Consider the following 70,550-nt stretch of genomic DNA (forward strand, 5'->3'; position numbering starts at 1 on the left):
GTGTAATTCAAATTCAAATTCTTATGTTCCCATGCATGTTAAGAAAAATAATGTTAATCATTATATGCCCATGCAAAATTTTGGTTTTAGATATCATGATAGAAGTAGGGTAATTGTCGATCAAACCCCTAGGAAATCTATGCATGAAAAATCTAGAAATAATAGACCTAGGGAGACCCAAGGCATTAATCCCAAGAAAGGGAGACACATGCCTAGAAAAGTGGGTAGGTCTAGGAATGTCCATGGTGGACATGTTGATTCTAGGGTTAGGAACCTAGAAAGGGAAAATCAAGCTTTGAAGGCAAAGCTTGATAAGTTGGAGAAAACCCTAGAAAGATTCAATGTTGGATCTAAGAGTTTAGGTATGGTGTTGGGTAGCCAAAGACCCAACAATGATAGATCGGGTTTGGGATACCGATCTAGTGTCTCCAAGGCTAAGGGAAAGTCTTATGCTAGGGTTGCATATGACTATAGTAAGGAGAAACCAATAAATGGCAAGGGAAAGCCATTTAAAGGTAAGGAGAAACTAACCAAGGTTAAAAAGGTTAGATTTGTTGGCTAAGTGTCACCGGGGGTGCACCAATGTGGCCTAGCCATTGTGGATGAGTCACCTAGGGAGGTGACTAAGGTTAAGAGCTCTAGGGGGAGCTCAAAGAGTCAATTTGGGACCCATGGCCAATGGATCTCAAGGGGGTTTTACTTGGGAGTCTAGACAAGCCATGGAATGTGCCAAGTGGTTTGGAGACGGACTTGAGTCTCAAACCTAGGGTTTTGGCACAATTGGTTTATGTTTCATGCAAGAAATATGACAATTGGGGTCATATAGCATGAAAATTGGTTTTGGATGTATAGATGTCATATAAACCAATGCTAGGGATGCATTGTGGGTTAGTATGGGCAAATACATCAAGAGGAAGCCAAAACTAGGACTTTAGGTCAAGGTTCAATTGAACTTTTTAGCTAGTTTTGTATTTTGTGTCAATCTTGGGATTGGTGATAGATATATTTTTCCCAAGTAGATATTGATATAATAGACCTCTCTATAAAATTTGGAGATTTTTGGAGGTCTGTGAAATTTCTGGCGCATTTCTGAAGTTGGCCAGAAAAGGTTGATTTTTTCATGAATAGTGTACCAGTCGACTGGTAACTGTACCAGTCGACTGGTAACACTGTTCACGAGCACAGAATGTCTCTGTAAGCTCGTTTTCATGGGGGTCGTCGACTGGTACTTATTGCTCGACTGATACCAATCTGAAAGTGTTTTCAGCACTGATTTTTGACCGAGTCAGCTCATATAGATGTATGGGATCCATGGGGGATACATACATGAGTTTAGGGTCATTTGGATGACAAGTTTTCAATAATTGGGATATTGTTGGAGAACTTTTTGGATGTTAGGCAAAGGGGGAGAAGTAAGGTTTAGTTGGGAAAACCTGAAAGTACCTTTGTGTAGGGGGTGCCTTTGGATAGGTTCTTAAAAATCCTAGCTCATGGGGAGCGTAGGTGTAGGGGGAGCCTTGGGATAGGTTCCAATGCATGATGCATTGTTACGGCGATTGCCAAGTGTGTAGCCTTAGCAACGTAAGTCCATTCGGCAGTGTAAGTCTAAGTGTGTAGCCTTGACAACGTAAGTCCATTTGTTTTAGCATGTTTATTTGCTATATGTTTTCCCTAACTTAAACATATTGCCAAACACCAAAAAGGGAGAGATTGTTGGAGCAATCCCAATGGTCCGTGAGACCATGTGTTTTGGTGTTTGGGCAAAGGGTTTAAGTTAGGTTCACCCTTGTATTTGATATGTGTACTTGAGTTGTGCAGGACTGCAGGATACACATGTGACTCAGGTTGATGGCTTCGGGTCCGGTGAAGGATGGAGCATCCGAGGGACCGTGGACAAGGCAGCGAGGACAAGGGCCGAGGGAAGCGACTTCGAGGCATACGCGAAGGATGACATTGGGGACGAGCCGCGGGCTTGAATGCATCCGAGGGACGAGAGCCAAAGGAAGTAGGCTTGAAGGCAAGAGGTCAAAGCTGCAAATGAAGCGTCAAATGAGTCATAAGGGTGAGGGTACGAGTGCATGAGAGATTGTACTCGGAGTAAAATCCTAGTTTTAGGGTTTTACTGTAGCAGTACTGTAGCGCTACTGTAGCAGTACTGTAGCAGTCGACTGCATGTTTTAGCAGTCGACTGGTGCAGTCGACTGGGGCAGTCGACTGGCAGCGAACAGAATGTCTCTGTTCGCTCGGTTAGTGTGGAATCGAGCCGTTGGGATGTAACGGTCGAATTTCCACAGAGGGCAGTCGACTGGTAGGCGGGGTTTTCAACCCGCGGCCTATATAACCAAGGCTTGAAAGCTTGGTTATCTCTGACGAAATTAGACTTGGTTAAGGTCTAATTAGTAGTCTACAAGTGCTCAAGAGTTTCCCTTATGTCCAAGAGGTCTTAGTGAGTTTGTGGTGAGGTTTCTCCACCCACAAGGAGGTTTGAGCTAGCCGGGGGTCTTCCGGGGAGTAATCCACCGACGGATAGGGATCGTCCACCTTACGGACAGCCGTGGAGTAGGAGCTTTATCTCCGAACCACGTAAATCGGCGTGCGTTGGTTTGCTTGCTCTTTCTTGTTCTTTGTATTTGTATTTAGCTTTCGTATTTGTGTTTGTATTATTTGTATCCTGCTGCGTAACTAACAAATACATAGAAAGCGATCGATTTGGGGGCGTCGTCTATCCAACCCCCCTTCAAGCCGGCCGTCCAATCCCCAACAAAGCTCTCATTTGATTTAATTCAGACTTTCTTTGTTATCATGATACACCTTTATAATTGTGTATTCTAATGCTTGGATAGTGGTGGAGAGTAGAAGATAAGCAAGCTTATGGTAGTGAATGAAACACAAGTAGCTTGAGTGATCTCCACTATTGCTTACATTTGATTTTAGGATGAGAGACACAAAACTTACCTTGTGAGATTTAGTTGTGATATCATTCTCAGTGTAATCAGTTTGGATTGAAGCCATTATGTAGTTAACCAAGGTAAGAATCAAGTCCATGAATGCTTGAATTGTTGAAACTTGACAATCCTAGGTAACTTGTTTTAATTATTTTCTAAACATGATTGAGAATTGTTAGGGAGTACCTTCTTTAGTTGTTTCCTTAGTTTTATTTACTTGCATGAGACGTGCAAGAATAAGTGTGGAGGATTTGATAATTAGCATTTGTTGATGTTATTTTAGCTCTTATACTTAGCATTTCATTAACCTCTCGTTCAATTAAATGTTGTTTAACACTATGATTTACAAGTTAGGATATAATTTGGAGCTTGTTATAATTTCTTCCTAATTTTGATGTTATTTCATGATTTTTGTAGGGAACCAAAAGATAAGCCATGGAGTTGATTAAATCGGATCAATATCAAACCCAAGCCAAACTCACCTCACCAAAACCCTAATTCCCCACTAAACCAAACCTAAACCTAACCCAAAGCCCGGTTCAAAATCTGGTATAAAAATCCAGATTTTGCGGATGAACAGTGGCTTGTGCTACTGTTCATCCGCGACATCTTCTTCATCGCTCACCCCTTCTCCATTTCCAGATCCACTTTCCGGCAGACTTCATCGGCGACGAAGTTCCCAGCTACTAGAATCCAGATTCTAGCAATCTGACCTTGCTTTAAGGCGTTCTTGCAACGACAATTTGACTCTGATGCTCTATTTCCGCCGCTGAATAGAGGTGTTCCTCCGTTTCAGTGGTTTCGCTCATAGCAGTGATCATCGGCGGTGTTCCTCCGGTGGCACTAGATCCCTCCCGACGACATTTCATTTTCCAGCAGTGCCTCATCATATCAGAATTACAAAGTTTCGGAATTACAGATTTGGAAGGGATTTGGCAGTTTGTTTTTCACAACTTCGCGAAGAGGTTTTTTTGCGCGATTGTTGGTGAGATTGAACTGAGTTTAGTTGTTGAGATCTTCTTCTTCGATTGTTGAAGTGAGATTTCACCGAGCTTCCTTCTGTGACGGCAAGGAGAAGTTTTCATGTAAAGTGGTTTGGTGTGGAGATGGTTTAGGTTTCATTTATGCGTTCTTTCTATTGTTGATAGATTTAGATTTTAATTTGTACTATTTGGATTCAGTAATCGTAGTACTTTTTAGCTTAATTGTTTGAATTCAAGTGTATTGGGTAATTTAGTTTCAATTGAATTTGAAGTTGTTGTTAATCTTGCTTTAGCTTAGATTGCAGTACTATTGAGTAGTTTAGTTTTCTATAGTTATGGTTTAAATTTTACTTTAGATCAGATTTTATTGTGTTTTGTTATTTCATTCTCAATTTAAGTGTGTTGATGGTTTAATCATAACATAGGGTGACAATACGTTATGGATTGATTGTTGGCACCTAGTTAGATTTCATTTATGCATTAGATTAGTTTCTTATATGTTGTGTTTTTCATTTATTAAGTTTAGAATCAAATCTGAAACCCCCATTTCTATATTAAAAATCGAAAAGCAATAACAAATCAATCCTAAGATATCATCCTATCGTTGCGTTCGTTGGAGACGACCTGGGTCATTTTTATGCTACATTAGTGTAGAAGGGAGTTGGTACTAAATTCTTTTGATCTCGTAACACGACAAAAACGGGCTTATCAAACTGAAAATGGTTAATAGCCAAGACAAGTGCAAAGAGCTAGATTGTAATGAGTTCGGACAACTGATTGGAGATAATTTGGTAAAATATACTTCTTTTCTAGGGTGCATGATAAAGGAATTTGTTCCATATACATTGGATGGATGGAATGAAATAGGTGAAGAAGTAAAGGATAGGATGTGGAGCTGTCTTCAGGTAATATATTCAAACACAACATTTTTCATTTCCATTTCTATAACAAAATGTATATATATTTTCATGTTTATTAATGTAGAGCTGAGTTATAAAGTTGAAGATTGGGAAAAGAAAGTAATTTTTCAAAAGTTAGATAAATTATGGCGTGATAGAAAATCCAAATTGCAAATACTTGTACAAAAAGTTAATACAAGTCGAGTGGCTTCACGAGATCTCAAACTTTTGAAGCCTGAATTTATGGAGCAAAATTAATGGGACTTGTTTGTGAAGAAGGCACTATCACCTACCTTTCAAGTAAGTATTTATTCACTGTAAATAGTTTTTTGAAGGAGATGTATATGTTGGTGCGGTTAGCACTAATGGTCTAACCCAAGTTTTGATGAATGACAAAATAGGTTAAGTTAATCTTGTTGTTGATCTAACACTCTGATCGAGTGTGCAGGAGAAGCCCAGACAGGTTGACGGGTTGACCTGATGTCTGGCACGAAGCCCAACTAGGTCGATAGGCCGACCGGATAGCTGGCACGAGGTCCAAATGGGTCTACGGGCTGACCAGACGTTTGGCATGAAGTCCAGCTACGTCGAGGGGCTGACCGGATAGTTGGCAGGTAAGTAAAGGTAAGTCACTAAGGGGAGTGACTGTGAGGACGTGTTCCCGGGAAGGGAACTTAGGCGCCGATCCGACTTAGAACCATTTCAGAACTCTAAGGCAAGATCTTGACTAGATTCTGGTCTCGGAGAGACGGAATCTAATTAATACTCTTTCTGTTAAACTATGAACTATGCTAATAATCTGTTTTGCAGGAGATATAAGTGTCTCGGACTAATGTTTTCTTGCAGGAAGGAAGCTGCTGGAAATCAAGGTTCGGGCACCCGAAAGGTACCCGGGCGCCCGGCCACCCGGAGGCAAAGTTTTATCCCCAACATCGCTGTGCAACGTGGAGTTCGCTGGTTGGCTCGGCTACATCACTTTAGGGCGCCTCGAAGGGCTGCGGGTGCCCCGAACCTCCTATATAAGGAGGGTCAAGGCTGAAGCCAGTACATCAACTCAACAACTCAAAATCCGCTCTCCTGTGCTCCTGCGATGCTGCGAAGCTCCGACAACGCACTGCTCTTTTAGTTTCTTCCTTTATCGGTATTATTTTATTTTTTCATTGGCATTCCTGTACTTAGTTTGTAATAACTTCCGAATTGCTAGTGAATTGCCCATCGAAAGTACTCTTGTGTGTCAGCCTTGGAGTAGGAGTCGCCATAGGCTTCGAACCAAGTAAAAGGTTCTTGTGTTAGCATTGTTTTGATTTCGTCTTTTCCGTTGTGCTTACTATTTACGAAAATTTTAAATCGCTATTCACCCCCCCCCTCTCTAGCGAAACTCACGATCCAACAAGTGGTATAAGAGCAAGTACCGCTCTGATTTGGTGCAACCACCAATCAGGCAAAGGGGGTGTTTTTTAAAAGAAAAATTTAGATATCGTTGATCTTTAACGCCTTTCGTTTTTTTTCCTCCAAAACTGTTTTTGAAAAATACATCGTCATCTTTTCACCATGGCTTAGTATTGACAAAATATTACATTTTCAAAAATTTGTAATAATATTTTTTATTAATATTTTTATTAATATTTTATTATTTTTCTCGAAATTAGTGCAATACTATATTTTTTCCAGCACTGCTAATCCAAGACCAAGTCTTGGCAACACTTTTTAGTTTTCCATCTTTAGCATTCAATGACTCTTCAAGAAGGACGGAACCCTCACGAACCACCACCATACGATCAAGAAGATTTCAACTACTGGAAGTGATTAATGGAATGCTTCTTAGGAAGCTTAGATTTCGATTATGTGCTAATATTGAGAAAACCTTCTCAGGACTTGGAACTGACCAAAAATGTAAGTAAAATTATTTGTAATATTTTACCTAACAATGTTTTATGCAGACTAGAAAAGTACAAGAATGCATATGAGCTTTGGACACCATTGATCAAACTTCACGAGGAGCCGTTAGAGTTGGACGATCAAGTCGAAATCGAATCCAAACTTGAGTCAAATCCAACAGAAAAGCCTACTGAATTAGGGATTGTGCTCAAGGTTAGTAATATTTATCAAAATATCCCTGCTAATAGTAGTTTAAAGAATATACATGTTAATTTGGATATTTATGAAAATATCTGTGAAAATAGTGTAGTTGACAATACTTGCAAAAATACCCCTAGGATATTTTCTGATAAAATAAATATAATTAATTTAGAATATTTAGAAAATCTGAAAATAATTAATAACCCTAAAAATTCAAATTTAAAGCTAAACAAATCTGAAAATTCAAATAATAATGATAAGGTCAATATTGATCTAGATAAAATTAATAAATTGTTTAGTAATCTAGACAATATCAATCTGAAAAATCTTATCCAAACCCAAGATAATTTAATTAACAAAAAATTAAGTTTTAAAGATAAGACTTATCTAATAAATTCCACTAATTATATAAACTTAAAAGGTAAAGAAAATATAAGGATAAAAGTAAACACTATGATAAAATCAAAATTAAATTTAACAAACTTAAAATTAAATGTTAAAGATAACATATTAAATAAAGTTAATCTAGAAAATTCAAAATTAATAGTTAATAAAAGATTAAAAGATAAACATTTAAAGAAATATAATTTAAACAATTTGATTAATTCAAATTTAAAAATTAATAAAAACTCAATCATTAACGATCATCTATTAAATAAAGACAATTCAATTAACTTAATAAAATTAAAATTGAAAGAAAATTCAAATATTAAATACACTCTTTTAAAGAAAGATAATTTGACCAATTTAATTAATTCAAAATTAAAAACTTAAATTTAAATTACAAATTAAACATTAAATCTTAACTAAAACTAAATTATACAAAAAAAAAATCTTAAAAGGAAAATCAATAATTTAGGGGAGGCTCCAGAATAGTCGGCACCTCCAAAAATAGTTTACCCGACAGGGTAATTGAAACCAATCTACCTGGCAGGGTAATTAGGACTAGAGTAAAAGGGCAAGGTTTAACTTGACCAACGGTACTGGTGAAGTTTTGGATGATAGTACGTTAAAGAAGTTTAGTCTATGCATGTCTAGGAAGATATGACTTCAACCTGGTGCATTTGGCTAAGTGGAACTAACTGAAGCTACCTTTTATAGATCCTAACCAGTTAGACCAAGGTTTTGTACTAAGTTCAATGGATAGGGCTATTTGGAAAACCTCGAAGGCATGGTTACTCTAATGATGTCCAGGTGACTCACCATAGCCCAGAAGTTTATCCAAACAATGCTTGTTTGTTGAGCCCAAAGCTAAACCTGAATCTAACACAAAGTTAAATCAAATCCTAAAAAATTGAATCTAATTCATCTAATAAAATTTTAGGATTCCCGGATTGAAAATTTAGATCAGATGAGATGACTAAGGTCTAAAAATTAAATTAAATCTAATCTAATTAAATCCAATACAAATTAAATTAAGTTAAAAAAAACTAAATTAAATTATATTAATTTAACTTAAAAATTATTTTCAAAAATTATTTTAACTTAATAAAAATATTTTTAAAAACTAAATTAAATTAAAAATTATTTTTTTAACTTAAAAATTATTTTAAAAATTAATTTAACTTAAAAATCATTTTCAAAATTATTCATTTTAAAAAAAATTCTTTAAAAATTCTTTAAAAAATATTTTAAAAGTTATATAAAAATTCATTTAAAATATTTTAAAAATTCTTTTAAAAATTATTTAAAAAATCATTTTAAAAATATTTTTAAAAATATTTTAAAAATCATTTTAAAAAATCATTTTAAAACTTCTTTTAAAAATTATTTTAAAAATCATTTTAAAAATCTTTTAAAACTTCTTTTAAAATTTATTTAAAAAATCATTTTAAAAATCTTTTAAAAATTCTATTAAAAATTTTTTTAAAATGTTTTAAAACTTCTTTTAAAAATTATTTAAAAATCATTTTAAAAATCTTTTAAAAATTCTTTTAAAAATTATTTAAAAATCACTTTAAAAAACCTTTTAAAAAATCTTTTAAAAACTATTTTTAAAAAAAAATCATTTTAAAAATCTTTTAAAACTTCTTTTCAAAATTATTTAAAAATCATTTTAAAAAATCTTTTAAAAATTATTTAAAAAATCATTTTAAAATTCTTTTAAAATTTATTTTAAAAATCTTTTATCAATTCTTTTAAAAATTATTAAAAAATAATTTTAAAAATCTTTTAAAACTTCTTTTTAAAATTATTTTAAAAATCATTTTAAATATCTTTTTAAAATTATTTTAAAAATTATTTAAAAACTCTTATAAAATTATTTAAAAATTCTTTTAAAAATTATTTAAGAATTCTTTTAAATTCTTTTAAAAATTATTTAAATAAAAACTCTTTTAAAACTATCTCCTGCTGACGATGTGAAGATTGGGCTTTCTGCCCTCCTCGATATGCCCCCGTCTGACTAGACTGTCCCCTCTGACCTGACCCTCCGGAAGCCGTGTGCTGAGCCTTCAACTGACAATCTCGGCTCTGGTACCCAGGTAGTTTGCAATAAAAGCAAACTGGTTATCCTAGAGAGCAGGCTGGGGTGAGGTGATCTCTGGACCCACATCGGAAACAGTGAGTATCGCTGGAAGGTGGTTGCCAGTTCTGCTGAGAAAACCGGGAACGTCCTGAAGAAGACTGCCCTGACTTCTGAGGCCTACGCAAGACCCCAGAAGTACCCTGACCTGGCCGACTGCGACCACTCTGATACTGTCCTATCGCCTGCGTCTGTTGGATCTGCCCGGATGCCTGACCCGTATGCTTCCTCTTCCTGTCCAGAAATGCTCTCTGCTGAGCTAACTCTATCATCAAGGCTCGATCCAGCGCATCTGAGAACGATGCGATCCCTAAACCGGCAAGCCTTACTTGCAGATAACCATCCAGTCCCTGTATAAACTGCATCATGCGAGATCTGTCCTCCGCAACTAACTCTGGACAAAACTTAGCCAACCGGTTGAATTCAGTATTATACTCTGTCACCGTGTGATTGTTCTGACGCTGACTCATCAAATCCTGCCGGCGAGCCATCTGATATGCTAGTGGAAAGAAACGGCTCTCAAAAGCCTCTCTGAACCTGGCCCAAGTAACGTTCTGCTCGTCGATGATGGAACGCTGGGTAATCCACCAGGCGTTAGCCTTATCCCGTAAATGGAAAGCAGCCAACTCTGCTTTCTCCCACTCAGAGCAAGCCATATAGAAGAAGGTCTGCTCCATAGTCTCTATCCATGATAGAGTCATACTCGGGTCAAGGTCTCCTCGGAAGAGTGTGAATCGAGTCTTCATCGACTCTGCTAATACTGGAATCCTAGCTCGTGTCGCGGCAATGTTAGTGAGGTGTGTCGGGACGGCTACAGGAACTGGCGGAACTACTGAAGCTGGTGTTACAGGTGGTACCGCTGAATAAACCGGAGGAGGTACTCCCGGTGCTGCTGTATAAACTGGAGCATAAGCCGTCGGTGGCACTGTCGGATGAACATAGGTGGTCGCGGCTGGAGGTACGATAGGTAATGGTACCGGATGTGGAGCAGCCGATATCGCTGGTGCAGGTGCTGCTGGGTATACTGTAGGTACTGGGGGCACAGGTGCCACTGGTGTCGGGTACACTGTAGGTCCAGGTGGCGGTGGTGCCGAGTACGCCGTAGGCTGGGTCGGAGCAGGTGCGGGGTATGCCGGTAGTACCCCTGGTGGTACTGGAAATACCGTAGGAATAGGTACACTCGGCACAGCCGAGGTAGGTACCTCTATAGGAGCCATCGGGGTCTGAGAGCCTGACACGCCCGCGATATGCTGAGTCTGTCCCTGACTGATAGGCTCAGCCCCAATAGGCATCTCTGGGGAATCCAGAGATCTCAAAGTCCTCGTACGTGGTCGTCCAGCACCACGTCTCGCAGCAACACGTGTAGATCTCCTCATATATGTTAAATTATATCACAGATATTATTACCAGTATAACAATCATAAAATAACATCATACCTATTTGTCGTCTGGAGATGTTCCGTCGCTGTCCAGTCCCCAATTTGACCTCAAACTTCCGAACAAGAAAATCGCCGGAAATCCATATAAATCCGTAACGGAAGTCCGAAACATAACCATAACGGAAATCCGTACATACCGAAATAGATATCCAAATATCCAGAACACCAAAAGCAGGTATCATAACCCGCTCTGATACCAATAAATTGGTATTAGATAAATCTCGAAAATTCAACACACGAAAATCAAACAAGTATCGCCAACTTGGCGCTCTGATACCAAATACCAAATAAATTGGTATCAGGTTATCCCAAATATCCAAAACACAAAAACAAAGATCGTAAAACTTAACTCTAATACCACTAAATTGGTATCAGATAAATCTCAAAAATCCAGAACACATAGCAAGTATCGTATACCTGCTCTGATACCACTAAATTGTCACGCCCCGGAGGAGTCCCTGTCCGAGGAAATTTCGGCAGCATCTCCCCTGTACGGCGGACAATCTGAAACTTTTCTACATCCTCATATACCTCAGCCACAGGCGGCTGGAATAATAAAAATAATAAAATACAACACATAGATATTCCATGTAGTATAATAAGCAATAAACAATATAGTAATACCAAGACTCGAAAATAACTCTACTCCACTACACCCATAAAACACAAATCCGACAAATTCACCTCTTCTGCCGTCCAGGCAGGTATGTAGCAAGACACATCCAAAAACTATAACCATCGACACAAAAATCCATACAATATCCAAATCCTCAAACAGAATAAGTCTAACACAGCCTAAATAAGAAACCAAAAAAAATAAATACAGCTTGTGGTCTGCAGGGGACTAACGACTGAAACTCTCTCCTAACAGCATCAACCTGAAAAATAACAATGGAGGAGGGTGTGAGTCCAACACTCAGCAGGTACAATTGATATACATAATAAGGAAATAATATATAGCACTAATCATGCGTACAGTCTCCTGATATAAGAAGGATAAAATGCAACTGAAGTAAACAGGAGAGAAATTGTACTAACCAGGACCTGGGTATAAGGACAAATAGTCCGAGAGGTATAGAAATCCTGTATGCATGTCAAACATAGGCATCCAAACAATATACAGCATATAAATGCAGCAAACACAAACACAAGCAATAAATACATCATGCATATGATGCCAATGATACATCCTGGTCACCCCGACTGTCGGAGCCTCCCCCCTATCGCTCATCCTGCGCCAAGGAGCTACCGCCGCCGATCGCCTTCACCAGACCAACGACATCGACAGCGGAGCCCCGTGCAAAGTATAGAGAGGCGATCCCCCGAGCGGCATCATCGTCAGCAACACGAAGCCCACCATCGAGCGTCGCATGAATGACCTCGACCATCCGCTCGAGAGGAGGAAAATAGGGGCAACGCATCTCGGGGAGAGATCAACATCATCGCCGGAGGCCCGACCGGCGGAGATTCCAATAGAGCCAGAAAGGCACACACACGGCAGCTGAGGATCCACGCAGTTGGCTGCAGCCAGGAAAGGACGAGCGGACCCGAGATCAGCTTCAGGCCTAGGGACCTCCAAGGAGTTGAAGTCCCTCACGATGACACCCTGATCATTCGAGCGGTAATAGCCAATTATACTATTCACCACATTTTCATTGACACAGGCAGCTCGGTCAACATAATATTCAAGAAGACCTTCGACCAACTGCAAATTGACCGAGCTGAACTACTGTCAATAACGACCCCCCTCTACGGATTCACGGGGAACGAAGTCTTGCCGGTCGGCCAAGTCCGGCTAGCTATCTCGTTGGGCGAGGAGCCACTCAGAAGGACAAGGACCACCACCTTCATCGTGGTTGATGCTCCTTCTGCATACAACGTTATTTTGGGACGACCGGCGTTCAACGAGTTTCGGGCGGTCGTCTCTACCTTCTGTCAGAAGATCAAGTTCCCGGTGGAAGATCAAGTAGGGGAGGTGCGGGGTGACCAACTGGCGGCTCGGAGATGCTATGTGGAGATGATCCGAGCTGAATCCAAGTCCGCTCGGAAAGTGCCGAGAGTCGAGGTAAATACTATAACCGAGAAACCTCCTTCTTTGGTTTATGAAGAAAAAGAGGAGGTGCAGATTGACTCTTCCCGACTGGAGGCCACCACTTTCATAGCATCCGATCTGGAGGAGAAGCAAAAGGAGAAGCTGATCACATGCAGAATCTTCCGTTCGGATGTATCATTTGGTTGCAGGAATGAAAGCTATAAGAACAAAGCAAAGGCATGATTCTGGTGCACCAAGCGGGTAGCAACATGATGCCGTGGCGAAGACCTCGTGCCGTTCGGCCGGGAGTATATTATCCGAGCCAAATTCTCGATGGCGAAGACCCCGTGTCGTTCGGCCGGGAGTTTATTATCCGAGCCATAGGCTCGATGGCGAAGACCCCGTGCCGTTCGGCCGAGCGTATAATAGCCGAGCCATAGGCTCGATGGCGAAGACCCCGTGCCGTTCGGCCGAGCGTATATTATTCGAGCCATAGGCTCGATGGTGAAGACCCCGTGGTGTTTGGTCGGGAGTATATTATCCGAGCTATAAGCTCATTATTGAAGACCGTCGAGCGACGACGTTAAACTCTAGAGTCGGACCGGCGACAATAAAAATCCCAGCTTGAAGACAGTCGAGCGGCGACATTAAACTCTAGAGTCGGACCGGCGACTATAAAAACCCCGGCTTGAAGACCGTTGAGCGGCGACATTAAACTCTAGAGTCGGACCGGCGACTATAAAAATCCCGGCTTAAAGACCGTCGAGCGGTGACGTTAAACTCTAGAGTCGGACCGGCGACTATAAAAACCCCGGCTTGAAGACCGTCGAGCGGCGACGTTAAACTCTAGAGTCGGACCGGCGACTATAAAAACCCCGGCTTGAAGACCGTCGAGCGGCGACGTTAAACTCTAGAGTCGGACCGGCGACTATAAAAACCCCGGCTTGAAGACCGTCGAGCGGCGACGTTAAACTTTAGAGTCGAACCGGCGACTATAAACTCCCCGGCTTGAAGGCCGTCGAGCGGCGACGTTAAACTCTAGTGTCGGACCGGCGACTATAAACCCCCTAGCCTGAAGACCGTCGAGCTCCGACGTTAAACCCTAGAGTCGAACCGGCGACTATAAACCCCCCGGCCTGAAGACCGTCGAGCTCCGACGTTAAACCCTAGAGTCGAATCGGCGACTATAAACCCCCCGGTCGGAAGACCGTCGAGCTCCAACGTTAAACCCTAGAGTCGAACCGGCGACTATAAACCCTCCGGCCGGAAAAAGATAATAAAAAGGTCGATCCGTTAGTTAAATGGCCGATCGGCCAAGTTACCAAAGGTACTTCACGAACAATCTTACGGGAACGCCCTTTAAAAAGGTGGGGGTGTTCAGACAAGCGACCCAGTTAACGAAAATACTTCATGAAAAATTCCCTTAGAAAGCTAGGAAGGTAGGACGAGAAACGATTAACGAGAAGAGAAAGGGGAAGACGCGGACGACAGTAGTTCGCGCTCTGATCGGAGAACACAAGTATTGACAAAGTAAGCTAATAAAAAGATCGCATATCTTCATTAAAATTCAGGCCCTCAGAGCCGATCGGAAGAGTTACAAAAAACATTACTCAAGGAAATCATAAACGCTCCTCACTCTATGGGCTCGAAGATGGACTCCGGAACAGCTTCCAGCAGGCCGCCCATGTCTCGAGGAGGAATATAGGTATCCTCAGGGAGATGGCCCTTAGCCTTCAGGTAGACGGTGGTCGCCCGGATGGCCCCTTCGAAGGACAGAACTAGCCGATCACTGAGCTTGTCACCAAATGCGTCCGATCGAAGGTAGTTCTGTTTCATCACCTAGAAGCGGTCGGCTTCTCCGTCCTGGTATTCCTTGAGCGCCGCTCGGGAGGCGTCGAGAGCTCCTTGGAGATCTTGCTTATCTGCCTACAGTTTAGCCTCAGTGGCAGATCGGCTCTCTTTCTCAGCAGATAGCAGGTCGGTCAATTCTGTAACACGTTGATCCAGCGTTCGTACCTGCACCTTCATCGCGTCCAAATCAGCAACGACCCTATTTTTTCTGGTGGTGGCCACAGTGATCTGGTGGTCATGAGACTTGACTTGGACTTCGAGTCCAGCTACCCTGGTTTCCAGGCCGGAAGACTTGTGTCGCTCGACCGCTAGCAGTTTTTCTATCTGGGTCAGCTCGGACCTAAGCGTAGCATACGAGGGCCCTTCAGCCGGCGCCCCTCCAGAAATTTGGAGTTTCTTCAACTCCTCCCCCAGTTCGGCTAGACGATTGCTGACCGCAATGTTCTCCACCCATTGCTGCGTTCGGATGGGATAATGTTAGGAACCTGGTGAAGTCGTCATAATAGCGTGTTAAGAAACATACCCCGGTGGCTTGCTGTATATGGTTGTCTGCTAGCTGACCGGGAGTCATCAGGGCAACCCGAGCCCTTGCATCTTCCCACGTCTTTGCAAGCGGCCCTCGAATAGTAACTTGATGCTCGGGAGCAGTGGGTTGATCCGTCGCCAAGAGGAACTCCTCGGTGGGAAGACGGAGGACGAATTTGATCACTCGACGACCGTTCGGATCCGATTGGGAAGAAACAGCTCGGCTGGACGACTCGCCGAGCGGCGCAAAAATAATGTCCGAGCGCTTGAGCCGAAGGCGAACCCGGGGCAAAGAACTAACGGGTTGCGCCCCAATTGAAGCTGCTGGCTGGTCGAGCTAGGAGGGAGTCCGATCAGACGAGATGGCCTCATGTGCGGCGGGTGGCGGGTTGATTGCCTCTAAGGGGGCGTCGACTAGCCCAACCACCGGCTCCTCCTGCGCAATGGTCGTCTGGCGCCGCTTGTGTATTATCAATGGGGAATCACCCGCCGAGCGCTCCGCGTCCTCTGACGTAGGCTGTTGACCGGCCGAAGAGATAGCATCCCCGGCTGCTCCAGTTGCAGGGACCTGAGCGGCAGACCCTCGGGCCTCAGTTGGAGTTCCTTCGCTTTCGCCCTCATGCGAGCCGACCGGCTCAATGCCTCGATCGGCCATGTCCTTGGCCACCACCGCCTCCATTTCGGCAGCTTTTAACTTCAGCCGATCAGCAACCTTGGCGCGCCACATGATGTCAGCTGCATAACAGAAGAATAAATCAGTTAGACCAAAAGGAAAAAGGACAAGGAAAGTGCTTACCCATGCTGCTCGGGAGCTTCGTTCGGATCGGGCTCAAGCCGAATATGTACAACACCCCTTCGTGGAGTAGCTTGTTGATGTTGAACCTCTGGCCGGCTAATAGATTGGCCCCATGAAGATAATCCGACTGGCTCTTGTATCTACCGAGGACCGGTGGGCTCGGCACAGTGGTCTGCCACTGGGTGCGAAAGGATGGCAGTTCGGGAAAGCGAAGGTAAAAATAACTTTCCTTCCAGTGATTGTTCAAGGTCGGCATCTTATCGAAGAAGACGAGACCGATCCACGATTAGAAAAGGAAAGTACCCCACTCGGATTGCTTGGGATAGTAGAAATAATAGAAAATTCTGGGGACTAAAGGAATGTCGTGCAGCTTGAAAAGGATTACTACGCCGCACAGCAACCTAAATGAGTTGGGGACAAGTTGGCCGAGCGGGATGCGGAAGTAATTACAAACCTCACAGATAAAGGGATGAAAAGGGAAGCGCAGACCGGCCACAAATTGGTCACGAAAGAAGCAAACGGTGCCGGTCGACGGATTGTGGGGTCGATCGGAAGAGGTGGCCAAAGCTAGTCTATGGTCAGGAGGAAGCTCGAACTCGTTAAGGAAGCGTCCCGCGTCAGTCTCGTCAAACCTGCTTACCATGGTCATATACCATAGGTCGGGAGAGGGATCCGAAGGCTACGAGGTGCTAACCATCGTCGGAACAGTATCAAGGAAGAAAGGACTGGGAAAAGAAAAGTGAAGGGGTTGACGGAGAGGACAGAAACTATATCGAACGAATGCAGAGACCACCAGAAAGAAGAAAACGGAAGAAAGTAGAGATAGAAGAAGGCTTACTGGGAGCAAAGAGTGAAGGAGAGGGTCAGAAGTTCGTCGGAGCACTGAGGCAAGCGAACGTCGGGAAGATGGTTGCGAGAGGAATCACCAAAAACGCGAAGGCAAGAACGATAGAAGGAGGGTCAGCGTCGGCACTTCATAAACCCCGGACTCGACCCACTACAACCGTCCGATCCAGGTCATCGAAACGAGCGTTAGCATCAGATCGTCAGATTTGAACCGACGCCTGTCCAATCACAGCTGATGCCCCCGCCGTACGATGACGGCGGATTTGCCAAGTGGCGACCAGCTATTGGGCGGCATTAGATGAGAGCCATTACTCACGCGTGGGCAGCTTAATGAGGATTGGCACGAATTCCAAAGAGACCCGACAACTCCGACCGCCCCCAAAACAGAAGCGCAACAAACAGCGAGTGGAAATCAAAACTACAAGGCATGGCCATCAACTCGCCGATCGGCCGAAGGGCCTCCTAGAGCCGATCAAAAATACACTTTCAGGAGCGGAAAAGTGAATGTCGCTCGACCAAACTCATAGTCCAGTCAGTCGGACTTAGAGCCTCCTTCGACTAGACTTGAAGGGGAGGCATGTGATCCGGTGATAAGGACGGGGGAAAGTTAACGGCACGTGGAGGTCAAAGGTCAGGAGATTCAACCTTGAGACATAACCGAGCGAACAAAGTTGGCAGACTGGCCGTAAATCCCCTGAACCGAATGAAGACAACCCGACCGGGGGTTGGGTTTCTGATGCTCAAGGTAAAAAGGTTTTAAGGCCGAGCGGGATGACCGTTCGGTCGGGGCACCCGGCAACAGAGGCAGGAGCAATCTCATCCGAGCACACGACCGAGGTAGAAGTGACATGCTCGCCGAGCGGCTGAACCGCTCAGCCCTAGAACAGACAGAGAATGCAAGAGGACAAAGGAGACAGAGGATAACATCACTACAAAAATAGTCGCAAATAATGACTGAATATTCCGTCGGTATTCCGTCGGTAAATGCCTTTTCCGACGGAATACCGACGGAGATTTATCTATCGGAAAGAATTGGGTCGGTGGTCAATTTACCGACAGAAAATATATTCGGTCGGAAATTACTGTCGGAATTATAAACTCCGTCGGTAATTATTACCGACAGAAACGTTTTCCGTCGGAGAAAAGGGCCAACGGCGGGTGACGGAGTTTACCGACGGATTATTATTCCGTCGGAAATCACCGACGGAAGCTCAAATTCCGTCGGTGAATTGCCGACGGAATTCATAATTCCGTCGGTGATGTATCGTAAAAGTTCTATTCAAAATTCGATATTTCTCGACGGAATAGTAATTTCCGTCGGTGCATACCGACGGAATAGTAATTTCCGTCGGTGCATACCGACGGAAATCATAATTTCGTCGGTAGACACCGACGGAAATTACTATTCCGTCGGTAGACACCGACGGAATTATGATTTCCGTCGGTGATTGTATCGTAACTACCTGTTACGATTCGATAAATTGCCGACGGAATGAATATTTCCGTCGGTGAATTCCGACGGAATATAAATTCCGTCGGTAATATCCAGTAAGTTTTGAAATGTCTGCTTTGCATTTTCCAATTATCATATATACAAATTTTATACAATACAAACCATCACAAACGATGGTAACACAAACTCAAATCATATATAATAACAATCCATACAATACACAACCAACACAACATACAATATGCTCACAAACAAATAATAAAACTGTCAAAAACAATACAAAACATAGTAACAAGTGCCCATATCTCCAAAATTCCAAATATCCAAAACATATTGACAATCAAAAATATCCAAAAGTACTAACAAGTTAACATCAAATACAAAATATCCAAACTTACAATGATACATCACCTACACATATATCCAAATATAATCCTGTAAAAGTCAAATATAAAAGATTATAATCAGACTGAATCGATATAAATGTAATATATACCTCAAGAATTGTAATATATAAGTAATTTTGCATGTAATAAAATACCTGGATTATATTGTAGATATCCAATGATAGTACGGTGGTGATTGTATCCATACGAACTCCTGCAAAATGTAATACAATTTAAGATAAATATTTAAATTTGTTAAGAATCTAAAACCTAATAAGAATATGAAATTGTTATGACTACTCTATCTTATAAGAGATAAGGAAACAATTAATCATATTCAAGCATTAGTGGAAAGCAAGATGTATGCAAATGCTCATGGTAGTGTCAGATTTATTTTCAGCATGCATTTGGTATTTAAAATTTGAAAATACACAAGACATAGCAAAAACTTGGAAGTATGTATCTTGATACAATAGTGCTATCATTAATGAGTAATAATAGCTTTGTTAGCAACTACTATATATACCATAAAGCAATTGAATAAGCTTACTATAAGTTTTAATAGTTGTGTTATAATAAGAGCAATTTAACTTTACAGATATTTTAGTCAGAGGTGATGGGATTTTCAAATCCTTCCTTTATAACAATATGCAAAACTGAAAGTGATATAAATTAAACTTATGCTTTAACTAAAAATGAAACTTAAGTTGTACACTGCACATTAGTGGAACATCAGAAGAAAAATTAAAAATACAATAAATAAACATTAGAATAAGACAAATGACAGAAAAAATACTATGATTTAAAAATATAAATAATTAATCCAAATGGTTATTAAATGTTTATGAGAAATTTTATGATGGGGAAAATAAACCATATGTTCGGTTCACAATCAAACAACACTAATATTGAATTAATAACAACAAGAATGATTGCACTAAGAAAAAAATTTAGTTGTAATTGATTGAATACCTCAGAAGAAGCTAATCATCAGCAGGGTCTAATGGGTCTCGAGTCTCCTGTGACTCAATACCATGCTCTGACTGGGGATCCTGTGACTGGGGCGGCTGTGATCGGTCCCATCTAGCAATGACTGCTCGCATCTGGGACAATGTCTCCTCCTGAGCAGCCCATCTCTCTTCCCACCTCTGATCCATGGTAGTCATCTGAGTCTTCAATTCTTTATTTTCTTTTCTTAATGACTCCACCTCAGAAGAAGAAGAAGAAGAGGAACTGGCACGACCCCTAGGAGTCCTCAAACGATCAAATACCACCTTGGCCTGGGAGCCAAGACCGTAGAGGGAGGAGTTCTTTGTCCTTCCACCCACAACATCATAATAAATTTCATTTATTTGCTGGGTGGATAGATCCTGTGACTCCCCTCCCTCTACTGGTGGCTGAGATGCCTGAGCAACCCTGCTTGTCATTTCCTCCTGTGTAGAAAAAATATACAAATTATATCTTATACACAATTACTAGAGTTATTTAATAATGAATAACGATTAATTATAATAAAGTTAAAAATTCAAACCCCAATGTTCTTCGATCGAAGATCTACGTATGTGCCATCCTTTCTCTTGTGAGTCTTAAGAAAGACCTCCAGGCAAGTGGGTTGTCTTTCTAAAGAACGCTCCTGCATGCACAAATAAGTTGGTTCACAAATATACAAGTTTGTTAATAAATAAAAATATAATTTACAAAATATTAAATTCAATTCACCAGATCCATGGCGTGCTCAACAATAGATCGAGATCCTGATGTATGGCGAGCAGATCCGGTACTCGGGCCACATGGCTCTGTATTCCTATTTTCTCGAGCTTTTAGAGCCTTTGACTGCCATTTTTCTGTAGACCAAGTGGCCGTCCATGCACTCCAAATCTCCTCGGATACATAAGCTGGTCTAGTGCCATCCTTTCTCATATAATATAAAAGGTCCTTGTATAACTTGGCACAGTAAATATTCCAAGTCCCTACAAATTTTCCCTCCTGTCCTTCCTCCCATGTATATTTTTTTCTGCAAATAGAAGTTAAAAATTTAGTATATTAAAGATTAAATATATTGTACATATTCAACTTACTTACCAGAAATTCATTAAAATAAAAATCTTTAGTCGCATTATCTACATGTCTCCATGTAGTACCAGCAATGCAGACTCTTTCTTTAAATTTTTTTGTAATATATGTGGATACTCGATGGCCGTCAGGAGTAAATCTGCATATAAACAATTTTAAAATATAAGCTATATGTTTAAAAAAAGAAAATGAATTAATAATAAATAAAAAATACTTACGTCTCTCCAACAACCCTAAGAACTGTAGATCCACGAAGTGGTGGTGCTGGATGATCTGCCATGAGTATCTACAAAATAGCATACAATAAAGTGAACAAACATGGTAATCAGACAATAAAACATGATTGAATCATAACTTACTTAAAGATCAATAATGCTAAAATTTAATTAATGTCAGTCTCTGGAAATAGTTCTACTCAACATCAACAGTTTGTAAGTCGTCGTCGCTAGACTCTGTTATGTGAGCAAAATCCTCACTGCTAGATGTCTCTACATCATCTAGCTCCTCGTCACTGGCATTAACATCTACAAGTAATTGTGATGTAGAAGGAAGTTGTGAATCAACTGAATGTCTCTCTACTTCATCATTCTGAAATGCATCATGGTTTTGAGCAGTAGTGGTGTTCGACATTTCTATGATCGAACGAGGCTTCATTCGACAAACAGATAACCATTCACTAGCTCTTCTTCTCTTCGTAGGATATTCAAGATAAAAAACTTGACCCGCTTGTATTGCAAAAATGAAAGGTTCAAACTTATTGAACCTTCTATTTGCATTAACCTCAACTAAATTATAATTTGGATGTATTCTGGTACCTGTTCTTGGGGTCGGATCATACCATGAACATTTGAATAACACACACCTTTTTATAGGTAATGCTGAATATTCAATCTCTATAATTTCCTCAAGTCTACCATAGTAATCAAACTCAGTGTTATTTGTGTCGATAGATCCCTTTACACAAACACCAGAATTATAAGTTAATCTCCGTGAATCTCGTTGTGTCACATGGAATTTTAGACCATTAACATAGTAACCAGAGTAGACCATTATTTGGCGAAGGGGTCCTGATGCAAGATTCAATATTCTATCATCTTGCACATTTGATATTCTGTCTTTCACCTATCAAAAGATGTATGATATAAATTAGCTAGGATCGATCTTAATTTTATGAAGAATTATGAAAATTTCTCTAACTTACATAAATTTGAAACCATAATGCAAATTCAGTCTCTAACTTGTCAGCAACTTGACTTGCACTCATTGATGGATTTTGTAGATATAATTGTTGTTCATACAAGCTGTGAACAACAATGGTTAATTTGAGGCATTTCGGATATTAAGAAAACAAATACAGCAAGATTAAAGTTTAAGTGGGTAAGTTAACTTACTTGATGTATGGTTTGACTTCATCACAATTTAAGAGTATGTATGTTCTTGCAGCATGATATTCTTGTTGAGTTAACCATCTAGAAACAGATGCACCCAATGGTTTACCAGCAAATTTGAAAATAGAAAGCATCGATGGGTCAATATTCTGAGTATCATCGGAATTTCTAGGACATTTGTTCCTTCTGGTTTTAACATGATCAGCAAAATAATAGGAGCAGAAGGAAGATGCTTCCTCAACCAGATAAGCATTACTTATTGACCCTTCAACTTTTGCTTTATTACGGACATTATTCTTTAATTTTCTCAAAAATCGTTCAAATGGATACATCCATCTGTATTGAACAGGACCTGCTATTCGTGCCTCATATGGTAAATGTACTGGCAAATGTTCCATTGAATCAAAAAAACTAGGTGGGAATATGCGCTCCAGCTTACAAAGTATGAGAGGAATTTCTGTTTCTAGCCGAAACATATCGGTCATCATAATACACCTTGCTGTCAAATCTCTGAAAAACAAACTTAACTCCGTAAGTGCTTGCCAAACATTATTGGGAAGTAAATCATGAAAAGCTATTGGAATAAGTCTTTGCATGAACACGTGGCAGTCATGACTCTTCATTCCAAACATTTTTAACTTGTTCATATCAACACATCGAGCCATATTCGAAACATATCCATCTGGAAATTTAATTTCTTTTAACCAACTACATAAAGCTTGTTTACTATCTTTGTCCAATGTATAACACGCTTTGGGAAACTTATTGGTTGTTTCATTCTGATGTAACTCTGGTCTGTTGACTAGTTCTTTTAATTCCTCACGTGATTTTGCAGTGTCCTTAGTTCTTCCAGGTACATTCATCACAGTGTTGAAGATATTATCAAAGAAATTTTTCTCAACATGCATCACATCTATATTGTGTCGAATGAGTAGATACTTCCAATAAGGCAACTCCCAGAATATGCTCCTTTTTTTCCAACCACACTTGCACATCCTAACAAGATATTTATTTATCTCATCAGAATTAGGCTGAGATACTGGGAGAAATCCATAACTATCTATTTGTTCAATGATTTCTTCACCTGAAGCATGGACTGCTGGAGGAGGTTTTCTGACTACAACATTCTTTAGAAAATTTTTCTTATTTCGCCTAAAAGGGTGATCCAGTGGTAGAAATTTACGATGATTATCAAACCAAGATACCTTCCCACTGCAAGGTAATGAAAATGCATCGGACTCTGTCATGCAATGTGGGCATGCTAATTTACCCGCCGTGCTCCATCCCGACAACATTGAGTATGCTGGAAAATCACTGATCGTCCATAATAAGGCAGCATGCAATGTAAAATTAGTTTTACTTGCAATATCATAAGTCACCGACCCTACATTCCATAATTCATTCAGCTCAGCAATTAGAGGTTGCATGAAAACATCTATCTTATCTTTTGGATTAGCTGGACCCGGAATAAGCACGGTAAGGAACATAAATTCATCTTTCATGCACATCCATGGCGGTAAGTTGTACGGTGTTAATATAACTGGCCAAGATGAATATTGTTGTCCCGACTGGCCAAATGGTTGAAATCCATCTGCAGAAAGTCCCAATCTCACATTACGTGGTTCCATTGCAAAAGAGGGAAACACAGTATCAAGATGTTTCCATGCAGGAGAATCACAAGGATGACACATTATACCTCCATCGTGCTCATGCTCATGCTCATGATGCCACAACATGTGGCCAGCTGTAGCTGCAGATGCATACAAGCGTTGCAGTCTAGCAGTTAATGGAAAATAATACATCACCTTCCAAGCAATATTTTTCTTTTTCTTCCCTGGTATGCGAGTACGATGCTTAAAACGCGGGTGAGTACATATTTTACATTCATTCAAATCACTATCTTCATTCCAAAATATCATGCAGCTGTTTATACAACAATCAATCTTCTGTACAGGCAAACCTAAACCTCTGATCAATTTCTTTATATCATAGAAGCTATCAGTCATTATGTTATCAGCAGAGAGCAACTCTGACATCAATTGACAAATGTCATCGTAACACCTTTCTGAGAAATGATGTTCTGCTTTCATATTCAATAACCTTGCAGTAGCTGATAGTTGAGAATGACCAGAAGGAATACCTTCCCACACTTCTCTTTCACTAGCCTGTAACATTTCATATAGTTGCTGATATTCAGGGGTTGGTATTTCATCTATATTTGAATAATCAACTGCATTCATCGCATCTTGAACCATTGATTGCATTGAAATATCAATATTATTTGATGTTTCAGGAGCGGTAACAGTAGTCCCAGAAGATGAACCAGCAGAAGGCCCAATTGGTTCATATAAATAAGCCTCTCCGTGACAGTACCAATTGTAGTAATTTGGCACAAAATCATTTCTACATATGTGCATTTTTACAGTATCCTCATCACGAAATGCTCTATTTTGACATTTTTTATGATTGCAGGGGCACCGTAACTCAGCACCATTCATACATTCTGGATGACTTTTAGCAAAGGTCACAAACTGGTCAACTTCAGCAATAAAATCCTCTCTAATAAAACCATTATCTAATCGATTGTACATCCAAGCTTTGTTCATATACATTGTTATAACCTAAAGAGAATATAATTTGAAACATTATTAAACTTATATCACTTGAAATAATTTTAAATGCGCACAATTTCATCTCACAATCATCGTATCATATTACAATAAATCTCCTCTACACTAAAGCAAATAAATGAAACTAATATATCTCCGAAATGCAAACTATAAAGTAATGCCCGTTTCGTTCAAAACCAATACGAAGGGACTTCTTATTGTTGTTGAACAACTAACATATCATATATCCGAATTCAAAGTGAAAGTTTAAGCAACAATTTCTTTCCAAGCATTAGAACTTTATACGACTAAAGAAAGAAATAAGGGCAGGTTACAATAAAACACTAGTACCAAGGAAGAGAGCTAATAATCCAATGATCCATTACATAAACAGAATCAAATGATATATCGTAGTGCAGCTGAAGATTTGCTACAAGACAACTTTTTCTAATTATAACATTAAAAGAGAATACAAGCTTTCGTGTACATATCAAGTTTGCATCAATTTCAATTGGTTTGTTCAATAGCAGGATAATTTAGATATGGAGGAGAATGAACAAAGTGCTTAACAGTTAACACTAACTTTATCAACTTCACTTGGCTGGCCGCGATTAGACAGCGAGCAGGTGCCTGCGACCGCTGGGATGCCGCAAACAAGGGAAGCTGGGCTGCCGCAACTGGCTGCCGCGAGGACCTGCCTGCGGTGGGTGGCTTGCCGCGAGCTCGCCGCTGCAGCCAGCTGGCCGCGAGCAGGCCGCGGCGCCCCGCTCGCCGCGAGCAGGCCGCGGCGCCCCGCTCGCCGCGAGCAGGCCGCGGCGCCCCTCTCGCCGCGAGCAGGCCGCGGCGCCCCGCTCGCCGCGTGCAGGCCGCGACGGCCGCCAGCTGTGTGAAAACGGAGAGAGAGAGGGGCACGGAGCATACCTGACTGCTGGTTGCAGATGCCGGTGAACGGGAGGAGAGGACGCGCTGGGAAATCGCCGATCGTGGACGGAAATCGCCGAGAGAGGAGGAGGAAGCAGATCGCGCGAATAGGAAAGCGTCCGATTTGGTGCCCTAATACTGAAATACCGACGGAATTATAATTCCGTCGGTAACTGCCGACTGATTACTATTCCATCGGTAAGCAGTGAAGCTTATCAGTATAGAATTTTTGCGGGTTTAAAATTAGCGGATGCGGGCGAAAACTCACCGACGGAAATATAATTCAGTCGGTGTTTCCCGACTGAATTCTAGGTCCGTCGGTAATTTACGAAAACCGCTAACCCGGATCTTCCAGATCTGTTGCCTATCGTTCGTATTCCCGACTGAATAAAATTCCGTCGGTAATTGCCGACTGATTATTTATATCAGTCGGAAATTACCGACGGAATATAAATTCCGTCGGTAATATACGGACGGAATTTATATTCCGTCGGTAATTGCCGACTGATATATATGCCGTCGGTATATACCGACACAATTAAATTCTGTCGGAAAACACCAACGGAATATAAATTCCGTCGCTACGCCCGTCGTTAATTACGGGTATTTTTGTAGTGATGCATCATCCTCGAGACACCTGCCGCCGACAAGCAGCAGAGTTGGCGGCCGAGCCGTACACAGGATCATATGGTGGAAGCTTCCACCGTCACATCCGGGATATGCTCGGACGATTGCGGAATGACGCCAGAGGTACTTTTCTGACACAGGCTCGTTAAGGTATGTTTGGGGAAGCGTGCACGCATCGGGAAGCGTGCCCGCGTTTCCCCGGGATCCTATATAAGGACCCTCAGACGTTGACGAAGGTATGGGCAACTCTTTATGGTAGCTACATTACTCTGCCTCTCTCGTTGCCTGACTTGAGCGTCGGAGGGCCGTCGCCGGGAAACCTCTCCCGGCTCGGCTTCTTTACAGGTTCGCTGGAGAGCTACACCACCAGTCGGGGACAACGAAGCGTGTCACGTCCCCAGCGTCCGTCGAATCAGCGCTCGGACATGATCAATATATATATATATATATATATATAAATATAATTGATTAATCTAAATTTCATAATTATATGTTAACCTAATTAATTTAAAACTTTCTACATTAATAAATTTTAATTAAATTGAATGAACCCTCTTAAGCAACCATTGGTTTACGGATATTACAAATCATAAACTCGGGTTCAATTTTATGATATCAAGATTTCTAGGAGCCGAACCTAACTTAACCTTCAACGATATGTCCACTAGTGTCTATCACCATGTCCAAAATCGGGTCTTCACATTAACAGAGTATGTATATCCCTGACAAGACAGTAGAAGTTTCCGTCGTATGATCCGCCAATCGATCATGCCTCGTGTCAATGACACTATCTCCCAAAAGGATATTGAGAGATACGACAATAGTCCCGCTGCTTGGCCGAGCGGGATAACCGCTCGATCAAGACACCTCCGCTCTGTCGGCTTCAAAGAGATGACAAGGGTCCCGCTGCTTGGGCGGGCGAGATGACTGCTTGGCCGGGATCCCTCTACTCTGTCGATCTTAGTTGTTCTTCCCTGCGGTGACTGTGTGGTAGCACACCTCCCTCGTTCGGACAAGCCCTCCGGTCTCTTTAGCGTCCTGCTGCTTCATACTAAGCGTCTGATTGTCTTGTTATATTATCCGAGCTAGACGGTTGACCCGTCCAGACAATTATTACCCGACCAACCCTTGTAGTCTCTTGCCGATTGGACCCTAATTGCCTCGATATAGCCGTCTTCCGTTTGGGCACCGTAGACGAGCTTTTTGATACCTTAGCGTTAACCATTTTGACTTTGACCTCCATCTTGACCCATACCGGGTGGGCCCCCGCATCAATACCTTTTTTATGACTTATATTATGCTTATAAATCTCATGAATAAAATAGGAAATTATTATTATTTTTAATTTTAATCCTTGTTAATATCGATTTTTAGGAACAATTATTTTTTTTATTGGGTCGACCAACGGAATAATATTTCTATCTTATAATTTTTTTTTCCCATATTCTTTGTTTTTAGAAAAAAAAAATTGGGAAAAAGAATCAACGAAGCAAGCAGCAACCTGAATAATTGGTGGAAAACTGGAAAGGAACAGGACAGCTTGATTCTCCTGCGCCGCTGATCGCTCCTCCCATCCTCTCTCGCAGTAAAACCCTAGAGCTGCATCGTTGATTTGAGGCAGAGGGAATCACATTTGCTCGTGTCGGAGATAGCGGAACAGGATCCCCTTTTGATCTGCGTTTATTTTTCTCTATTTGGCGACGTGAAGGAGGACGAGAAGGCGTGATGCGGTCGGCGGCGGTCGTCATGGCCTGGAACGTGTTCAAGTTCTGCACCGCTTTGCGGGCTCTCGGATCGCTCATGCTCCTCCTTGTCCTCGGCATCGTCGGAGTCAGCTATTACGCCGTCGTCATCGCCAATTACGGGCCCGTTCTCATTGCTGGGGGTCACGGTTCGTTCCTGGCCGTCGTCGTCTTGGTCCTCTTCCATGCCCTGGTACGCCATTCACCTACCTCCCTGCAAACTGCTGTCGGCGTCAATTTATGCTTTTTAGCTGTGAGCTCCTTTTGTCTGTGTGGATCCTTGAAAATTATACCTATTGTCTTTTAGTTTGGAGCTCTTCCTTCCCATTGTCGGAGTTGATCCTTGATCAAAGAGCCTTTTTAGATCAGAAACATATTTATCAGAAAAAGGTTCCAGTCTTAGAAGAAGTCATTGGCAGCTGATGATCTGAGCTTATTAAAAATGTTTAAAAGAGAGCTATATGATCTGAGCTTATTAGGTTTTAAAATCAATATTTTTTTTATCACAAGGCCTTGCAACTCCCATGGGGGCCTCCGCACATGATTTGCGATAACGGTCGTGGTGATCGTTGCAGACACTATCATTTTAGTTCCAATATCATTTCACGGAATGGTCATGGCACGAATTTATAAAAAAAAAAAAATAGAGAACTTGTTATAAAAAAAATAAAATACATGAAGCCATACAAAATCAATTAGCTAATAAGAAATTTATAAATGATTTTGATGACATACTTTGTACTCTACAATTTAAATAAATAAATTATATGGTTACCTGCAGCTTATAGATGTTGGTGTAATTGATTGTACCATCGATTATCAATAATATCCCAATATGATTGTCAATCTTCGGTATTATCATTTATTATCATTTTCGCTCTATCCATTGCTTTATAGATAATTGACATTGTTGGTTTTTGATCTTGGTCAACTAATTTCAAAACTTTTACTAATGGTTCAATTGCACCACGAATATCACAAACCCTCTTCCAAAATCTTCCATCCATTATGATGCTTGTAATTTTGTCTGCTTCTTTCCTTCTTTTACCTGTGTTATTGTATGCTTCCCAATCACCAAATGCACATTATTTTTAAATCTGAAGAATGTCAAACAAGACTTTCATTTGAAATAAGTTATAAATTATGTCGTAAATTGGGTTATTCCTGGTCTTAATAATTCATGGTCATTTGTAATTTTTTTCATCAAATTCACAACTTTAGCTATATATGAAGCTCATAGTTCAACTTTAAGGCTATCATAAAATTTATGATTGGATGCTTGTTGTGTGTGCTCCAACCATCACACATTATTATGCATCCATACTTTAACCATTTTGATTTTAAAGTGCTCAAATATCTATTTATCTCATCCACCTCTTCTTGTAAATAAACACTATCAATTTGGCGTTATATGAGACCTTTTATTCCTATTCCAGCCTCAGCAATGGTGTTTATCACGGATTGATAGTATGAACCACTATTTGCTCCATTAAATGGAATAGCATGCAATTCCATTTAGCACCAAACTAATTTTTGAGACTCTTATATTTCATAGAAAACATAAAAGAGTCAATTCCTTTTGATAGTAATTGAGAATCCTCTCTTACACTAAAGCTTTGAGACATTCTTTTTTTCGAATTGGTATCTAAGCCAGATGAAGAACTAGAAAATCTTACAATTATAAAATTTGGAGTAGTTATGTGCATTAAATTGATAAGATATACACATAAATTTAAAATATTATTTATATATTATACTTTAACCATAGCAATTATGCATCTCCTCTTCTTTTACGACTTTCTTGGATGGCTTTTTGTAATTCCTGATTTTCTATACCTTCGATGTCATCTCCACTACTACTATCACTTTTTGATACACGTATATTTTGTGTAATTGAATTTAAGGTTATTTGTTTTTTATCTTTGCATTGAACTTTTACTTGTCTTAAGAGTCTTGAAGATGTTTCTTAACATTGATGATATTTCCTTAGGAGCTTTGGGACTTGTTTCGACATTTCCAATAGCATGTGCAATATGTTATTTTAATCTCGTAATTCGTCAGGTCATAATTTTTTCACAAAATTTGCATCGTATTGTTTTACAAATATCATCCACCATTTGACCAAATTGTCAACCAATCTTAGGTTTTGGTGTCATTCTAAACAAATAAATAATAATGAATAATTTTGACTTATGATAATAATAAAAATCATGATAATGAGAATGAAACACATAAAAATAAACAATTCTTAATAATTTAATATATTAAACTAAAAATTTAGAAAACTTACTGATTTTGAATATAATGGAAATGATAGAAGAAATCAATTAATCAAACGAAGGAGTTAATGACTGTGAGCCAAAAGATGCATATGCTCAAATTTATGATAGATGCTCAATTAATAGAACTAGTAAAAAATTAGATAACTTACTTTGTTTGTGAATACGATGGAAATGATAGAAGAAATCAATTAATCAAACAAAGGAGCTTATGACGATAGCCAAAAGATGCAGATACTCAAATTAATAGTAGATGCTCAATTAATAGAATCGAAGGGTACTCATGCAATCATGCATTATTGGCAAAGGGCTAGAAAAAAAACATGATGTGAATAACTTAGTATATTAAACTAAAAAATTAAAAAACTTACCTGTTTGTGAATATAATAGAAATGATAGAAGAAATCAATTAATCAAATAAGTAAAAAGATGCATACAACAACAACCAATTCTTATCCCACTAGGTGGAGTCGGCAAGTAAAAAGATGCATATACTCAAATTTAAGATAGATGCTTAATTAATAGAACTGGATGAAAAATTATAAAACTTACCTTGTTTGTGAATATGATGGAAATGATAGAAGAAATCGATTAATGAAATAAGTAAAAAGATGTATATGCTCAAATTTAAGATATATTCTTAATTAATAGAACTGGATGAAAAATTAGAAAACTTACTTTATTTGGGAATATGATGGAAATGATAGAAGAAATCAATTAATCAAACGAAAGGAGCTGATGACAGTAGCCAAAAGATATAAATACTAAAATTAATGGTAGATGCTCAATTAATAGTGATCCTGTCCGAGCGCTTAGTCGACGGATGCTGGGGACGTGACACGCTTCGCTGTCTCTGACTGGTGGTGTAGCTCTCCGGCGAACTTGCAAATAAGCCGAGCCGGGAGAGGTTTCCCGGCGACGGCCCTCCGACGCTCAAGTCAGGCAACGAGAGAGGCAGAGTAATGTGGCTACCGTAAAGAGTTGCCCATACCTTCGTCGACGTCTGAGGGTCCTTATATAGGACCCCGGGGAAACGCGGACACGCTTCCAGATGCGTGCACGCTTCCCCAAACATACCTTAACGAGCCTGTGTCAGAAAAGTACCTCTGGCGCCATTCCGCAATCGTCCGAGCATATCCCGGATGTGACGGTGGAAGCTTCCACCATATGATCCTGTGTACGGCTCGGCCGCCAACTCTGCTACTTGTCGGCGGCAGGTGTCTCGAGGATGATGTTATCCTCTGTCTCCTTTGTCCTCTTGCATTCTCTGTCTATTCCAGGGTCGAGCGGTTCAGCCGCTCGTCGAGCACGTCATTCCTACCTCGATTGTGTGCTCGGATGAGATTGCTCCTGCCTCTGTTGCCGGGTGCCCCGACCGAACGGTCATCCCGCTCGGCCTTAAAACCTTTTTACCTTGAGCATCGGAAACCCGACCCCCGGTCGGGTTGTCTTCATTCGGTTCAGGGGATTTACGGCCGGTCGGCCAACTTCGTCCGCTCGGTTATGTCTCAGGGTTGAATCTCCTGACCTTTGACCTCCACGTGTCGTTGACTTTCCACCGTCCTTATCACCGGATCACATGTCTCCCCTTCAAGTCTAGTCGAAGGAGGCTCTAAGTCCGACTGACTGGACTATGAGTTTGGTCGAGCGACATTCACTTTTCGGTCCTGAAAGTGTATTTCTGATCGGCTCTAGGAGGCCCTTCGGCCGATCGGCGAGTTGATGGCCATGCCTTGTAGTTTTGATTTCCACTCGTTGTTTGTTGCGCTTCTGCTTTAGGGGCGGTCGGAGTTGTCGGGTCTCTTTGGAATTCGTGCCAATCCTCATTAAGCTGCCCACACGCGAGTAATGGCTCTCATTTAATGCCGCCCAATAGCTGGTCGCCACTTGGCAAATCCGCTGTCATCGTACGACGGGGGCATCAGCTGTGATTGGACAGGCGTCGGTTCAAATCTGACGGTCCGATGCTAACACTCGTTTCGATGACCTGGATCGGACGGTTGTAGTGGGTCGAGTCCGGGGTTTATGAAGCGCCGACGCTGACCCTCCTTCTATCGTTCTTGCCTTCGCGTTTTTGGTGATTCCTCTCGCAACCATCTTCCCGACGTTCGCTTGCCTCGGTGCTCCGACGAACTTCTGACCCTCTCCTTCACTCTTTGCTCCTAGTAAGCCTTCTTCTATCTCTACTTTCTTCCGTTTTCTTCTTTCTGGTGGTCTCTGCATTCGTTCGATATAGTTTCTGTCCTCTCCGTCAACCCCTTCACTTTTCTTTTCCCGGTCCTTTCTTCCTTGATACTGTTCCGGCGATGGTTAGCACCTCGCAGCCTTCGGATCCCTCTCCCGACCTATGGTATATGACCATGGTAAGCCAGTTTGACGAGACTGACGCGGGACGCTTCCTTAACGAGTTCGAGCTTCCTCCTGACCATAGACTAGCTTTGGCCACCTCTTCCGATCGGCCCCACAATCCACCGACCGGCACCGTTTGCTTCTTTCGTGATCAATTTGTGGTCGGTCTGCGCTTCCCTTTACATTCCTTTATCTGTGAGGTTTGTAATTCTTCCGCATCCCGCTCAGCCAACTTGTCCCCAACTCATTTAGGTTGTTGTGCGGCGTAGTAATCCTTTTCAAGCTGCACGGCATTCCTTTAGTCCCCAGAATTTTCCATTATTTCTACTATCCCAAGCAATCCGAGTGGGGTACTTTCCTTTTCCAATCGCGGATCGGTCTCGTCTTCTTCGATAAGATGCCGACCTCGAACAAGCACTGGAAGGAAAGTTATTTTTACCTTCACTTTCCCGAACTGCCATCCTTTCGCACCCAGTGGCAGACCACTGTGCCGAGCCCGTCGGACCTCGGTAGATATAAGAGCCAGCCGGATTATCTTCATGCGGCCAATCTATTAGCCGGCCAGAGGTTCAACATCAACAAGCTACTCCACGAAGGGGTGTTGTACATATTCGGCTTGAGCCCGATCCGAACGAAGCTCCCGAGCAGCATGGCTAGGCATTTTCCTTGTCCTTTTTTCCTTTTGGTCTAACTGATTTATTCTTTTGTTATGCAGCTGACATCATGTGGCGCGCCAAGGTTGCTGATCGGCTGAAGTTAAAAGCTGTCGAAATGGAGGCGGTGGTGGCCAAGGAGATGGCCGATCGAGGCATCGAGCCGGTCGGCTCGCATGAGGGCGAAAGCGGAGGAACTCCAACTGAGGCCCGAGGGTCTGCCGCTCAGGTCCCTGCAACTGGAGCGGCCGGGGATGCTATCTCTTCGGCCAGTCAGCAGCCTATGTCAAAGGACGCGGAGCGCTCGACGGGTGATTCCCCATTGATAATACGCAAGCAGCACCGGACGGCCATTGCGCAGGAGGAGCCGGTGGTTGGGCCAATCGACGCCCCCTAGAGGCAATCAACCCGCCACCCGCCGCACATGAGGCCATCTCGTCTGATCGGACTCCCTCCCAGCTCGACCAGCCAGCAGCTTCAATTGGGGCGCAACCCGTTAGTTCTTTGCCCCGGGTTCGCCTTCGGCTCAAGCGCTCGGACATTACTTTTACGCCACTCGGTGAGTCGTCCAGCCGAGCCGTTTCTTCCCAATCGGATCCGAACGGTCGTCGAGTGATCAAATTCGTCCTCCGTCTTCCCACCGAGGAGTTCCTCTTGGCGACGGATCAGCCCACTGCTCCCGAGCATCAAGTTACTATTCGAGGGTCGCTTGCCAAGACGTGGGAAGATGCAAGGGCTCGCGTTGCCCTGATGACTCCCGGTCAGTTAGCAGACAGCCATATGCAGCAAGCCACCGGGGTATGTTTCTTAACACACTATTATGATGACTTCACCAGGTTCTTAACATTATCCCATCCGAACGCAGCAATGGGTGGAGAACATTGCGGTCAACAATCGTCTAGCTGAACTGGGGGAGGAGTTGAAGAAACTCCAAATTTCTGGAGGGGCGCCGGCTGAAGGACCCTCGTATGCTACGCTTAGGTCCGAGCTGACCCAGACAGAAAAACTGCTAGCGGCCGAGCGGCACAAGTCTTCCGGCCTGGAAACCAGGGTAGCTGGACTCGAAGTCCAAGTCAAGTCCCATGACCACCAGATCACTGTGGCCACCACCAGAAAAAATAGGGTCGTTGCTGATCTGGACGCGATGAAGGTGCAGGTCCGAGCGCTGGATCAACGTGTTACAGAATTGACCGACCTGCTATCTGCTGAGAAAGAGAGCCGATCTGCCACTGAGGCTAAACTGCAGGCAGATAAGCAAGATCTCCAAGGAGCTCTCGACGCCTCCCGAGCGGCGCTCAAGGAATACCAGGACGGAGAAGATGACCACTTCCAGGTGATGAAACAGAACTACCTTCGATCGGACGCATTTGGTGACAAGCTCAGCGATCGGCTAGTTCTGTCCTTCGAAGGGGCCATTCGGGCGACCACCATCTACCTGAAGGCCAAGGGCCATCTCCCTGAGAATACCTATATTCCTCCTCGAGACTGGCCGACCTGCTGGAAGCTGTTCCAGAGTCCATCTTCGAGCCCATAGAGTGAGGAGCGTTTATGATTTCCTTGAGTAGTGTTTTTTGTAACCCTTCCGATCGGCTCTGAGGGCCTGAATTTTAATGAAGATATGCCATCTTTTTATTAGCTTACTCTGTCAATACTTGTGTTCTCCAATCGGAGCGCGAACTACTGTCGTTCGCGTCTTCCCCTTTCTCTTCTCGTTAACCGTTTCTCGTCCTGCCTTCCTAGCTTTCCAACGGAATTTTTCACGAAGTATTTTCGTTAACTGGGCCGCTCGTCTGAACACCCCCACCTTTTTAAAGGCCGTTCCCGTTAGATTGTTTGTGAAGTACCTTTGGTAACTTGGCCGATCGGCCATTCAACTCACGGGTCGACCTTTTTATTATCTTTTTCCGGGCGGAGGGTTTATAGTCGCTGGTTCGACTCTAGAGCTTAACGTCGGAGCTCGACGGTCTTTCGATCGGGGTGTTTATAGTCGCCGGTTCGACTCTAGGGTTTAACGTCGGAGCTCGACGGTTTTCAGGCCGGGGGGTTTATAGTCGCCGGTTCGACTCTAGGGTTTAACGTCGGAGCTCGACGGTCTTCAGACCGGGGGGTTTATAGTCGTCGGTCCGACTCTAGAGTTTAACGTCGCCGCTCGACGGTCTTCAAGCCGGGGGGTTTATAGTCGCCGGTTCGACTCTAGAGTTTAACGTCGCCGCTCGACGGTCTTCAAGCCGGGGTTTTTATAGTCGCCAGTCCGACTCTAGAGTTTAACGTCGCCGCTCGACGGTCTTCAATAATGAGCTTATAGCTCGGATAATATACTCCGGGCCAAACGGCACGGGGTCTTCACCATCGAGCCTATAGCTCGGATAATATACGCCGGCCGAACGGCACGGGGTCTTCGCCATCGAGCCTATGGCTCGGCTACTATACGCCCTGCCAAACGACACGGGATCTTCGCCATCAAGCCTATTGCTCGGATAATAAACTCCCGGTCGAACGGTACGGGGTCTTCACCATCGAGCCTTTGGCTCGGATAATATACTCCTGACCGAACGGCACGGGGTCTTCGCCACGGCATCATGTTGCTACCTGCTTGGTGCGCCAGAATCATGCCTTTGCTTTGTTCTTATAGCTTTCATTCCTGCAACCAAATGATACATCCGAACGGAAGATTCTGCATGTGATCAGCTTCTCCTTCTGCTTCTCCTCCAGATCGGATGCTATGAAGGTGGTGGCCTCCGGTCGGGAAGAGTCAATCTGCACCTCCTCTTTTTCTTCATAAACCAAAGAAGGAGGTTTCTCGGTTATAGTATTTACCTCGACTCTCATCACTTTCCGAGCGGACATGGATTCGGCTCGGACCATCTCCACATAGCATCTCCGAGCCGCCAGTTGGTCACCCCGCACCTCCCCTACTTGATCTTCCACCAGGAACTTGATCTTCTGGCAGAAGGTAGAGACGACCGCCTAGAACTCGTTGACCGCCGGTCGTCCCAAAATAACGTTGTATGTAGAAGGAGCATCAACCACGATGAAAGTGGTGGTCCTTGTCCTTCTGAGCGGCTCCTCGCCCAACGAGATAGCTAGTCGGACTTGGCCGACCGGCAAGACTTTGTTCCCCGTGAATCCATAGAGGGGGGTCGTCATTGGCAGTAGTTCAGCTCGGTCAATTTGCAGTTGGTCGAAGGCCTTCTTGAATATTATGTTGACCGAGCTGCCTGTGTCAATGAAAATGCGGTGAATAGTATAATTGGCTATTATCACTCAAATGATCAGGGCGTCATCGTGAGGGACTTCAACTCCTTGGAGGTCCCTGGGCCCGAAGCTGATCTCGGGTCCGCTCGCCCTTTCCTGGCTGCAGCCGACCGCGTGGATCCTCAGCTGCCGTGCGTGTGCCTTTCTAGCTCTATTGGAATCTCCGCCGGTCGGGCCTCCGGCGATGATGTTGATCTCTCCCCGAGATGCGTTGTTCCTATTTTCCTCCTCCCGAGTGGATGGTCGAGGTCGTTCATGCGACGCTCGATGGTGGGCTCCGTGTTGCTGACGATGATGCCGCTCGGGGGATCGCCTCTCTATCCTTTGCACGGGGCTCCGTTGTCGATGTCTCTGGTCTGGTGAAGGCGATCGGCGGCGGTAGCTCCTTGGCGCAGGATGAGCGATAGAGGAGAGGCTCCGACAGTCGTGGGTGTTGTGAGTAGTCGACTGATGGAGTGAACAAAATATCGGGGTCCATACCTTCCCCTTGGGCTTGGGCCGATCAGCCTCAATTTGCTGGACGGCGTGCGGCCGAATGTGCTGGTGAGGACAGGCGACTTCGGCTCGCGGTCCTCTGCGGGGCTGGTGGCTGACAGGCTGCTTCCGCTCGGCGGGAGCTGGTTGGTCACTCTGGGCTTCTTTTCTTCTAGCCACCTGGGCTTCTTCCACATTGATATATTCGTTGGTTTTATGCAGCATGTGGTCGTAGTCCCGAGGCGGCTTCCGGATGAGCGATCGGAAGAAGTCACCGTCCACGAGCCCTTGCGTGAACGCGTTCATCATTGTCTCCGAGGTGACCGTTAGAATGTCCATGGCCACCTGGTTGAAGCGTTGGATGTACGCTCGGAGCGGCTCCCTCGCGCCTTGCTTGATGGCAAACAGGCTGACGCTTGTCTTCTGGTGGCGCTTGCTGCTTGCAAAATGGTGGAGGAACGCCGTTCGGAATTCCTTGAAGCTTGTAATGGATCCGTCCGGCAGTCTTCGAAACCACCGATGCGCCGATCCTGAAAGCGTGGTGAGGAACACTCGGCACTTCACACCATTTGTGTATTGATGCAGAGTGGCGGTGCTGTCGAACTTACCCAGGTGGTCGTCTGGGTCGGTTGTCCTGTTGTACTCCCCGATCGCGGGGGGCGCATAATGCTTCGGCAGTGGATCGCGAAGAATGACATCTGAAAACTGCTGGTTGATCCGCTCGGGTGAAGAGTCTGTTCGGGGTGCCTTTCCTTTTCTAACGTCCCGGACGGGTGCTTCATCCGATGAGGATCCCTTGTCTTGATTGGCTTGCGCCACCTTCGAGGGCGTCTGGAACAGAGCCCGATGAAAAGGTATCGGGGCGGGCGGCGCCCCCATATGTGTACCGGTCGGCCCCTTATTTTGCCCCCATATTGAGAGCTGTTCTTGTCGGTCTTCTGGTGGCACTCGACCCCCCGAAGCTGATGTCGCTTGCTGCACTGCCCTCTCGGCCTGAGCCTTCTGCTGCTGCTCCACAATTTTCGCTGCTCGCGCTTGGACGAGTGCTTCGAGCTCCTCAGGAGACAGCATTACCAGAAGTTGACGTCCAGCTTCTTCCATCTTCTTGGCTCGGATTCAGGTGCGTTCCCACAGACGGCGCCAATTTAATCCTGTCCGAGCGCTGAGTCGACGGACGCTGGGGACGTGGCACGCTTTGCTATCTCCGATTGGTGGTATAGCTCTCCGGCGAACCTGCAAAGAAGCCGAGCCAGTAGAGGTTTCCCGGCGACGACCCTCCGATGCTCAAGTCAGGCAACGAGAGAAGCAGAGTAATGTGGCTACCGTAAAGAGTTGCCCATACCTTCGTCGACGTCTGAGGGTCCTTATATAGGACCCTGGGGAAACGCGGGCACGCTTCCCGATGCGTGCACGCTTCCCCAAACATACCTTAACGAGCCTATGTCAGAAAAGTACCTCTAGCGCCATTCCGCAATCGTCCGAGCATATCCCGGATGTGACGGTGGAAGCTTCCACCGTATGATCCTGTGATCCTGTGTACAGCTCGGCCACCAACGCTGCTGCTTATCGGCGGCAGGTGTCTCGAGGATGATATTATCCTCTGTCTCCTTTGTCCTCTTGCGTTCTCTGTCTGTTCCAGGGCCGAGCGGTTCAGCCGCTCGGCGAGCATGTCACTTCTACCTCGGTCGTGTGCTCGGATGAGATTGCTCCTGCCTCTGTTGCCGGGTTCCCCGACCGAACGGTCATCCCACTCGGCCTTAAAACCTTTTTACCTTGAGCGTCGGAAACCCGACCCCCGGTCGGGTTGTCTTCATTCGGTTCAGGGGATTTACGGCCGGTCGGCCAACTTCGTCCGCTCGGTTATGTCTCAGGGTTGAATCTCCTGACCTTTGACCTCCACGTGTCGTTGACTTTCCCCCGTCCTTATCACCGGATCAAATAGAATTGGAGGGTCCTTGGTATTATTGGCAAAGGGATGAAAAAAAAATGATGTGATAGTGATGTCGTTTTTTTTTATACAGAAAAAACACTAAAAGATTGAATGAAAATCAAAGTTTGTAAAAAATGGAATCCAAAGCTTCTTATCAATTAATTAAGAGGTCCATTGAATGAAAAGCAAAGTCAGATTGTAAAAAATGGAGTCCAAGGCTTCTTAATTAATTAATCAAGTTGTCTGTTGAATGAAAAGCAAAGTCAAATTGTAAAAAATTGGAATCCAAGATTTCTTATTCAATCAATCAAGATGTTTGTTCCCTTCCGTTTAGCTATTATAACGTCAAAGAACGACGTCTCAAAGCAAACCATGTTATATGGCCGAACTTTGGAATGGCATGGCCCGTTCTGGCCGTTCAACGCCCGTTCTGACGAACCATGCCTCCGCATGACCTATCGACCTTTGCATCCACCTCTCATGAAGCTTCAAGTTTTTGCAAGAACACTTCCTTTCTTACAAGACGAATTGAGAGATCCGCTCTTACCTACTAAGAACAAAATTAAATAATTGTCACATTATGTGTTATCATGAAAATCATCTAAAATTAGCTAAGTCATTTTGGTTTGAACTGCTTGATGTTCTTATTAGCGAGACATACTTTTACCTAATGTTTAATGATTGCTTATGAAAGAAATGAAGAGAACCATGTGATAAACTATGCCTGTCAACACACAGTAGCTATTGCACATTTGACACAATTATCAGATTGATCATGTCTAATTTTATATAACTATTTTGATTTTCATGAGACCCCATACAAAAATTGTCCAATTTCTTAGTTGTGGAAATATAATTTTGCTCGTGTATGCCAGTCAGTGAATGGTCTGTGTAAAGGCACATATAGTTACTCTCCTCCAGCTCTCATTTTGGAGCAAAGCTTTTCTTGCCCTTTATAAAAGACCATATTTTTATGCGGAATTTTCTCCTATTTTAGAGGATAGTGGTTGCGTTTCTATATAAGAATGGCCACCTAGGGGCACCATATTTTACTTCACAAATTTATCTTGTTATTTAATAATGGATTCATTTCAATTCAAATCCATCTAGGCATAATGAATACAAGAGTAAAAAATCACCACAACAAATTTTGATTCCACATTACACATGCATTCCTGTAAGTCAACTTTGTAGAAATATAAGATAACATGAAAGCATGCAAAACACAAGGTCTTATAAATTAAAAGTCTATGTTTTTTGACTTATATTGCTCAGTACCAATGATATCAAATGCGTCTTCCAGTTAGAATGGTTTGAGAATTCTGGCAATATTGTTGAATTAAATAAAGTTGCACAAAAATTCATGATAGTAAATGACTGAAAAATATTCCAAAAATTGGGATGGTTAAGTGTTATCATGCTTCACGCCTTTAAATTTGTTATATGCTTGCTTAATGCAATTAATGTGGTAAAACAACACTGTAGTGTTGGGAATACTTTTGTCCTTTAATAGTTTTCTACACATCTAATCTAATTTCTGAATTTTTAATTGTTGGAATACATAAAATATGTGCGACATAACCCAGAAAAGTGAACTTGCAAGTCAATAAATGTCGAAAGAGAATAGTAATGCAAATTTAGTAGTTTGCAGAATAGTGAAGCAAATAAAACTTTGAAAATAATTGAACTGAAGTGTAAACCAAAAAAATAGAAACAGAAACAAGGATAAGTATAGTATCCTAGAGGTTCTGATACCAATTGTTGGTTGCTACTCGGAAAACCTAGAGGTTCCACTGTACAAAAATTTTGTACAAAGGTCTGAACCTTTTCCTAGCTACCATGTGTTCTTTTAAATTAAATTTTGGATCGCCTGCGGAACTTTACACGTTTGATCCAAAACTTAATCTATTTGTTCTTTTAGGTTTTGACTTGGATCTCCTGCGGAACTTAACACGTTTGACCCAAGTCTCCTTAAGTTATTAATTCCATTAAATATTAATTTCCATAAAAGGTTCCCAGTACTGACATGGCGAGGCACATGGCCTTCTTGGATATGGGAGCAACCACCACCGACTAGACAAAACCTTTAATAGAAAGCTAATATTCAATTTCCTAAAATAACTTTAGGTTAACCAAAGAGAACAATCAAATCACAAGGAAAAGAAAGAAACAAAAGAACACAACTTCGAAAACATATTTGAAACACTAGAATCGTAAGCCTCTTGTATTTAGTATTATTTCCAAAAATAACTAGTATGATGCGGAAAGAAAATTACTAGTTATACCTTTTAGAAAAACCTCTTGATCTTCTACCGTATTCCTCTTCTTATCCCGGACGTCGTGTGGGCGACGATCTTCCGAGACGAGAACCACCACGCACCTTCTTCTTCTCCAAGCAAGGTTCGGCCACAAGAAGAACCACCTCCAAGGAAGAAGAACTTGATCACCACCAATGCTCCAAAGGATCTTCAAGATGAGGCTTCCTCCTCTTCTTCTTCTCCTTCCTAGGTCCGGCCACCAACAAGAGCTCCAAGAGATGTATGGTTCGGCCACCAAAAGAGAAGAAAGGAGAAAGGCTAGGGCCGGCCACAAGAAGAAGAAAAGAGGGAGAGAAAAATAGAATATTGTCATCTTAAGCCTCCTCTACCCCTCTTTTATAATCCTTGATCTTGGCAAATAAGGAAATTTTAATAAAAACTTCCTTAATTCTTTTTCCATTGAAAAGGAAAATTTATTTAATTAAAAATAATTTCCTTTCTCAATTTTATAATGGCCGGCCACACCAAGAAAACTCCAAGCAAATAAAATTTTAAACACCAATTAAAACTTCCTTATTTGCTTCCTAATTTTATAAAAATTTCTCAATAATTTTATCCCTTCATGATTGGTTTATAAAAGGAAATTTAATAAATTAAAATCTTTCTTTTAAACATGTGAATAAAAAGAAAGTTATCTCTATAAATTAAAATCTCTTTTAATCTACAAATAAGGAAAGATATCAAATCTTTTCTTAATCTTTTGTAGAAACTTATAAAAGAGAATATTTAATTTTAAACTTTCTTTTAAATCATGAACATGTTTAAAAAGGAAAGTTTTCTTAAAATTTAAAATCCTCCTTTAATCAACAAATAAGGAAAGATTTCAAATTTTAAACTCTCTTTTAAACATATAGATGATTTACAAATAAGGAAAGTTTTTACCAAAAATTAAAACCATCCTTTTAAACTACAAATAAGGAAAGAGATTAATCTCTTCTCTTAATCTTTCGTAGAATAAAGGAAAATTTTAATTTTAAACTCTCTTTAAAAACATGATATCCACATGAGAAATAATTTTAATAAAAATCCTTTTAATATTCTAGTCGGCCACCCAAGCTTGGGACCCAAGCTTTGGCCACCAACTTAACTCATCCACTTGGTCTTGCCCTAGCTTGGGTTCCAAGCTAGGCTTGGCCGACCACGTTAAAGGGTATGCGGTGGGTATAAATCTCATATACTAGAGGCTACGATAGGGACCGAGAGGAGGAATCGGTTTTGGTCTCCCGATAAAATTAAGCATCCCGTGTTCGCCCCGAACACACAACTTAATTTTATCAATAATAATTCATTCCACTAGAGAACTATTATTGAATTATCGCACCAATCCCAAATTACATTTTTGGGCTCCTTCTTATTATGAGTGTGTTAGTCTCCCTGTGTTTAAGATATCGAATGTCCACTAATTAAGTAAGTTACTGACAACTCACTTAATTAATATCTAGCTCCAAGAGTAGTACCACTCAACTTCATCGTCATGTCGGACTAAGTCCACCTGCAGGGTTTAACATGACAATCCTTATGAGCTCCTCTTGGGGACATTCTCAACCTAGATTACTAGGACACAGTTTCCTTCTATAATCAACAACACACACTATAAGTGATATCATTTCCCAACTTATCGGGCTTATTGATTCATCGAACTAAATCTCACCCATTGATAAATTAAAGAAATAAATATCAAATATATGTGCTTGTTATTATATTAGGATTAAGAGCACACACTTCCATAATAACTGAGGTCTTTGTTCCTTTATAAAGTCAGTATAAAAGGAACGACCTCAAATGGTCCTACTCAATACACTCTAAGTGTACTAGTGTAATTATATAGTTAAGATAAACTAATACCTAATTACACTACGACCTTCCAATGGTTTGTTCCTTTCCATCTTGGTCGTGAGCTACTGTTTATAATTTATAAGGAACCAATAACACGATCTTCTGTGTGACACCACACACCATGTTATCTACAATATAAATTAATTGAACAACTACATTTATCATAAATGTAGACATTTGACCAATGTGATTCTTATTTCTAGATAAATATTTATACCAAAAGCTAGGCTTTTAGTATACACTCTAACAATCTCCCACTTATACTAAAAGACTAAGCTGCCATATCTGCTGCCATACATCTGATTCCCATGCCTTTCCAAAAGCTCTTGCCTTAAGGACCTTAGGTTATCATCTGATGCAGTCTAGGCGGCAACAACTTCTCCTCGTTATACGATTTCTCGTATTGGGTGGTACTTGCGCTCTATTGTGTTTACTTGCCTTATAGACTTATGGTTTCTTCGAGTTTGCTACTGCACCAACATTATTACAATAAATTGTAATAATCTTTGGACAAACCAGAAATCATATCTAAGTCTATCTTGAGGTTATTGAGTCATTCAGCTTTTATGGCTACCTCAGAGGCTTGCCATATACTAAGCTTCTATGGTGAAGTCCAGATAAACACCTATGCTTATCACTCTTCCATAGTTATGACTTTACCTCCTAAAGTAAACACAAAACCCCGAGGTTGACTTAATATTGTCCCTATCCGATTGGAAGTTAAAATCCATGCAACCCACAGGGACCAAAATAACTGCCTTGTAAACTAGCATATAATCTCTAGTGCCTCTAAGGTACTTATATGCTCCAATATCCTTGTCTAGGGTTACTTTGATATCTGCTAACTATGCCCTTGGCAAAACAGATTTCTGATCTCGTGCATAGCATACATTAGGTTGTCTAACTGCCGAAGCATAAAGAACTGCCTACATGTCCTCAATTTCCTTTGATGTCATCGAAGACATCTGTTTAGATAAAAACACTCCATGCTTAAAAGGTAAGAAACCTTTCTAGGAGTTTTGCATGCTAAAAACGAGTAAGGATTTTTTCGATATATTAAACTCGGGATATATCTATATATATTTTTCTTGCGATCCCTTATTACTTTGATCACAAAAATATATACATTCTCCCAAGTCTTTTATATCGAATTATTTGGACAACCATACCCTTACTTCTGACAACATTTTGATATTGTTTCCAACTACCAAAATTGTTATCTACGTATAGTACAAGAAACACCACCACGTTTCCATCACACCATTTGTATACACAAGACTTATCCGTTTACTCAATAAATCCAAAGGTCTAGATTACTTTGATAAACTGGATGTTCCAAGACCTGAAGCTTTGCCTCGATCCATAGATCGATTGAGCTTTCACACAAGACGCCTTAGCCCTTTATAACGAACCCTTCGGTTTGCTTTATGTGGATGCTATCTTCAAGACTTCCATTAAGGAATACCGTCGACATCCACTGCGAATAGATAAAAGAATGGATAGACTTAAACACGGCTACCAATGAAAAGTTTCCTTTTTCAGCCTTGCTTTGAAAGTTTCTACCTTCCTGCTCATCCCTCTTTTCCTATTATAGATCTTTTACACCCAAAGGCTTTTACACCATCTAGTGGTTCTACAAGCTTCCAGATTTTATCGAATATATATATTCTAATTCTGTTATTCATTACTCTTTGCGAATGTTGGATCTTTATCTTGGAGTGCTTCATCATATGTCCGGATCAGGCTCATGTTTATTTGGGATCAAGTCCAAAGACTCTCCCAAACATGAATCTCTTAGGTTGCTTGACAACCCTCCCACTACTAAGAGGCACTATCTGTAATTGTGTATCTTTTATGATCGTGTTGCGGTTTTGTGATATTTCATCTTATACGGTTGGTACTAGATTAGACGTGCCCTTTATTATTTCCTTAAGAACAAATTTACTTATGGGCATATAGTCATATTCTAAAAATCGGTCATTGATAATGACCTTCCGATTTTAAGACTATAAACCTACTTTTGTTTCTCTAGGATAACTCACAAACAAGTGAACTCCTGCCCAACTTATCAGTGTCTCTTATGTGCTAGACCACCTGCATCAGACTAGGCTTACGCCCATTCTGCAATTCTATGGGAGTAGAGAGTTCTGACTTTAGAAGGTATTATGTTCACTTCTGTTTCTAGTGTATATCCTTAAAACAAATTTGGTAATAACTCATCATCGATCTAATTATTCCATAAGAGCCTTATACCTTCTTTCTACTACACCACTCTGTTGGGGTGTACCAGGTGCAGTTAGTTAGGATTGAGTCCCGACTTCTGATAAGTGACTCCCAAATTATCCTAAGAGGTACTTGCCACTACGATCTTACCATAGTGACTTAATACTTTTACTTAAACATTTCTCCGCATCAGCCTTGTACTCTTTGAACTAATCAAAGTACTTAGTCTTGCGGCACATTAAGTAAATGTATTTGTATCTTGAATAGTTATCTATAAAATAGATGAAATATTCGATACTACCTCTTGCCTGGATAGTCATAGGATCACACAAATCAGAATGAACCAATTCCATCATATCTTTGGCTCCATACCCCTTAGACTTAAAAGCTTCTTGGTTATTTTTCCTTTCAAGTAAGACTTGTAGGTTGGAAAGATTTCCACTACTAATGAACACAAAAGTTCATCAGCTACCAATGAATCCTACTTAAGTTAATATAACCTAGCTTTAGATGCCAAAGATATAATTGGTTCATTTCCGAAGGTTGCTTTCTCTTAAAATTAGAAGATGTGTGACTAATTTCCATTTGTTGCATCGTGGGAGTTATTGGATTATAAATTGTCAACCATCATACCAGAATAGATAACTTTCCTATTTTTCTTGATAACAACTTTGTTATCAAAATAGACATAATATCTATAATAGTTTAGAAACCCAAATCGGGTTCTTTCTAAACTTGGTATGTAAAGACAATTACTTAAAATCCATATTTTATTCTTATCAAAGGATAAACATCTCCCATTGCAATAGCTACTACTTTTACAAGAAGGTGCCCGATGGACGGTGATTTACCTTCATTTAGTTGTTGGGTTTCACGGAACCTGCGAATGAATGCGCATACGATTAATGGCATCTTGATCTACACACCGTGCAGGTAGATAACTCCACTAAACATGTTCAACGACTAATGAATAAAATACACCTATATTGTTCTTAGTTCTAAGAGAATAGTCTACCTTAATGTCCAAATTCTATTTCAATCAATTATAATTGGGACCACTAAGTCTATCCTAAAGTATATCACTAGGGTTTGACCGTCTTCCTAAGAATCACAAAATATTTGGTTAAGACCAACTCCTTAAAACCCATGAATTTTGTATGCCACGCTAGTGTGGACGATACAAATTCAAAAGGAAATTTTATCATTTAATTTTATTATCTCGTCAACCTTACTTTATGACGAATAAAATTAATAGTTAGTCTATCTTTAATCAAATATTTGGTCAAGACTCTAAATTTAAAATAATATCGATTCCTCTAACAATACTATTTAAATTTACAACACCTCAAAACACCGTGAATTTTCTATGCCACGTTAGTGTGGACGATACAAAATCAACATTTGTAAGAGGAGGGTTTACCCATTAACTATCATGTCAACGTAACTTTACGACAAATAAAATTATCTCAACACAGTTAATTTTGTATGCCACGTTAGTGTGGACGATACAAAATCAATCATTTATAAGAGGGTTTTAACCCTTTAATTTTATTATCTTGTCACAACCTAGTTTTACGACAAATTAATAGTTGGTTTCATTTGGTCACACAAATAATAATAGTGACTCCGTTGGGAGGATACTATTAGATGTGTCTAAGTGTATACCATTACTTGACACTAAGTCCATTAATAAGATTATGCCCCTTCGTTGGGGAAGATCACACGCTCTTAATTAATTTCCTATAGTCATCCAAAATGGAAGTCCGTTCCAGTGATCCACAAACAAGCTCATCCGTTATGGAGGAAGGCACTCGAGCCAACGCAAGCTTGTTTGCATCACTTACAAACCAAGAATGGAGACCATGGGATTTATTTAAAATCCCTCCCACTTAGTTATTTATAAACGAGGAATTTTAACTACGCTAGCCTACTAAACTTGTAAACTAACACGCACACAGATAATATAAAAGCAATAAATAAAATCTAATTCTATTATGGCTTTTATCTTTAATCGTCCTCCGTGTGTTGTCATCCCAAGTTGCCGCCATATTTGGCCACCGCCACCGGGTCTAGTCGTCGCATCCATCTTGCTTTTTCACTGCGCCTCCGATCCTTAGAAGGTTCCACGCTGCAAGATTCGATCCATGACATAAATAGAATTTTACATTTTGATCCTATATTCCATAAAAGGAATGTATACGTATCTAGATCAAAAATAAAATCCTAATAAAACTAAATACGGCTCCTGCTGTATTTTATAATACAATCACGCACACAATAAAATGCCCTTGACACGTCAAGGGTCCAATCACACACATAATAACTATAAGCCGTAATAGTTGGATCCTGCGTCCACAAAGTTAGCACATCCTACTATTATCCGCCTAATGTATGACATATGCGTAATTAAACTAATACCAAATACTCAGAGGCAAACCCTAGCTCCGATACCATTGTTGGTTTCTACTCGGAAAACCTAGAGGTTCCACTGCACAAAAATTGTACAAGGTCCGAACCTTTCCTAGCTACCATGTGTTCTTTTAAATTAAATTTTGGATCGCCTGCGGAACTTAACACGTTTGATCCAAAACTTAATCTATTTGTTCTTTTAGGTTTTGACTTGGATCTCCTGCGGAACTTAACACGTTTGACCCAAGTCTCCTTAAGTTATTAATTCCATTAAATATTAATTTCCATAAAAGGTTCCCAGTACTGACGTGGCGAGGCACATGGCCTTCTTGGATATGGGAGCAACCACCACCGACTAGACAAAACCTTTAATAGAAAGCTAATATTTAATTTCCTAAAATAACTTTAGGTTAACCAAAGAGAACAATCAAATCACAAGGAAAAGAAAGAAACAAAAGAACACAACTTCGAAAAAACATATTCGAAATACTAGAACGTAAGCCTCTTGTATTTAGTATTATTTCCAAAAATAACTAGTATGATGCGGAAAGAAAAATTACTAGTTATACCTTTTAGAAAAACCTCTTGATCTTCTACCGTATTCCTCTTCTTATCCCGGACGTCGTGTGGGCGACGATCTTCCGAGACGAGAACCACCACGCACCTTCTTCTTCTCCAAGCAAGGTTCGGCCACAAGAAGAACCACCTCCAAGGAAGAAGAACTTGATCACCACCAATACTCCAAGGGATCTTCAAGATGAGGCTTCCTCCTCTTCTTCTTCTCCTTCCTAGGTCCGGCCACCAACAAGAGCTCCAAGAGATGTATGGTTCGGCCACCAAAAGAGAAGAAAGGAGAAAGGCTAGGGCCGGCCACAAGAAGAAGAAAAGAGGGAGAGAAAAATAGAATAGATTCCTTGAAGCCTCCTCTTCCCCCTCTTTTATAATCCTTGATCTTCGCAAATAAGGAAATTTTAATAAAAACTTCCTTAATTCTTTTGCCATTGAAAAGGAAAATTTATTTAATTAAAAATAATTTCCTTTCTCAATTTTATAATGGCCGGCCACAAGAAAAAAACTCCAAGCAAATAAAATTTTAAACACCAATTAAAACTTCCTTATTTGCTTCCGGAATTTTATAAAAATTTCAATAATTTTATCCCTTCACGATTGGTTTATAAAAGGAAATTTAATAAATTAAAATCTTTCTTTTAAACATGTGAATAAAAGAAAGTTATCTCTAAAAATTAAAATCTCTTTTAATCTACAAATAAGGAAAGATATCAAATCTTTTCTTAATCTCTTATAGAAACTTAAAGAGAATATTTAATTTTAAACTTTCTTTTAAATCATGAACATGTTTAAAAAGGAAAGTTTTCTTAAAATTTAAAATCCTCCTTTAATCAACAAATAAGGAAAGATTTCAAATTTTAAACTCTCTTTAAACATATAGATGATTTACAATAAGGAAAGTTTTCCAAAAATTAAAACCATCCTTTTAAACTACAAATAAGGAAAGAGATTAATCTCTTCTCTTAATCTTTTAGAAAGCTATAAAAGGAAATTTTAATTTTAAACTCTCTTTAAAAACATGATATCCACATGAGAAATAATTTTAATAAAATCCTTTTTAATATTCTAGTGGCCACCCAAGCTTGGGACCCAAGCTTTGGCCACCAACTTAACTCATCCACTTGGTCTTGCCCTAGCTTGGGTTCCAAGCTAGCTTGGCCGCCCCATGGTAAGAAGGTGGGTATCGGTGGGTATAAATCTCTATATACTAGAGGCTACGATAGGGACCGAGAGGAGGAATCGGTTTTGGTCTCCCGATAAAATTCCCGTGTTCGCCGAACACACAACTTAATTTTATCAATAATAATTCATTCCACTAGAGAACTATTATTGAACTATCGCACCAATCCCAAATTACATTTGGGCTCCTTCTTATTATGTGTTAGTCTCCCTGTGTTAAAATAACAATGTCCACTAATTAAGTAAGTTCTTGACAACTCACTTAATTAATATCTAGCTCCAAGTAGTACCACTCAACTTCATCGCCATGTCGGAAGTCCACCTGCAGGTTTAACATGACAATCCTTATGAGCTCCTCTTGGGGACATTCTCAACCTAGATTACTAGGACACGCTTCCTTCTATAATCAACAACACACTATAAGTGATATCATTTCCCAACTTATCGGGCTTATTGATTCATCGAACTAAATCTCACCCATTGATAAATTAAAGAAATAAATATCAAATATATGTGCTTGTTATTATATTAGGATTAAGAGCACACACTTCCATAATAACTGAGGTCTTTGTTCCTTTATAAAGTCAGTATAAAAGGAACGACCTCAAATGGTCCTACTCAATACACTCTAAGTGTACTAGTGTAATTATATAGTTAAGATATACTAATACCTAATTACACTACGACCTTCCAATGGTTTGTTCCTTTCCATCTTGGTTGTGAGCTACTGTTTATAATTTATAAGGAACCAATAACATGATCTTCTGTGTGTGACACCACACACCATATTATCTACAATATAAATTAATTGAGCAACTACATTTATCATAAATGTAGACTTTTGACCAATGTGATTCTTATTTCTAGATAAATATTTATACCAAAAGCTAGGCTTTTAGTATACACTCTAACAGTAGTGTTGGGAATACTTTTGTCCTTTAATATTTTTCTACACATCTAATCTAATTTCTGAATTTTTAATTGTTGGAATACATAAAATATGTGCGACATAACCCAGAAAAGTGAACTTGCAAGTCAATAAATGTCGAAAGAGAATAGTAATGCAAATTTAGTAGTTTGCAGAATAGTGAAGCAAATAAAACTTTGAAAATAATTGAACTGAAGTGTAAACCAAAAAACTAGAAACAGAAACAAGGATAAGTATAGTATCCACATTGTTAGATGTACTTTACATGAATTTGGTTTTTCTACCTTTTTCAGTTAAAAAAAAAACTACAATTTAGTACTTTGGTGATTTAATTTTTGAGCAAGTAAACACTCTGGTGTTTGAATTGAGTTTAGTTGATAATACCCTATATTATAATCTAAGAAAATTTACCACATCTATTGTGAGAAACTGTCGAGTGCTTATAACTACCAATGAACTGATGGAGTTTGAAGTGGAAAAATGTATTTGTCTTCCATCCTAATAATTGTTTATTGTATTGTCCACCCTAACTAAAATACTTGGTTCCCCAGTTGGGCTTACTTCTATGGACCTATTTCTCTGTTGTTCTGACGGACCCTGGCAGTGTGCCCCCAAATTGGAAGCCTGTTGCAGATGAGGAGAGTGGAGAAACCACTCCATTAACAAGCATGGAGTTCAGTGGTCATATTATAAATTTGAAACAACCAGGACCCCTTACAGAAATACCAAGTCCAAGAATAAGGTATTGCAGGAAGTGCAATCATTTGAAGCCACCTCGCTGCCATCACTGCTCTGTTTGTAAGACCATGCATCTTAAAAATTAGTGATATAATGATTTTCTTATCTATAAGCCTCCTTTCTAAATATTAATTCTTACCTTAGGTGGACGATGTGTACTCAAGATGGATCATCATTGTGTGTGGGTCATCAATTGTGTTGGGGCTTTAAACTACAAGTTCTTTCTTCTTTTTCTGGTAAGTCAATTGTCTTTTATTTTTTCTGTCAGTTGTCAAAAAGGTGTAAACCACTAGTAAGTGCCTCAAATTTGATTTCCTCTTCCTACATTATAGTTCTACACTTATTCTGTATTCTATTTGATGCAAATAAAGAACTATTCAATCTATTTCTAGAATGCATAAGTTATTCTTCAACCTTCATATCTGTATAGCGAACTTCAAAACTGTGTAACACATCCTATCTCCTGTTTCCCAAGGTCATTGTTACATATCTTAGATACAAAGAGACAACCAGCCATATCTGCACATGTAAACTGATTCTTTGGTTGACTCGAACTCTTCCATCTCTCTGTTCTTCATTTTAAGAAGTATTGGTAGTTCATAACTTGGATGCCTTTTCACTTTCGAGTGACCAAATGCAAAATACTTCTAAGATGAGATGATTAACTCATATTAGCGTTCAGTTTCCTCTTCTTTTTCCACATCTAGGTTAAATTATAGTTGGCTCAAGTTTCAACTTCTTGTATAAAATACAAATAAGAAAAAAGAATAAAAATTCCAATTCGAGGTTTGCTCGAAGTTAAGGTTGTCTCTAGGTTCGTGGAATTATCACTTGTTGATGGCTAAATGAAAATGTAGGTTGATTATACTTCCTTTGGTCTGTGAGAATGCAATGCCCCATTGTTTTGTTACATTTCTGTCTCGGTCCATGACTTTATTTTGTTTCCTCTTATGGATGCAGATTTACACATTTCTTGAGACAACTCTTGTTAGTGTTTCGCTGTTGCCTCATTTCATTGCCTTCTTTAAAGATGTGGAGATACCTGGCACACCAGGAACACTAGCAACTACTTTTCTGACATTCGGTATGCATTTTTCACTTTTTACTGGGATAGTAGCCTTTTTCATAGGCAATTTTTGCTTCCTCGAATTTTCTGTTTACTGACAAAGACGACTGTAATATTCTAGTGTTGAATCTGGCTTTTGCATTAAGTGTGATGGGGTTTCTTATCATGCACGTGTCTTTAGTTATGAAGAATACCACAACAATTGAGGTTAGCACTCTTCTTACTGTAAGTTCATTTTGGATGTGTTTCCCACACGAGCTGACTTGCCACTATGTAATCAGGCATATGAGAAAAAAACAACTTCAAAGTGGAAATACAATCTTGGCCGCAAGAAGAACTTTGAACAGGTTTCTTTTTTATTAATTTATTTTGCACGATCATTAGGATCTTTTCAATCTCGATTATCTGTTTTTGGTCATAACTAACTAATTGACTTCAACAACTATGCTCTGGAAAAAACCACTTTGAATTTCTCAGGTCTCAACCTTTTTTTTCATTTTATACATGAATGACACTCAAACATCACTCAATGTAGTCAAATGCATCTTGTGTTATCATCATGCGATTACATCATACTTTGTGTTTTTTTTTTGGTAACCTGACTGATGAACGAGGTAGTTGATTGCTCTTGAAACAGGTTTTTGGGGCAGACAAGAAATACTGGCTCATCCCAGCGTATTCTGAAGAGGACCTGAGAAGAATGCCAGCTCTGCAGGGTCTAGAGTACCCCAGCAAGTCAGATATGGATGTAAAATAGAACTCCTGTAATAATCTTTGGTTTCGCTTGAAAATTAGCATATCACGCAAAAAGGAAAAAAAAAAACATAGGTTTAGTTAGTATGTGGAAATCTTTCAATTGTCATCCATAACTCTGTAAGATTTGAGTTCGTCAGTTTTTATGCCCTTATCCATGAAGCTATTGTAAGATACATTGTTACATGTAACCTTATCTATAGGACACATGAAAGCCTTTCCAAGCAACCTTAAGACATTCTTGACCAATCGCAAGACCTTTTACAACGATTCTAATCATACAACCACAAAACTAGTAAAACATGATAACCCAACCTTGTTTTGCTTTCACTGAACAAAGTCTTTAGCTACCGACAAACCTCAGATGTTCAACCAACAACACAAATAACCCAAGTGAAGCGCAGAGCTGGTAAAGTGCATTAGTTTGCTGCCAAGTGATGATAATCATGAGATTCTTGTTCACCTTCATCTGCATCCTCAAACTGCTGGGAACCAATCTGAAGCTGCATTTAGTGAAATCATGAAATATTGCACGCAAACTGATCATTGTGAAAGAAAAGTTATCTTTGAAACATAAATTGTTCTGTAAGAAGATGAGATCAAAAGATTCCCACAATTCCAACACTTGCCTAACAAAAGAAATTTCCTTGCATGGACAATAAGCTTTCGTGCTTGATACACATATAAACCAACAAATGATTGAGTTGAACTATTTACTCTATACCCGACAGTTAATTCAACATGTTACGTCATGCCTCTTTGTATGGTAAAATTGATTCCTAACTATTATAGATGGCAATAAACCTCCCTATAAAATAAATAGATGCATCGATAGTTGATGTCAATAATAGTAACCAACCAACAAAGACAGTAGTGTGTAATAGTAAACATTATTAATAAACAAATATACATATCTTCTTTTAGCAATTTCTACACAAGGCATAAGTTTGAAGATATTCCCCTGTCGAATATTTACCAATGTTAATAAGAAATAGCTTATCCATGACGCAATGCATCACTTAAAGGTAAATAAGCATGATACCCTACACCAACAATTACCTCATGTACTCTCCGAGACAAGTCATGATCTCCATTGGCATAACCAATGGGATTAGCAGGATTTTCTGAAAGTTGCCAATCAGTATCATTTCCTGCAATGAAAAGGAAAAAGAATTACTTCGCCATTGTTGCTATAGTTGAATGATCATATAAAAATAACTGTGTGACTTATATTAATTTAAACCAAATTACCAGCATCGCTCATTCCTTCATCACCAAATAACCAAGTATTTTCTTCCTCCCCTTCTAAACATACATAATTTGAGGAGAATAAATAATTAGACAAGTGTGCATGAGTACAATCATATTGAACAAGCATAAGAAAATCTGTGCTTACGTTGACAAGGCTCGGGATTTAGTTCAGCACATTGACAGAAAATGTCAAATAGAGTATCCACTATAACATTAGTCAAGGATACAATCTAAACATAGGATACAGGTTCAGGTTGAAAAGTAACAAGATTACCAATGGTAAAAAAAAAAATTGACACCAAACTTAATACTAGTAATCACCTAGCTGTGAACTAGAGGGAAGCTGGCCAAATGTGGTAAACTCAAAGAAAATTCAAAAAGGTCACAATCAGAACCAGAAGGTAAAAACAAAATGGAAGTAAATCCTTGCAGAATCCTCTAGAAATATGAGCCTAATAAACTTGAAAGCTATAACAACAGAAAAGAAGTTATATTTCCTATTCATTATAACCGTATCTATCAGATACTATCTCCTGCCAATTTTTAATATGTTCATCTCTAGCGACCGACCCAACAGGACAGAAAGAAAGCCATGACCAAGACAGAGAACAGCCCTCGAGGACAAGGCATTGTCAGTAAAGAAATCATGGTTATCAGATTTGATCAAACAGCCATTCTCTTTAGGCAAAAATTTTATTTTTTTTCTTGACAAAGCCAATGCTTTCAATTTGATTACAGAAGAGTGACCTCTCACTACTCTTAGTCCTGTAGGTGGATAATGAGTCTCTTCAAGTCAAGGTCCAGAGAAATAGTTTGGAACCATTTTTTGATCCCCATAAAAATGATCTTATACTGGTGTCAACCTATGCTCTCATAGGATATAGGCCAGCATAAGTTGACTGTTCTGACAAGGTGTATTGGTGAAGAGAAGAATGGAAGAGGAAGGAGAAGATGAAAAGAAGAGAAGTGCATAGACTGGAGCTGCCAACTTCAAATCTATGGTTCAGTAGTGACTTGCTAATCTGTCCTTCCCAGTAACTTCAAATGCTCATTGAACCTTCCATCGATGCTTCCCAGCCAAAATTGCCTTCACATACTCCCCAACAGCACAAAATGACAGGCCTGAAATGATACAGCTGTTCAACATTGTTATGACTTGGGTGTTCATTACTCTATTTGTGAGTAATGATTAGATGAAGTATGGAATATGAAAGTAACTCATACAATATCTCACTTTCTCAAATGCATTATAGACTATTCTAATGTTTTACAATTCAAAAATGTCCATATACCTACTTGTATATTTTCTGTTCAAATAAAATGTTTTGTTCTTAGTTGATCCAAATCCAATCGTGAAGATTGACAAATTACTGCTTGGTAAACTGTAAACAATGGCAGCACGATACACAACAACTACTAACATCATAGATCAACATATGGAATAGAATTTGTGGTTGTCTAAAATCCAGAATATGAAAGAAACAATCACATCAAGTGGCACCACCCAATTTTTTAGGTTTATTTAGTAGTAAGGAAAAACCAGCATGCAAGGAGGATCTAAAATCAACAAACATATGAAAAATAGAACCTGTGATCTCTTTGTGAAGACTTGATAAGAAGACAATCAAAGTCTGAGAAAGTGAAATCAATAAGTCACAGATCCATGCAATGAACTTGCAGGACAATCAGAACAATACAGTTTACATTAATAAGAAAGCATTTTTATGCCATCACCAAAATCCATAGCAGACAACTGCCTAGTGTATTAGATTCTTTGCAACTTTGACAAATACACACATAATTGCATTAAAGAGAAAGCGGACAGCAGGAATTCAGTAATGCATACTTGATACATAAAAATGTTGCAACAAATGACAAAGCATGCATGATAGCAAGGATACATTTTCCAGCATCTGAAGGAACAAGTCTCATTTCAGTGATTTTTGACAACACCAAATCACCATTTATTTCTGAATATGAGTCTTCGGACTCCTCTTCATCATCCTCATCACCCGTCTCAATCTTATCAAGCATCCAACAAACATGCATAAGCAGGAAAATGAAAAACACCAGAGAAGCCATAGACAAAATAGTCCTTTAATGCTCAAAAAATTCAAGTCAAAGTGACAAACTCAAGTTCACCAACCAGTGAATAAGGGGGAAAAAAAATCACATTTTGTGCTTTAATCCTGTTATCTTCAGATAGAACATCACGAAACTCGATCTTAAACCAAATACCTGAGTATAAATGCAAGGAAATGGGTAGGCCTCCCGGTCCCTCGATACAGCGTGAAGGGACAACGACAGAAAATCCACCGCGTATCCTTTCCCTCTGTCGGCGTCACTCAACCAAATCACTCTCCTACAAGGAGCTATTCGCATCAGACAGAAGACACCAAGAAAGAAAGTGAGCAGCGCGACACTGATACCTGGTGGTGACATAGAGAGTCCCAGGAGACTCCAGGGGCCGGGAACCGAGGGCGACGGCGACGCCAAGAAAAACGTGCATCAGCTCCTCGCTGTCGTCGGAGTCCAACCGAGGTCGTACGTTGCCGTCGACGACGCAATCGTCGAAGTGCTGCAGCCCTGGAACCATGGTGGTCTACGGCGAGTAACGTCCGCTTTAATTTTAAATTAGGGTTTTCCGTTTCGAATTAAGTTATTTTCCAGGTTAATATTTAAATTTCCACCGATTATTTAAACGTAATCAACCTTTTTAATATCCAAAGCATAGATCATAAAATCGTACTACTTCCTCCTCTGTGATGACCTAGGAACGAATTGACGGAAATACTAGGAGCGAACGAATAACCTTTTGCCATATAAAATCATACTACTTGTATCATTGTCTAATGCGATGGAGGCAACAACCGTGGACAACGTAGAACGTGTACTTTTTAACGATGAAGAGGTGGTGGCGAAAATAATGTAGTGTATTCTCTATCTCATTTTGTAGTTATAATTTTTATTTATATAAAAAGTTGTGCTAATTAAGTATTTAAAAAATTATATTAAAATTAGAATATAATCATGTATTTATGGATTATAATTAAATATTAATATTTAACTAATTTTGTGAAGTTGATGTGATTCTTCTAATCTGATTGTCATTGTGATTGATTTTTGAGGATTGAATTATTCTCTAGCATGATTCTCCTAATATGATTGTGATTGTTATTGATCTTGGAGGATTAAATTATTATTTCTAAGAGCTCTCTCAAGCGAAATGGGGAGACATACACCGTGAGCTTATCTCGGAGAAGAGCAAATCGATGTAACCAGAGACCCTTTGTGAGATATCAACAACGTGGTCTTGAGTAGAAATATAGTGTATCTAAAGTAGCTTACAAGCAACTTGTTCATAAACAAAGTGGAAATCAATCACAATATGTTTGATTCGTACGTGAAACGTCGAAATAGCAGTTAAATTAAGAATGTCACATCAATATTGTTGCACCAAAGGATCAATGGGTCTTATAAAGGAACTTGGAGTTCCCTTAAGAGTAACTGTACCCAACAGAGTTCAGCAAGAGTATAAGCTAGAGCCCTGTATTCAAACTCAATACTAGACCGAGCAATAACATGTTACTTTTTGGAATTCCATAAAATGAGATTGTCATCAAGAAAGATGCACTAGTCGGTGGTCAATGACGATCATAAGTATAGCCAACCCAATCAGCATCGGAGACACAATCAAACTAAGAGAAGTAGATGGCCTAATCACAAGGCCACGGTATGGAGTGTGTTAAAGATATCGAAGAACGTGTTTGATCGCCACCCAATGAGAAAAAGTAGGAGACTGCATAAATTAACATGCTCAATCAATTGCAAAGGCAATCTTAGGGCAAGTGAGGATGAGATATTGCAGGGCACCAATAATGCTTCTATACATGTGAGCCAAAAATACTTATAAAAAACCTTGTGCCAAAGACTGCATAACATCAATTCTAAAGCAATCCTCAAAAGGCTCAAGTCACTCTTTCTCTTTGTCTCTCTATATTCAAAGACTCTTATGAGCTAAATTTCGACACATTCCATCGAGCTTCGAATCTCTACTTTAGTAACAAGTTTCAATTGTTATTATATTTTGTTTCCGCATTCATTTTAAGATACAATAACTGTTATGCAATCCCATTGAATTGTAATAAATTTATCCTTCTCTGAAAGGTTTTTGGAAAGAAGAAGATGTAGAGGTGTTTTTCAAGTAGGCCTTGGACGAGAGCAGATCCTCTGGTCCGCAAATTGCGGACCAGGGGATGGTCCATTACATAAGAACCCTTGATTTGAATGGATCTCATTGTTAAATAAGTGGGGTCCATCTAAATCAAGGGTCCACATCAATGGACCACCCCCTGGTCCGCAATTTGCGGACCAAAGAATCCTTATTGGCCTTGGACATAGTAAATCTAGGAGTTATGAACCAAATAGATCTTTTGTCCTATGTCATGTGATTTTTTATTTGTCTTTTATTCTGCTACGTTTTGATTTTATCTCTTGAAAAAAAAAAGAAAAAAAAAAGTCTTAAGTCCAAGTGATATCCCCCCTCCCTTCCCCTTTATCACTATCTTAGATCAAACAATTTAAAATATTTGTTTATGAATATTAATGAGTTAAATATATATGTATTCGATCTTATTCATTTAATTGACTTTTTTATATTAAGCGAGCATAAATTCTTATTAAGTCTATCACCAAACTTGCATAAAAATATTTGGTTTATTTACAATCTTAAAAGTCTTAAAAGTCTCATATTCTTGTAATATTCACATTGTTTTACTCCAAAATTTTTCTTGAGTTTGTCCATGTTTATTTTTTAAAATTTTGTCATATAGGTCGTTAAATACCGTTGGCCAAAAGTGGGTGATGACTCTAAAAGTCTCATATTCATATCAAATGTGCATTATTGCATTTCCGAACTTGGAGTTTGTCTGTGTTATTTTATTTTTTTTTTTTTCTGATTTTCAGTTTTCATGACTATCAAATATTTTTGTTGAAAATGTTTGTTGAAGTGGACATTGTAGTAATTGAAATAGAATTAATTACGCTAATACAGTAATCTATAATTGCACCAATAAATGTCGAGTATGCAATAAACGTTAATAACAGTAAGGGTTAAGAAATTGTATATCTCCGGTCGAAGCGTCGGACGTGCTGACTGTCTTTAGAGAATTGATTGCCACCCACGGTGCAGAGGCTCTCCGGCAAAATCCTCCCAAGATCCGACAACCGCTCGCGTCGCTCGTAGGTGCACTCCAAAACGAGCGCTGCACTCGGACTCAACCTCAGATCGCGAACCAAGCCTCAGAACTCAGAAAGAAGGAAGAAGAAGTAGAAAGCAAGGGAGAAGGAATGCTTTGCTTTCTAGAGTGTGTTGAGAAGGAAGTGAGGAAGTGTATTTATACACTTGAAGCAGTGCAGAGGAAGGGACGCACACTTTGCTTCTGCTTCCTCTTCTCACGCGCGGATGCGTTGTTTCGCATCCTCACGCGACGCGGACAGTACCGAAGCGCTGCTTCGCTTCCTCACGCGCCGAACCAAACTCTGGTTTGGTTTTGGTTCAGATCGAACCAGAACCGGAAACCAAACTGGTTTGGTTCAGACTGAACCAAACCAGCAAAAACAGACCGGGCCGCCCGTGAGCGCAAGGCCCACGGGCTGGGGATTTGCACCCCCTCTGCGCACGTTAATCGCGCACGTGACGCCCGGTTTATGGATTTCCGGCTCGAACCCCCCAAATCCACTCGATTTGGGCTTGACCCGCGCATGCGTGTAGGTCCTCTTATCATTGCTAAGCAAGGATGGAAGGGCTTCCTATATAAGCCCTTCCAAGCTTCTCCACTTAGCAATGTGGGACTAAAAACTAAAGGGAAGGGAATAGTTTGAATTACAATTCAACAATCCCCCACTAATTCAAATTATTTTAGAAGAAAAGAAAGATATGTTCTGAGGCTTGGTTGCAATGAGCTTTCAGTGAAAATACCTTCCGGTTTGAATTTTCACCTAAGTACACCAATCTTATTCACATAGGTTTGAAGAGAACTGAGTCTTGATCTTAAACCTTTTATATATGTGAAGATCAATTGGTAACAACTCATCACTGGCGACGGTTGAATCCTTCTGGGTTGGTGCATTACGGCCATGCCACCGAATCTTGTTTCATAAGTGCTAAGGAGAGTTGCCTAGACCCCCCACACTGCGGCCTCACAGTTACACTTACATAGGTGAGTTCTCCAAGGATGTACTGCAAGCATCCTGTCATTAAGACCTTGAACTCATTAAGAGCTCCTAAGCTCATCCTTACTAGCAGTCAAACATCTATCCAGGGAAGAGACTATGAGATTACATCTCAATCAATTTGATGCTTACGTTTCACCCTTATAGCTTGTTTGTACCACATTGAACCTACTTTTTGGGATCTCCAATCAGATAGGTTGGGTTACCGCTATAGATGAAACCAGGACAGGCCTCAGTCCCATTCCCTTACTGGATCTCTTGATTTTCTCAGAATCAAGTCCTTTAGTGAGTGAGTCAGCAATATTGTCTTTTGAACTTACAAAGTCCAATGACACCACTCCAAGAGACACTAGCTCACGAATAGACTATAATCTTATTCGTACATGTCTCTTCTGTTTTTGGTTATACTTGGAGCTTCTAATTTGAGCTATTGTTGTTTGATTATCACAGTGTACTGAAATTGAAGGTATTGGCTTCATCATCAAGGGAATTTCAGAAAGAAGACTCTTAAGCCAATCAGCTTCAGTTACTGTGGTATCCAAAGCACACAATTCTACCTCAGATGTAGACCGAGTTATAATCGTCTGTTTAACAGACCTCCAAGCAACTGCACCGCCTCCAAGTGTAAATACATAACCAGTAACGCCTTTACACTCAGCAGTGTCAGCTATCCAACTGGCATCACTATATCCCTCCAGGACTGCAGGGAATCTCCCATACCACAAGCCCAAGGATATAGTGCCTTTCAGATATCTGAGTACTCTATCTAATGCATCCCAATGCGTTCTGTCCGAACAGCTGGTAAACTTGCTCAATTTCGATATAGCAAAAGAAATATCATGTCTAGAACAATTTGCTAAATACATTAGACTACCTATTATTTGTGAGTATCTTAATTGAGACACTGTCACACCACTCTTATTCTTGTGGAGAGTTTTTGAAGGATCATAGGGTGTGACTACAGATTTAACTTGGCTATAGCCATATTTCTCTAATACTCTCTCAATATAGAGTGATTGAGAAATTGCTATTCCATCAGTTGAACAAGTCAACTTCAGCCCTAAAATCATATCAGCACAACCCATATCCTTCATATCAAACTTGCCACTTAAGAGGGTCTTAGTCTCATTAATAATAGAAATGTTAGAACCAAACAGTAGAATATCATCTATATACAAACATAAGATAATACAATTATCACCTTTCATTTTAGCATACACACATTTATCAGAGTCATTCATTTCAAAGCCAAATGATAACATAGCTCTATCAAATTTTTCGTGCCACTGCTTTGGGGCTTGCTTCAAACCATAAAGAGATTTGACTAACCTACAGACTTTGTTCTCATTTCCAGAAACTACATATCCCTCTGGTTGATCCATATATATCTCTTCTTCAAGATCTCCATTAAGAAATGTCGTTTTGACATCCATTTGATGGACCTCAAGATGATATGTGGACGCCAATTCTATTAACACTCGGATTGTAGTAATTCTGGTAACAGGAGAATAAGTGTCAAAATAGTCAATCCCTTCTTTCTGTTTGAATCTCTTAGCAACTAGGCGGGCTTTGAATTTATCTACTGACCCATCAGGTTTTAGTTTTCTTTTAAACACCCATTTACATCCTATAGTAACAACACCCAGGAAGTAAATCTACCAACTCCCAAGTGGCATTAGAGATAATAGAGTCCATTTCACTTTTAATGGCCTCTTTCCAGTGCTTAGCTTCAGGAGAAGCCATAACATCTCTATATGTCACAGGGTCACCTTCTATATTATAGGTGATAAAGTCCTGGCCTAAATCCGTAGACACACGTTGCCTCTTGCTCCTTCTCGGTTCTGTATACTCACTAGATTCATCTAGTCTAGAGTGACTTGAGGAAGGTGTACCCACTACGGATAATGGGACCTCTACGGAAGAAGGTTCATTTCTAGTAGAAATACTAGATTGAGGTGTTCTCGTATTCATAGGAAATATATCCTCAAAAAATGTAGCATCGTGAAGTTCTACAATAGTATTTGCATCTATTCCAGGAATTTCTTATTTAATAATCAGGAACCTATATGCAATACTATTTTGAGCATAACCCAAGAAGATACCATCTACGGTCTTTGGACCAAGTTTTTTCCTTCTGTGTTCAGGTACTAGTACCTTTGCCAGGCATCCCCACACTTTAAGGTATTTCAAACTTGTCCTTCGGCCTTTCCAAAGCTCATATGGGGTTTTATCCCTTGACTTCATTGGGACTCTATTTAGCATATGGCATGCAGTGTATAGAGCTTCCCCCCACATAAAGTTGGGTAACCCAGAACTGCCTAACATGGAAATAATCATATCTTCAAGGGTTCGATTTTTTCGTTCTGCTATACCGTTGGATTGAGGACTATATGGAGCAGTTGCCTCATGGATTATACCTGTATCTTGACAAAATTTTTGAAACAGGTTCGAGGTAAATTCTCCACCCCTATCAGACCTTAACCTTTTAATAGTTTTATCGGTTTGATTCTCAGCTTCAGATTTAAAAATCATAAATTTATCTAAAGCTTCATCCTTGGTTTTTAGCAAATAAACATAACAATAACGAGAGTGATCATCAATGAAGGTAATGAAATACCTTTTATGATCTCTCGTTATTACACCGTTAAACTCACAACAGTCAGTATGAATCAATTCTAAAATATCAGAATTTCTATCAACTGATTTGAAGGGTTTACGGGGTTGTTTATATTGCACACAAATTTCATATTTTTTCTTATCATTTATAGCATGCTTAGGGATCATGTCAAGATTCATCATCCTTTTTACGGTATTAAAATTGACATGTCCTAATCTATCATGCCACAGATCATAAGACTCAATGTTATATGAACAACCAATATCAGAAGATTTATTTAAAGTAGCATTTTCTACATTGAGTTTAAATAAACCTTCATTAAGGTAACCTTTTCCAATAAAGGTTCCTAAATGTAATATTACAACTTTATTACATTTAAAGTTCAACTCATAACCAGCACGGACTAACTTTGATCCGCTAATCAAATTCCGACGGACTGTTGGAACGTGATGCACCTCATGCAGTGACAGGACTTTTCCAGAGGTGAACCTCAGGTCAACTTGTCCTATCCCAAACACCCTGGCTGCAGAATGGTTCCCCATGGTCACGGAAGTGCCTTCAATTACCTGATAAGTAAGGAAGGCTGAGCGATCAGCACAACAGTGTACATTAGCACCTGTATCAACTAACCATTCATTGGGTTGATAGATCAAGTTTAGTTCGGGTTTGAGGGTAACAAACCTATCGCTGGTGTCGTCACTAGCAGTCACGACATTTGCTTGTGCCTTGGACGTATTGCTTTGGGTTTTCTCCTTGTCCTTTCGCTTAGGGCAGAATTTGGCATAATGTCCAACCTGTCCACATGCCCAGCAAGGCTTAGGTTTGGTTCCAGTTTTCTTTTGAACCTTTGGGTTGAGTTTCATCTTGTTTTTCATTTTCTGATTTTTGAATTTCTTCTTGTCAGATGAGACTACTACATTTGCCTTTGGAATAAAATCCATAGGCATTCTTGTATCATCATTTTTATATTGCTTCCGATGTTCTTCTTCGATATTTAAGACAATCATCAAATCTTCGAGAGAGATTTTACCTCTCCGATGTTTAAGAGTCATGCCAAAATCTTCCCAACTCGGAGGCAATTTTTCGATGATTGACAAGACCTGAAATTTTTCAGGTAATGGCATATCTCCTTCAGCAAGACCATGAATTTGGACTTGGAATTCATGTGTCTGCTCTATCACAGATTTACCTTCAACCATTTTGAAGTTTAGGAATTTTGCCACAGTGTACTTTTCTAAACCAGAATCTTCAGAATTGTATTTTTTTATCCAAAGATTTCCACAGCTCTTTAGCTGAAGCGGTTGAACAGTACACATCAAATAGTGCGGCTGAGAGGGCAGATAGGATTCTCCCATGGCAAAGATAATCTCTTTGCTTAAACCTCTCTAAGGTAGCACTACAGGCAGGTTCCTCTTCATTGGGTGAAGGAGGGTCTGTTTCTATAACCGAGAATAGCCTTAGCGTAGTAAGCCAAAATTTCATTCGTTGTTGCCAACGTCTGAAGTTTTGCCCGAAAAATCTTTCGGGTCGGGCGCTAGCCTCATCAGACCCCGTTACCCTATCGTTCATCATGTTTATTGATGCTACAATCAATTCTCTAAAACTGTAGTAATTGAAATAGAACTAATTACGTTAATACAGTAATCTATAATTACACCAATAAATGACGAGCATGCAATAAACGTTAATAACAGTAAGGGTTAAGAAATTGTGTATCTCCGGTCGAAGCGTCGGACGTGCCGACTGTCTTTAGAGAATTGATTGCCGCCCACGATGCAGAGGCTCTTCGGCAAAATCCTCCCAAGATCCGACAACCGTTCGCGTCGCTCGTAGGTGCACTCCAAAACGAGCGCCACACTCGGACTCAACCTCAGATCGCGAACCAAACCTCAGAACTCAGAAAGAAGGAAGAAGAAGTAGAAAGCAAGGGAGAAGGAATGCTTTGCTTTCTGGAGTGTGTTGAGAAGGAAGTGAGGAAGTGTATTTATACACTTGAAGTAGTGCAGAGGAAGGGACGCACACTTTGCTTCTGCTTCCTCTTCTCACGCGCGGATGCGTTGTTTCGCATCCTCACGCGACGCGGACAGTACCGAAGCGCTGCTTCGCTTCCTCACGCGCGGAACCAAACTCTGGTTTGGTTGGAAACCAAACTAGTTTGGTTCAGACTGAACCAAACGAGCAAAAATAGACCGGGCCGCCCGTGAGCGCAAGGCCCACGGGCTGGGGATTTGCACCCCCCCCCCTGCGCGCATTAATCGCGCACATGACGCCCGGTTTATGGATTTCCGGCTCGAACCCCCCAAATCCACTCGATTTGGGCTTGGCCCGCACATGCGTGTAGGTCCTCTTATCATTGCTAAGCAAGGATGGAAGGGCTTCCTATATAAGCCCTTCCAAGCTTCTCCACTTAGCAATGTGGGACTAAAAACTAAAGGAAAGGGAATAGTTTGAATTACAATTCAACAGACATTAGTACACTTTTGGGGTTCCCCTAAGTGAATTCATATTCATTTTTTGTTTTCAGATTTTGGGTCCTCTATAAATATCAAATTCATGCAAAATGAGCACTATTGCACCTTGGATTTATTTTTGTATCTATTCATATTTTTTTCCTCCAACATTGATTAGACTTTTCAATAGATAATCAAAAGATTTAAATTTTAAATCTTAGTTGCGACATATTGCTAAAAAATTTTCCTCTAGTGAAACAAACTTAAGAATATTAGTATTAGTCGATTTATTTTGATGATCGATTAAAAATTTCTATAAAATTTAATCAATCATCTTTGATTAAATGATTTGAAAAATTAAATAAGTAATGTCAATTTTAAAAAAGTTATTTATTTTTGAAATTCAGCCCCTTAAGGCCGTTAAGAACTTTTAGTAAAACGTGTTTGAATGCCTAGAAATTTTAGATTTGTAGGAAAGAACATTGTCACATTCTTGGACTTCCTTGTCTGCTTATTTTTTTTGTAATTTTAAGCCCTATATGATCATAAAAAAAGTGTTTGACCATCCTACACCTGTCGATTTCGTACCAAATTAATATTGTCGTTTTGAGTGTTTCTTAAGTTTAGGTTTTTTTTTCAAGATTTTAAATCCTCTATATTTTGATAACCGTAGAAATTTAAAGGTTCTATTAAATATGCATTGCTACCCTCTTAGGGTTTACATCCCATCGACTAGAGTTAATCTAAGTCAATTGGCTAATAATCTTGAGTCACTTTTAGTCAACTTAGGCAGCCGCCTGACATCATTTCTAGTTGACTGATATTACTTCAAGTTAGATCTGATCATGATTCGGAGTCGATAATTCAACGATTCGAAATCGACAGTTCGACAGTTCTGGACAGGTCGACTCTTAATCTTAACCGCCCAAGAAAATTACAATTCACGGTTCGAGACAACCGGTTCACTGTTCGATTCACAGTTTAGTTCATGGTTTGTCACAGTTCAAGATTATTATGTTAAAAAAATTAAAAATTTAAAATTAAACATTAAACATTACAAATTAAAATTTATTGAAAAAAAGGTTTGCACTTATTTAAGTTGCCAACATATCCCTTTAGGGGAATCAAAGCTCACATAGTTCTTTTACATTTTTATTCTTTTACATTTTCACTCACTTCCATTTCCCGTTCCTGTCGTATTCGTTCCTTTAGTATCAAAATCTTCAACTTCGTCATCTAAAGTTGTATTCTTTGGATTCTTTTCTCTGCTCTGGTTTAATCGTTGGGCTTCCAATGAGTTGGGAGACAAAGTTGATCATCGTTCATCTAATATGTTGCCGCCGGCACTGAACGTCTGCTCCACAGCAACAGTTGACACTGGACAAATAAATTTATTTGGCGATCACGGAGAGGACGGGAAAACTTTGAGCCTTCTGTGACCACCACTTTAAGATATCAAAATTTTCGCTATATGCTTCATTAAAATCAAATAAAGTCATAAAATAATTCTCAAGTTCCTATGTGGAATTTGAGGATCCTCGTAGATATTTTGTCCATTCTTTTAATAAAAGTTGTGTTTTTTTAGTTTTAAATTACTACTAGTAGTTTGTTGTATTTCAGAAATATTAATTTGTATTCCATATTTTACATAATATTGATTATAAATATCATATAAATAAATTCTAAAATTATATATAATATTAACTGGATCAGAAGAAGAAGAATCTTTAATTAGAATTAAAGCGTCGTAATATAAAATTAACATTTCTGGTAAAACTTCTAATTTAAATCTAAGATTTAAAATAAATGCAATTAAATAAATTTCAGGAATAAAATAAAAATATTTTTCCCATTTAGTTTTCATAGCTAAGATGCAAAGAGATAAAGATTCATTATTAATATGTTCATTTAAAACTAATACTATATTAAAAAAATTCTAAAACTAATTGAGCAGTGTGATAATAAACATCGGAAAGTTATTCGGTCGCATCATTAAATACTTTTAAAATTTCATAAATACTACTACAAATATTTTATTGTTGTGAAAATAAATACATATTAGTATTAGTATTTTATGCAAAAAATGAACATAATAATTATTTATATTCAAATGAATCTTATACTAATTGGTATGTTGAATTCCAACGTATTGGTACATCACGTGAAAATTTTTTAGGTCTCATTCCATTAGTTTTACAAAACCTACCCCATTGTTTCATTATAGATAGATAAGACTATAAATAAAAAATTACAATTCTAATTGGTTTAATATAATTTTCTAAAATTTTTAAATCATCTTGAACACATAAATTTAAAACATAGCATACACAACAAATATGAACAAATAAACCTCCAATAACATGTTGACAAACAAATTTCAGATCATATATACAAGCGGTATTGGAACTAGCATTATCTAATGATATTGAAAACATTTTATGAGTTAAGTCATATTCTTCTAAAATTAAACATAATAATTGTGCGATGTTATGAGCATTATGTGATTCATCAAAAATTATATACGCTAATAATCTTTTTTGGATGTTCCAAGAGTTATTGATCAAATGGCAAGTCACACCCATATACGAATGTGTTTGCCAATAATCACTCCAAATATCGGAACATAAACTTTATTATCTAATTTATTAAATTCATCAATTAAATTCTTTTTCCTTGTTTTACTAATTTTTTAATTGTACGAGTAAGTGTAGTTCTAGGAACACATTTAGCACATGGATTAAGATATTCTTTACAAAAATCTTCAAATGTGTATTTAGATCCAAAACTAAAAGAAAGATGTTCTACGGAAACAAATTTAGCTAACGATTCTCTTAATTTATTATCCGAATATAAAAATAAACCGGAATCGATACTATCGCTAGTTGAAGAAAATCTTGATAATTGTGTTTGAGAACGGTCGAGTGCAAATTCCATCGGGTGCTTTGTTTCTACATATCGTTTCAACAAATCATAGCCGCCGTCAGCTTGGAATTTGTAGGAAGCATTGCAGTGTTTACATTTTGCACGCATTTGTCCCGACAGAAGAGTGACCTTCTCAAAATGTTTAGTGAAAATAGAAGATTTTAGATAAGGAAGTTCCCGAACCTTAGAAGTAATTGCATTGGTACTTCCTTATGTTTCGGGTGTCAGATTCATAAGATGCTCGATCTCATCATCGGTGGATTGAATGTTGGGGTCCTCCTCCCATGGATTCATTATTTCCTTTCCCTTCCAAACTCGAGATGACACACCTCCGCGGCCTCCTTCTATTGTAATTGAAAATTGGAAACGAAAGCGTGTAGAAAATACGAAATTGAGATAAAAAGTAGAGAAGATGTGTGTGAAAATGTAACGACCCGCCTTCCACTAACTAAGCTGTAAGGCCGGACCATCACATTATGCTGTACTAAACTATTCTCTGACCATCATTCAATCTAGGTGCGGAAGCTGTACTAAATAAAATTTTGCTAAACTATTGTCATTTCTTTATTCCATATGTGCTAGGGGTGTAATCTAAAGTATACCTAGCATATACTACATCCCCTATGGTCAAGGAACTGAGTTAAACATTTTCCAACCGTTATCAGACCTCCCAATCGATCCACCGATCGATTGGAATGGTCGAATCGATCCGGTGATCGATCCAGCATGCGTATGCGGAACTTGGGTTGGATCGATCCAGTTATCGATTCAGCACGCTACTGTGCTCGGGCAATATTCTGGATCGATCGGCTGATCGATCCAGGCTAACCAATCGATCCAGTGATCGATTCCGGAGCTCTCTGTTCGCGATGAAACTAGGCTGGATCGATCGGCTGATCGATCCAGACGCAGTCTGTTCGCGGAACAAGCTGCCAATCGATCCATTAATCAATTGAGGACCCCCAATCGATCCACCGATCGATTGGGGTTTCTGATTTTGCAGCTAAGCTCTGATTTCAGCACTTGTTCGTGCCAAAATTACTTATATCAATTCTAAACTACATGCAAAACATTCTAACATCACACAAATAGTGTTCTAAGCATGATAGGGTGCATGATTAACTAATTCATAGCAATTAACATACTAAGGTGCAAAATAATAAAATGCTAAAAGGTTTTTTTTTGTGCTTAAAACAAGCTTGCTGAAATTCCCTAAGATCTTTATTCCAAGTTCCATCCACACACATCTTCATCACATTGTCCTCCAGCCTCCGCTAGTCTATCTTTCCTTTACCTTTATCTGCAGTATAAGGAAAAAGTATCTGTAAGCTTTCACTTAGTAAGAAACCACCTACCTCACAAAACATGCAATCGATGCAATATGCTTTTCAAACATGTTATTTGAATATGTACTGATTAAACTAAAACATGGCATGCTATCATACAATACATGGAAACCAAAAGCTAGTCATGGCATACTATCATCTAAAGCATGTGTAACAAAAGCTGAACATAGAGCTATCATACATAATCATAAGAGTGAGCCGAACTGAAGCAAGAACTGAGCTAATTCTAGCAAATGCTAAAGCTATACTAATTTCACCTAACTATTTTGTGAGAGTTTAAAACTACATATATAATAGATGAAAATACTAATCATGCTGTTGTTTGGGCCCGGCAACTGTACGTGTTATGCGCGCATCCCTAACTAGACCCGGGTTTGCAAATCCTGAATTTAGTAGGGCTACTAGGTTATCTGAACCTAGGGACGACTGTGGGAGCCCAACCCAATGGATATCTAATCCAGTACAGTGGCACTGAGAAAGTAAAATACTGAACATAAGCTAATAAATTCTTGTCTTGCTTTTACTAGGTTGTCTAAACCCAGAACTAGGTTATCTAAATCTAGAGGCGACTGTGGGAGCCCATCCATTGGATATCTAGTCCTGCAAAAGCTGTAGCAAGACTATATGAGCTGTGAAATGCTTCTATTGCATT

At 40.0% G+C, this 70,550-nt stretch overlaps 2 protein-coding genes across 3 annotated transcripts; one reads left to right on the plus strand and one right to left on the minus strand.

The window, feature by feature from the left end:
• Positions 1 to 27,882: 27,882 nt before the first annotated feature.
• On the plus strand, positions 27,883 to 53,194 carry LOC122024955 (probable protein S-acyltransferase 14). Of its 2 annotated transcripts, none has more exons than XM_042583706.1 (7): positions 27,883 to 28,311; positions 51,073 to 51,319; positions 51,404 to 51,495; positions 52,220 to 52,343; positions 52,447 to 52,532; positions 52,607 to 52,672; positions 52,944 to 53,194. In XM_042583706.1, exons 1-7 carry the CDS (start codon positions 28,102 to 28,104, stop codon positions 53,007 to 53,009), a joined length of 891 nt encoding a protein of 296 aa, XP_042439640.1. In that variant the 5' UTR covers positions 27,883 to 28,101; the 3' UTR covers positions 53,010 to 53,194. The 2 variants fall into 2 exon arrangements, with proteins under 2 accessions (XP_042439640.1, XP_042439636.1); XM_042583702.1 differs by having other exon boundaries at positions 27,884 to 28,311; positions 52,963 to 53,194.
• A 10-nt stretch (positions 53,195 to 53,204) lies between these two features.
• On the minus strand, positions 53,205 to 56,995 carry LOC122024972 (chloride conductance regulatory protein ICln-like). Its single transcript, XM_042583719.1, has 7 exons — positions 56,759 to 56,995; positions 56,568 to 56,691; positions 56,231 to 56,351; positions 54,475 to 54,534; positions 54,330 to 54,383; positions 54,138 to 54,229; positions 53,205 to 53,581 (listed from the first exon to the last, which is right to left on the minus strand). Exons 1-7 carry the CDS (start codon positions 56,923 to 56,925, stop codon positions 53,498 to 53,500), a joined length of 702 nt encoding a protein of 233 aa, XP_042439653.1. The 5' UTR covers positions 56,926 to 56,995; the 3' UTR covers positions 53,205 to 53,497.
• Positions 56,996 to 70,550: the final 13,555 nt, after the last annotated feature.

Source organism: Zingiber officinale, chromosome 1A (genome assembly GCF_018446385.1).
Source record: "Zingiber officinale cultivar Zhangliang chromosome 1A, Zo_v1.1, whole genome shotgun sequence".
Classification (NCBI taxonomy): Eukaryota; Viridiplantae; Streptophyta; class Magnoliopsida; order Zingiberales; family Zingiberaceae; genus Zingiber; species Zingiber officinale.

What these genes read in the sequence shown, in the direction of transcription:
- LOC122024955 (XM_042583702.1), top strand. Translation starts at nt 28,102, where the DNA reads ATGCGGTCGGCGGCGGTCGTCATGGCCTGGAACGTGTTCAAGTTCTGC. An exon ending in CTGCCATCACTGCTCTGTTT is followed by an intron (nt 51,320 to 51,403) that starts GTAAGACCATGC and finishes TTCTTACCTTAG; the next exon opens with GTGGACGATGTGTACTCAAG. An exon ending in AGAATACCACAACAATTGAG is followed by an intron (nt 52,533 to 52,606) that starts GTTAGCACTCTT and finishes CTATGTAATCAG; the next exon opens with GCATATGAGAAAAAAACAAC.
- LOC122024972 (XM_042583719.1), bottom strand. Translation starts at nt 56,925, where the DNA reads ATGGTTCCAGGGCTGCAGCACTTCGACGATTGCGTCGTCGACGGCAAC. An exon ending in TTCCTTGCATTTATACTCAG is followed by an intron (nt 56,352 to 56,567) that starts GTATTTGGTTTA and finishes ATGCTTGATAAG; the next exon opens with ATTGAGACGGGTGATGAGGA. An exon ending in TCCTTCAGATGCTGGAAAAT is followed by an intron (nt 54,535 to 56,230) that starts GTATCCTTGCTA and finishes CTAATGTTATAG; the next exon opens with TGGATACTCTATTTGACATT.